This window comes from Myodes glareolus, chromosome X (genome assembly GCF_982192425.1).
Source record: "Myodes glareolus chromosome X, mMyoGla1.1, whole genome shotgun sequence".
In the NCBI taxonomy this organism is placed as follows: domain Eukaryota; kingdom Metazoa; phylum Chordata; class Mammalia; order Rodentia; family Cricetidae; genus Myodes; species Myodes glareolus.
This window is the reverse complement of record NC_142053.1, coordinates 65,376,589-65,448,677: the sequence shown is the minus strand read 5'-3', so window position 1 is coordinate 65,448,677 and position 72,089 is coordinate 65,376,589. Positions and strand designations below refer to the sequence as shown.

Here is a 72,089-nt window from a genome sequence, read left to right as displayed (position 1 = left end):
CTCAAATAATTTGCCAATTTATTTTAGAATTATTCGTATCAAATATGCTGTTTAAGTTTAAAGTGATTTATAAAATTTAGGTATTCATCCCCTCTTGCCTTGGCATAAATTGTTTCTTTTACGTTTTTCTTTAGCTGTGGAGAGACTTTTTTCTCAAGTTTTATTTATTTTATTTTATTTTTTTATTTATTAAAATTTTCACCTTCTCCCCTGCTCCCTTTTCCCTCCCACTCCCCCCACTTCCCCTCCCCCTCCCTCTCCAGTCCTAAAAGCAGTCTGTGTTCCCTGCCCTGTGGGAAGTCCAAGGTCCTCCCCCCTCCATTCAGGTCTAGGGAGGTATGCATCCAAACAGACTAGGCTCCCACAAAAGGAGTCCGGTTTGATCACATGCTCATTCCTTCCCAGTCCAGCTGGCCTTGGTGAGCTCCCATTAGATCAGTCCCACCATCTGTGGAGAGACTTTTTATTTTATTCAGTCTCATTTTTTAATTGAAATTGTTTACTGAGCTACCAATGTCTGAGTGAGCATGCCCTTGCCTATGTCTGTAGTTTGAATTATATCAAGTATATCTTCTTCCAGAACTTTCAAAATGTAAAGCTGTATATTAAGGTTTTGGATTCATTTTTATGTTGAATTTAGTTCAGTGTAAGATGTATTTCTTTCTCTCATTTACATGTTCTGTTCTTTTAGTATCATTTGATGAAAGGGTTTCCCCTTTTCTTGTTTTTATTTTTTATTTATTTGTAGTTTTCCTATATATGATTTAAGTTCCATAATTGAGGGCCAGAATATTTTTATTTCTCCTTTGACATCAAAGAGTTGTTCTGCTGCACATAGTTGATTTTAGCCATAATGGTTTTATTTGTTTGTGTTCAGGGATAGAATTCATTTTGTGCTTTGTGGGTCTTCATGGTTTCTTTTTTATTTATGTTAATATTTTTAATCAGTTGCCTTGGTAAATAATGTGTTTCTCTCCTATAATTTTCAATACCTTCTTTGTTTTATACTATTGTCTTTTAGGGTTATATGAGGTGTTTGTTTCTTAGGAAGTTAATTTATTTTCAGAACTTGATCTTGTTATTTGATTATATGTCTACACGGAAAATAGAAGTTTTTTTTCAGTTATGGGACTTATCTGCATGTGTGGCTTGCAAACTATATTTGACTTTCATTGTGATTTTATGCTCTACTCATATGACTCTTCTCAAACCTTAAAACTTGCCTGATACTTGAATAAATTTGGCTGTTGCATGAGATTTTAGTCTATCTCAATTATAAGCTCATTTTCCCCCAGGTTACATTGTCTCTATAGCAGCATTTTTCTTTTATTCTTATTTGGTATTCTAAATGGCTATTGGTTCTATTATTCTGAAGATTTGAGAAATGTTTGGGGTCAATTCATTGGATGGGTTTCCTGTTTCTTCAGTCTGAATTTGAGCAACCTCAAAATTTCTTCACCAAAAATTTCTATGTTTGTCTGCTTATAATATTTCACCAACATTGATTGGTGTGTCTGTAGCTTCATTTCTTCTTCTTATTAGATGTATATATAAAATAACTCTCCTTGTATTTTGACACTTGAATAGCATAAACAAAAGAGGCATGCCTTGCTTCATGGTATAAGAATAAGGAATGTTGAACTACATTTCACATACACTAGTCTGTAGCAGTCTCTATGACTACCAAGGTTGTTAGAGTTAAGTCCTCCATGAGGTAAGAAGTAAATCTGGTCCAGTACAACATTTTCAGTGTTGGTTAAAATTCTAGTGTGTAATCACAAGCTGTTTATTGTAAACATTTCTATAAGTACAGAACAATGTATAAAACATTCCTTGTGTAACACATTCACTCATGCTCAAGGAGGCAAAATTAAAATAAAATATTTTTTAAAATTAATCATTTAAGGATTAAAAATAAGGATTTAGACCTTGGGAGCTCAGTCCAATGATCCAATGGGGGTCTCTGTCTCTATCTCCATCCATCGCCAGATGAAGGTTGTATAGTGGTATGCAAGATATTCATCAGTGTGGCTATATGATAAGGCTGGTTCAGGCACCCTCTCCTCTTCTGCCCAAGGAACAAGCTGGGGAAATATCCTTGGACACCTGGGAACTCCTCTAGAGTCAAGTCTTTTACCAACCCTAAAATGGCTCCCTTAATTAAAATATTTACTTCCCTGCTCCCATATCCATCCTTCTTCTATCTCAACCATTCCATTCCACCAAGCACGCCCCAATCCTCCCCCCTCTCCCTTCTCTCTTCCCACCTCCTATTGCCCCCACCCCACTCTAACTTCCGTGCTACCAACTTTTGTCTGGCAGGATAACTATATGTTTTCCTTTGGGTTCACCTTGTTATTTGGTTTCTCTACCACCACAAATTATAGGCTCAATGTTCTTTATTTATAGCTAGAATCCACTTATGAGTGAGTACGTACCATATTCATCATTTTGACTCTGGGTTATCTCACTCAGAATAGTGTTTGTTATTTCCATCCATTTGCATACAAAATTCAAGATGTCATTGTTTTTTTTTACAACTGAGGACAACTCTAAAGTGTATATGTGCCACACCTTCTTTATCCATTCTTCTATTGAGGGGCACCTAGGTTGTTTCCAGGTTCTGGCTATTACAAATACTGCTGCAATGAACATAGTTGAACAAATGCTTTTGTAATATGATAGGGTATCTCTTGGGTATATTCCAAAGAGTGGAATTGTGGGGTCCTGAAGTAGGTTGACTCCCAGTTTCCTGAGAAACAGCCACACTTATTTCCAAGGTGCTTGCACAAGTTTGCATTTCCACCAGCAATGGATGAGTGTTCCCTTTACTCCACATCTTCTCCAGCAAAGGCTCTCATTGGTGTTTTTGACTTTAGCTATTCTGACAGGTGTAAGATATCTCAAAGCGTTTTTATTAGCATTTTCCTGATCTCTAAGGAGGTTGAGCATGATGTTAAGTGTCTTTTGGCCATTTGAACTTCTGTTGTGAATTCTCTATTCAGTTAAGTACCCCATTTTTTAATTGGGTTAATTAGAGTTTTACAAATGAAGAGCAGAAGGAAGGAGAACATGAAGAAGGAAGTCAGGACAGCGAGGGGTGTGTTCACCCACTGAGATGTTGGAACTGATCTAATGGGAGCTCACCATGGTCAGCTGAACTGGGGCTGAAGGAGCATGTGATCAAACTGGACTCTCATGAATGTGGCTGACTATGAGGGCTGAATGAAAAGCCAAGGACAATGGCACTGGGTTTTGATTCTACTGCACGGACTGGGAGCCTAGTTTGTTTGGATGCTCACTTTCCTAGACCTGGATTGAAAGGGGAGGACCTTGGACTTCCCAAAGGGCAGGGAACCCTGGCTACTCTTAGGACTGGAAAGGGAGGGGAAGTGGGGGGAGTTGGAGGGAAATAGGAGGAGGTGGAATATTTAATAAATAAATAAATAAATAAATTTTTTAAAAAAAAGAGCAAAAAAAAAGTATCAATCTTCCCTGAAGATGAGTACTAGAAATAAGCTATATATATTTTCATAAGCATCCCAGGAGGGAATCAAATATGTTCATACAAATAAAGTAGAGATCATTTGAGCAATTTGCTAGTTACAATCCTGTTTATGGGAGCTTGCAGGAAGACCTAGTCATACAGATAACACAAAGGTGATGAAGACTATCTCTGGTTCTACTTCTCGGAGCTTGGTATGGTCAGGTCCAAAAGATAGTATTAATAGCCAGGTTGATAGTCTTCTCTTTTCCCAGAATTCTATGCAAACAAAACATGTTATACATATTTTCCCTTTAAAAGACCCTGGCTGTTGAACATTTCTGGTTTACACAGTGTTGTCTGTGAACGCAAGAACTTTTTTCTCCCCAAAAGATTCAAGGTATTCCCTCACAACTTATAGGTCGATTTAGATTGTTCACCTGGTCTTGATTCCATTTTAGTATATGGTATTTATCTAAAAACAAGTCCATTTCTTTTACATTTTCCAACTTTGTGGCATATAGGCTTTTGTAATTAGACCTAATAATTCTCTGAATTTCCTCAGTGTCTATTGTTATCTCTCCCTTTTCATTTCTGATTCTGTTCATTTTTGTGTTCTCTCTCTGTTTTTTGATTAGATTGGATAGAGGTTTGTCAATCTTGTTGATTTTCTTCAAGAACCAGCTCTTTTCTCATTGATTATTTGGACTGTTTTCTGTGTTTCTATTTTGTTGATTTAAGTCCTCAGTTTGATTATTTCCAGTCTTCTACTCCTCCTTGGTGAGTCTGCTTCTTTTTTATCTATAGCTTTCAGCCATGCTGTTAAGTCTCTACAGTGAGCTTTTTCCATTTTTTTTTAAATGTGGGCACTTATTGCCATGAACTTTCTTCTTAGCACTGCTTTCATCATGTCTCATAGGTTTTGGTATGTTGTTTCTTTAATTTTGCTGATTTCAAAGAAGACTTTAATTTTTTTTCTTTATTTCTTCCCAGACCCAGGGGTGGTTCAGTAGTTGACTATTCAGTTTCCATGAGTTTATAGGCTTTCTGTGAGTAGAATTGTTGTTAAGTTCTAACTTTATTTCATGGTGATCTGATAAGACACAGGTAGTTACTAATTTTTTTTTTAATCTGTGGAAGTTTGCTTTGTTACTGAGTATGTGATCAATTTTCGAGAAGGATCCATGAGATGCTTAGAAGAAGGTATATTCTTTCCTATTTGGGTCAAATGTTCTATTGATATCTGTTAAGTCCATTTGATTAATTATCTCCATTAGTTCTCTTATTTTTCTGTTAGGTTTCTGTCTAACTAACCTGTCCACTGGTGAGAGAGGAGTGTTAAAATCTCCTACTATTTGTGTGTGTGTGGGGGGGGGGGTTGATGCATTTTTTGAGTTCTAGTAATGTTTCTTTTACATATGTGGGCGCTTTTAAATTAGAAGCATAGATATTCAGGATTGAGACTTCATCCTAATGAATTGTTCTTGTTATGAGTATAAAGTGTCCATCTCCATCTCTTCTGATTGATTTTTGTTTGAAGTCAATATTGTTAGATATTAGTATAACCACACCGGCTTGTTTCTTAGGTCTGAATGATTGAAAAACCTTTTCCCTATCCTTTACTCAGAGGTAATGTCTATCTTTGTGGTTGAGGTGTGTTTCTTGTAAACAACAGAATGTTGGATCCTGTTTTCGTGTCCAATCTCTTAACCTGTGCCTTTTTATAGGTGAAATGAGTCCATTGATATTAAGTGATTTTAATGATGAGTGGTTGTTACCTCCATTTTTATTTTTATTTTTATTTTTTGGTAGTAGAGTTTGTGTGTTTTCCTTCTTTGAGTTGTGCTGGTAGAAGGCTGTTAGATGTCTGAGTTATTGTGGGTGTTGTTGGCTTCCTTGGATTGTGATTTTCTCTCTAGTACTTTCTGTAAGGCTGGGTTTGTGGCTACATACTTTTTAAATTTGTTTTTATCTTGAAATATCTTGTTTTCCCCTTTGATGGTGAAAGAAAGCTTGGCTGGGTATAGTATTCTGGGCTTGCATCCATTGTCTCTTAGTTTCTGCAGAACATATATCCAAGACCTTCTGTCTTTCATGGTTTCCAAAGAGAAGTCAGGTGTAATTCTGATAGGTTTATCTTTATATGTTACTTGACCTTTTTCTTTTGAGGCTCTTAATATTCTTTCTTTATTCTGTATGTTTTGTTTTGATTATCATATGATGAGGAGATATTTTTGGTCCATTTTATTTGGTGTTCTGTATGCTTCTTGTACCGTCATAGGAATATCTATATTTAGGTTGGGAACGTTTTCTTCTATAATTTTGTTGAATATATTTTCTGCGCTTTTGAGCTGTAATTCTTCTCCTTCTTTTACACCTATTATTCTTAGGTTTGGTCTTTTCATGTTGTCCCAGATTTCCTGGACGTTTTGGTTTAGAATTTATTGGATTTGCTGTTTTCTTTGATCATTGCATTTATTTCCTCTATAGTATCTTAAGCGTGTAAAATTTTTTCTTCTATCTTTTGTCTTCTGTTGGTTATACTTGTCTCTGTACTTTCTGTTTGTTTACCCAGATTTTCCATATCCTGCTAACTCTTGGTTTGTGTTTTTGTCATTGCCTCCATTTCAGTTTTCAAATCTTTAACTGTTTCTTTACCTGTTTGGTTGTTTTTTCTTGGTTTTCCTGGATATCTTTGAGGGATTTATTCATTTCTTCTAACTTTTTGTTAGTCTTCTAATCCATTTATTTAAAGGAGTTTTTCACATCCTGCTTAATGTTCTCTATCCGTTTTATAATGTTATGTTTAAAGTCTATTTTTTTTTTACTTCTTCTGGATTAGGATGGTCAAGTCTTCCTGTTGTATGTTTGCTGGATTCTGGTATTCTCATATTGCTTTTCAGATTTTTAGAGGAATTTTGGCATTGATGCCTGCCCATCTCTTCCTTGAAATGCTGTTAAGAGAGTCTTGGTAGCTTGGTCTGATCTTTGCTGTGGTTAACTGTGTACTTGGAGTTTTTTCTTGGTCTGCCCTCTCTTAGGTCCTCTCAGCACTGGAGTTGGCTCTCAGATCCTCTCGACCCTGAACTAGGCTGTTGTGGTGGATCCCTCTGGAAGGATCTACTGGTACTGGATCAGGGCCACTTGCTGACAAAGGATCTCTCAGACAAAAGGTTGTACTTGGTGGAACAAAGAAACCCCTGCAGCCTTGAATTCACCACTGTGTCCCCAGACTTTCTGCCCCAAAGTTAGCTGTGTTGGAGTATCCTAGGACCCCACAGATGAAAAAGGGTGCTTGGGAGCAAACTGGGGTGGGACATGTAGCGAAAGCCAGTAGCCAGGGAGAAGCCCCCCCTGAATGATCAGAGAATTTAAGAGATTGGAGGGTGCCTATGTTCCCTTCCTGGAGTGTCTGGCCGGCTAGGCAGAGACACACTTCTCTGGATAGATCGACTGATACTGGATCTGGGCCACTTACTGAATATATCTGAAATATCAATCTTCTAAGCATGCAATCATGAAACATAATTTCTTGAAACATTTATTAAAATATATTAATTTTCCTACAATGTCTTGATTATAATTTCTGTTCCATCTATTACTCCCAGTTCTACCTTACCCTCCCTTGAATATGGATTCACTCTCTTTCTCTTTTTATAAACAAACAGGCTTCGAAGAGATAACAACAAAACATAAAAAATAAATTCCTATTAGATAAAGTAGAAAACATTCCCTCAATTTTGTACAAGGCAAACAAACAAGAACACAAATAGGAGTCACAAGACTCAGAGCTCCACTAATTCATACACTTAGGAATCACATAAGAATACTAAACTGACAGGTATAATATTTATGCAGAATATCTACTGTATACTCATGTACAACCTGTTATTGCTGATTCGGTCTCTGCAAGTTGATATGAGTTTTGCTCAGGTGATTTAGAGTGACTTTTTACCCTGGTGACCTCAATCCACTCTGACTATTACACTCTTTCTACCTCCTCTTCATCAGAGTTCCCTGACCTCTGCGTTGTGAAGAGACTTGATAGAAACATCCCATTTAGTTCTATGTGTTACATAGTCTCTTTCTGCATATTGATTATTTGTGGGTTTTGGTTGTTTTCCCATCTGCTTCGGGAAGAAACATTTTTGTTTACAGCTGAGACATTATGCTGTTACTATTTTTTGGACTACTAATATTTGCTTTTTATCATAGCTAAATGAGAGATTTAGTATCTGATTCTTGGTCACACAAGTTGTGCGGTGTTTGGGGTCCATCTCCTGAAGTGGTCCTGAAGTCAAATCAGACATTCATTGGTTTCTACTACAAACATTATCCAACCATTGCCCTAGTATATATTTCAGGCAGGAGACATTATAGATCAAAGATTTTGTGGCTGAGTTCATGCATCTGTTTCTCTTTTGGTATCCTACAGAGTTTCTGTCTATAACATAGACTTTAGAACACAGGGAGTGGAAGCTTCTGTTTAGACACTAGCTCAACCTTTCCATATTTAGTGAGCTGTGTCAGTATTTTCTTCAGCAATTAAGATTTGATAACCATTTGTATAGAGCAACCTACTATCATGACAACCACCTGGGGTTTGAGGGGATTGCTATAGAACCTATTTGGATAACCACTCTATTGGATGTAACCAGTATTAGATGTCCCAGTAGTAGCAGATTCATTTGGTGATAAGAGATGGCAAGTTAAAAATTGTCCCTCATTAATTTGGACTTCCTTTGTATTGCCTTTTATATTTTAAGAAGTTTTCTCTGCAATGCTTTTCCATACAATGCCTCTAACTCCCCTTAATGTCACTTTTTTCTCGCATTATTCCCTCTCTCAATACCATAATCTGTCCATCTTCCCACATGTTTTTATTTGTTTCTATGTAGCTGTCTCTAAAGAATCAAATGTAATTAAAATAATATTACAATTATTAAACTTAAAGCTATGTTTTTACTGGAATACTAAATGCCAGTCAGTGGGAGCAGAAGAATTAACAGCGATTAAGAAGAGATCAAAAGTATTGAAGTTAAATCTTCCAGGAAGTGTTTCCTCAATGTCACTACACAAAAGCTGTGTTCCATATGTGGTCAAGCTTTTATCTTTTGTTGTTGGCGCAACTTGGTAGTTTAAGAGTCACCAATGTGGTATTGGTTTGGGAGTCATGAAGAGGAAGTGGAAAGTACCTCAAGATTGGCATTGTGTGGCAGTGCTTAAGTCTCTGAAGAGAACCCAATAGAACTTATTGATGAAAGTCAACACTAACTATAGGAAGGGACCCAGCAGTCTTTGAGATGTCTGTATCATGGGATGTATAACAAGAGCAGCAACAGCAGCCCAGTAGAGCCAGCCAGAGCCTAGGGGACAATCCATGTGTGCTACAGAGGACAGAAACAGAGAAGTTACCCAAGCCCCTTGTTGGAGTCCCAAAATAGTGAGTGAATCCTAGACAATGGATATTGAATTATTTATATTCTTGGAGTCTGCAGACCCTTTTAGAGGTCTTACTAATTCAGCAATGACAGCCACAGAGTTTCAAAATGGCAGCTTCCTGGTTGTGGACTGTGATGCTTGCAAAAACTCTGACTCTTTGGGAAAATGAATATTTGGATAGGGTTTGTAATCAGCATGCTGTGGTTTGCTTGGTGGCAATGTGGACTGACTGTGTGCCTAAAAGTGGGGTGCTGTTCATTGCTCAGAGGAGCAAGTGGCTCCACCATGCTGGAGTGTGCAGGGCAAAGAGGAAGTACCATATATACCCTACAAATGGCACAACCTTAATTTAAAGGAGCACTTAGCATTTTGAAAAGTGCTCCTGAACAGTAAAGAATTACAGATATGCAATAAAAAAATTCCACATGAAAAATTACTCTAAATGAGTCACAGTGTTGGTTAAATGTGTGCAAGCTTGGGAGAAAAAAGAAAAAGAGTATAGAGAGTTGGAAAAGAAGTAATTTTTTTTAAAAAAAGTAAAGTCTTTAAAGAGACAGAGTATAGACAGTCATATTAAATGACTAAAGGTAATTAAATAAATATTAAATAGTAATAAAGTAAAGCAAGCCATATAAAGATGAAATACACACAGAGAGTCTGGTTTATGTATATTATTGTGTCTTCTTTGAAATTTTTGACTGGGAAGGAGCTAAATACAAAGATACATTTAAAAGTATGGACTACTAGGTTAAACGAACATAAAGGTATCTTGATTCTAAAATTTGAGTCTAAGAATATGTTGCTTTGGAAAACATGTTCTTCTTTTTTTCCACTGAAGATGAGAACCTGTGAATTGCTTCCAGACCAATATTGTTTGATGGACCAAGAACCCATGAAAGGTCTCCTTGAACACCCCCCAAAAAAAACTCACTTTGCCCAATAACAGCGGGAAGAAGTTTGGAGAAACTATGCCCATATTCCGAAATATTGTGTATACATGTTTGTTGCATTTAAATGGGGATATACTATAGAGATTTGCATGAGTCGATAATCATCTGTAATAGTCAAGTTTATATTCATGTTAGTTAGATTTTCTAGAAGTACAGAGATGTATTTCAGATGAATAGGGATTCTTGAAATCTTTCAAATACTACAGAATATGTCATTCAAAATGTTTTAAGAACTAAGGACTTTTTATGACAATGAGAGACATATGCTTCTGGCAAAATCAATCTTCTTCAAGGGAAAGATATGCATCCTTATGGAGTTTGCTAACCATTTGGGCAACAAATTACACTTGCCTGAATTTCTTGATGAATTGGACATGCAAAACCCACAGAGACATGAATGCTAAATTTGCCTAAAGGTGAGATGATCCTTTGGGGATCCTGCTTCATGAAAGAGTCTGCTAGACATTCTACAGGACACAAGAAAATGTGACAGACATACTGTCATTATAATTGGAACTGTCCTTTCAGTTTCTTGATTCATGGAAAAGTTTTCTGCACAGTATGGGCCTGTAGGCTGAAGATGGATACCCCAATGTCAGAGAAATACTTAGTGTGACTGTCCAGGCAGTGAGAAGCCTCTGTCAATTTAAGAGTTTTGGAAGTTGCTTTCAATGTACTTCTTGTTTACTTAGGTAATATTATATCCTTCTGGAGTCTTTGATGGAGTTGAAGAATTTATAGTTATAATTTTCCTTAGTTATGATAAGAGATAAAATAAATATAAATATTGTAACTATTATTCTTGTTTGATAGTTGTTTTAACGTAATTTTATTATGTTAAAATTAAAATCATTTTTATTTAAACAGAAAATGGGACGTGATGTGGGAGTCCTCTCTGTGTGCTCTGATTACCACTAATGAATAAAGAAACTGATTTGACTTATAGCAGGGCATAACTTAGATAGGCAGGGAAAATTAAAGTGAATGCTGGGAGAAAGAAGGGTAAAGTCAAAGAGAAGCCATGAAAGTGCTAGAGATTGATGCTGGGAATTTTACCCAGTAAGCCACAGCAATGTGGTGATATACAGATTAATACAAATAGGTTAAATTAAGAAGAGTTAGCTAATAAGAAGCATGAGCTAATGGGCTAAACAGTGATTTAAATAGTATAGTTTGTTTGTGATTATTTTGGGGAGAAGCAGTCAGAAGCCAACAAGCAGCTTCCTCCAACAATATCAGGTATTTTTGCTATTTCTATGTAATACTTGAAACAATAAAAATTTTAAAGATTTTGGTTATTTACTCTACAGATATGGGTGTTGGGTTGCATGTGCATATATTTGCACATGTGTTTCCAGTCCTTACAAAGTTCAACAGGAAAAAATATATGCATTTTTAAAAAAATTCCCATATTTCCAAGTGATTAATTGTGGTGACAACTTGTTTATAGTATAACAAATAAAGCTTGCCTGACAATCAGAGGGCAGAGCTAGCCAAAAGTTAACCATAAAGCATTGGAGATCTCTACAAACTGATAGGTAGTAATATGGCAGGGTAGAGAGAGGAATATAAGTTAGGAAGAGACAGGAAGTCAGTCATTTTGGCTGAGGAGAGAGCAAGGTAAGCATAAGCAGAGGCTTTTTCCTTTCTTTCTCTTATATTTCAGAATTTGTCCTGATATCTGGCTCTGAGTTTTTAATACTAACAACATTTAGAACTTGGGCAACAATTCACAATTAAATACAATTTTGTATTGCATATGCCCTTTTGAAATTTCACTAAATAAAATGTAAATAAATACTTGCAAATTAAAGAGAGGTTATTATGTTTGTACTACAAAGGGTAACTATTACTGTGATGAAACACCAGAACTAACACAACCTTTGAAAGAAAGTGGTTACTTGCTTTAGTCTTAAAGTTTGTTCATCATTGTAGAATGTCAGTATAAGAACTAAAACAGGGCAGGAACTTGGAGTCAGAAGCTGATGCAGAGGTAATAGAGAAGTTCTGCTTATTGTTTTACTTATCATTTTTTGTTCACTCTGCTTTTATAAAACTCATTACCACTAGTACATAGACAATATCACCCAAAATGGGCTCCACCCTTCCCAATCAATTGCTGATTAAAAAGGGTCTTATAGACAGAGTTTATGCATGCATTTTCTCAATTGATATTCCATTCTTTCAGATAAATATAACTTATCTCAAGGTGATACAAAACTACCACTATAATATTTTTAAGCCATGAAACAATAATTTTCATATCCCCAAGCTATGAAAGAAAAAATATATTTGGAAAAATTATTTTAATTTTACTTCTTAATGTAACTACAATAATAATGTTTTCATGTTCTTCTTTCTTCTGCTCCTCATTTGGACCATGGGATCTCAGTCTAGTGCTCCAAAGTGGGTCTCTGTCTCTATTTCCATCTATCACCAGATGAAGGTTCTATGGTGATATGCAAGATATTCATCAGTGTGGCTATAGGATAGGGCCAGTTCAGGCACCCTTTCCTCAGCTGCCCAAGGAACAAGCTGGAGACATCTCCTTGGACACTTGGGAACCCCTCTAGAGTCAAATCTCTTGCCAACCCTAAAATAGCTCCCTTTATTAAGATATATACTTCCCAGCTCCCATATCCACCCTTCCTCCATCCCAAGTGCCCCATTTCCCCAAGCTCTTCCATCCTCTCGTTCTCACTTTTCTCTCCCCATCTCCCCTTACCCCCGCCCCCCCCCCACCCCTACCCCATCCCAATTTTTGCCTGGCAATCTTGTCTACTTCCAATATCCAGGAGGATAACTATATGTTTTTCTTTGGGTTCACCTTCTCATTTAGCTTCTCTAGGATCACGAATTATAGGCTCACACACTGAGACAGTGGGGCTGATCTAGTGGTAGTTCATCAAGGCCAGCTGGACTGGGACTGATAGAGAATGTGATCAAACTGGACTCTATGAACGTGGCTGACAATGGAGACTGACTGAAAAGCCAAGGATCGTGGCACTGGGTTTTGATTTTACTGCATGTACTGGCTTTGTGGGAGCCTAGTCTGTTTGGATGCTCACCTTCCAAACCCTGGATGGAGGGGGGAGGACCTTGAACTTACAACAGGACAGGGAACTCTGACTGCTCTTTGGACAGGAGAGGAAGGGGGAGGGGGAGGGAAATGGGAGGAGGTGGAAATTTTTAATTAAAATAATAAAATAAAATAAAGAATGTTTTCATTCTGAAATTACAATATTTCTATTACTAAAATTATTTTGATGTAAAAATAAATAATGTCAGCTGTGGTCCTGCATACTGGCAGAATATTTTCAAAGAAGTAGAGACAGGAGGATCATGAGTTCAATTCTAGCCTAAGTTACATATTTGAGGTGCAGTTGCAACACATGCTTTAATCCCAATATGATGGAAAGAATGGCTGTTGGAAGTCTCTGAGTTTAATGTTTGCTTTGTCTACAAAGCAAGTTTCAGTACAGCCAAAACTATTACTCAGAGATATCACGCCTAGAAGAAAATTAATTAAAAAATATGAGATAATGTAATCGACCATTTAAAAATGATATTACTTTAAATTTTTTATCTTTATCTAATATATTAATATAGGTTTATATTGAGAAAATGTAATCACTATTTTCTAAAATTCATTGTATTCAATTTTAATCTACATTTCCCATTTCTCCTTCATTACTGTGTATTTAAACAAATATGTATATAATATAAATAGTATATTGTATAAATAATACAGAAAATATAATGCATGATATAATATAAATTGTGTATTAAAGTTATCTGCAAAATTGGTATGATTTACATTTCATATACACTTTGAAAATCAGTATGGCTGTTTCTCAGGAAATTGGGAATCAATCTACCTCAGGATCTAGCAATACCACTATTGGGAATATACCCAAGAGATGCCCAATCATACTATAAAAATATTTGTTCAACTATGTTCATAGCAGCATTATTTGTAATAGCCAGAACCTGGAGACAACCTAGATGCCACTCAATAAAAGAATGGATAAAGAAAGTGTGGAATATATACACATTAGAGTAGTACTCAGTGGCAAAAAAACAATAACATCTTGAATTTTGCATGCAAATGGATGGAAATAGAAAATACTATCCTGAGTGAGATAACCCAGACCCAAAAAGATGAATATGGTATGTATTCACTCATTTGTGGACTCTATCCATAAACCAAGGTCATTAAGCCTATAGTTCACAAGCCCAGAGAAGCCAAATAACAAGGTGAACCCAAAGTAAAATATATACAGATCCTCCTGGAAATTGGAAACAAACAAGATTGCAGGGCAGAAGTCATGAGCATGGGGATGGGAGCAGGGGTGGGAGTGAGGTTGAGGGAAGGGGAGAGGGGTAGAGGGAATGGAGAAGGGAGAAGGGAAGGACTGGCAAGAGCTTGGGGGAGTGGGAGGGTGGAGATGGAGGAAGGGAGGATATAGGAATAGGGAAGAAGATATCTACTTTAAGGGATCCATTTTAGGGTTGGCAAGAGACTTGGCTCTAGAGCGGATCCCAGGTGTCCACGGGGATGTCTCCAGCAAGGTCCTTGGACAGCAGAGGAGAGGGTGCCTGAAGTGTCCTTGCCCCACTATCACACTGATCATTATCTCGAATATCACCATAGAATCTTTTTTCTGGTGACGGATGGAGATAGAGACAGAGACCCTGATAAGAGCAACGGACTGAGCTCCCAAGGTCCAGTTGAAAGGCAGAAGGAGGGAGAAGCAAGGAAGTCAGGACCACGAGTGGTTGGTCCACCATCTGAGGCAGTGTGCCGGTTCTAATGGGAGCTCACCGAATCCAGCTGGACTGGGTCTGAATGAGTATGTGATCAAACTGAACTCTCTGATTGTGGCTGACAATTGGGACTGATTGAGAAGCCATTGGCACAAGTCGCTGGTACTTGTTTTTACGCCATGTTCTGGCTTTTTGGGAACCTAGTCTATATGGATGCACAACTTTCTAGGCCTGGATGTAGGGGGAAGGACATTTGCTTCCCACAGGGCAGGGTACCCTGCCCTCTCTCAAGCAGTGCAGGAGAGGGAGAAGGAGTGTGGGGGAGCGGGAGGGGATTGGGAGGAGGAAAAGATGTGTAAATAATTGAATGCAAAAATTAAAAAAAATAAAATAATCCATTTCTATTAATCACTGTATTGCCAAGTGGCATGTCTTGCTTCCTGGCTGGCTGGTGTCTCTTGACTTCGCCCTTCTCCTTCCCATCATATTTAGTTTAGCTGTCCTGCCTAGACTTCCTGCCTGGCTACTGGTCAATTAGTGTTTTATTAAACCAACTCAGGTGTCAAATTTTTACAGTGTACAAGAGGATTAGTTTACAGCAACATAGAGAAACCCTGTCTCAAACAAAACAAAACAATGCACAACTCCCAAAGCCAAAAGTAACAAACAAACAACAAAACAAAACAAAGTGGTATTGTGCTCTTCTGCATTTGTGCAGATGATGGACCTCATGTTTGTTTTTAATTTCTCTCTCTCTTTCTCTCTCTCTCTCTCTCTCTCTCTCTCTCTCTCTCTCTCTCTCTCGTTTTTGCACAAAAATAAAAGGACTCCAGGAAATCTTTGGAAGACTAGAACGTGCATTACCTTGAATTGGTGATAGAATCCTGGGTATTTACAGAGTTCAAAGGACACCAAAGTAGACACATTAAATAGATGAAGATCTGTTCATATCAATTATACCTCAAAGATGGAGAGAAAGGGAGTAAGAGGAGGGAAGAAGGGAGGAGGGCCAGTCTGTCATGTGAGAGAAAGGTGGTGTCAAGAGCAAGTTGGGAAGCTCTTTCTGCATGCAGACTAGGATTGTTCCCAAAGCTGCAGTGTCTGTCCCTGAAAAACCCCCTCTTCCATTCAAGAGAAAGGAATTCCAGAGAGGAATCAGGACTGATAGATGCTCACTAGATCTTATTCACAAGTGGTATTGTTTTGAAAGGTTGGTTCTTATTTTCTATATCAGCACTAACTTGTTTATGGATAGAATATGTCTGGGATCTGCTTTACCCCATGAAGAATATGAGAATTACTCCTTTGTTCTTCTAGAGAGAGGCTCTAAAACAGGTCTCTTAGGAATTGGAGTGCCCTGTCAAGCCCTCCTATGTTTGTTTGTCATTGACTAGGTGACCTCCAGTTAATGCTATTAGTCATTTGGGATGGTGACACACTGAACAGCGTGCTAACAAGCCCTCGCCAGAGAAGTTGTGCTCATATTTCATTATTCTCCAGAGCGACCAGTCTGAACTGACTCAACTACACCCACTGGAAGGCCTATGTGTCCAATCTGGAAATCCCTGGGAGAAAGACATTTCCCCATCCCTGGGTGTGAGGTACTGGTGCTCAGTCACTGAGGACCAAGGGGCTCAATTGACCAGTCCTACAAGGTCAGCTTCCTCTGAGGCTGCCACAGGCTGGTTGTGGTTGGAGAGCGCTGCACTTGGGTAGCTGGTGGGTGATAGTGAGTGGCAAGAACTGTGGGAGGAGCCTATCAGAAGGCACTCAGGTTATGGGAGCACGACCTCCGATGGCATGGATTTGAGTCTTCTGGGAACACCTAGAGGAGGTTACACTAAGCTTATTGAAACCTGACACACCCCTTACTCACTGGCCCACTTTCTGCTTTGTGTGTGATCCTCCCTCTCATTCCCACTCCCTCCACGAAGCGATCCTCCATGTTCTGATGTCCGAGAAATCCCTTACGAGTGCTCAGCAGATGCAAGAAGCCTCCACGCCTCCATGTCACATAGTTTCTGGCATTTTGTTACAATATCACAAAATGGACCAAGATATTTGTATAGGACTCCCCTCTCCCACTTCTCTTTACAAGTTTTTTGACACAGGGGGTCTTAATATATAACCCAGGCTAGCCAAAAACTCACTCAGTATGTAGCCAATGATGACCTTTTCTTGTTTCTCCTGCCTCCTGAGTGCTAGGATTACGATATCGCCAAGGCTGAACTGACCATGAAGACATTTCCCAATTCCTATAAGAAGTGCCTTTCTCAAAGGTGAGGGTGCTAACAGAAAAGGATGCCTCTTGAAATCCAGGTACCTACACACATAGCAACTGGTACCTCCTCATCAAAAACCCATCACCTCTAGTAATGATGGTGGGGGCCTGCAGGGAACAGAAACTCACAGTGTACACAGGCTTAAGCGACAAAGTCAAGCTTTATTGGGGTGATCACATTCATGTTTGCACTGTTCACCATAGGTAGATAAGGCCAGTTAGAAAATTGTCCCATTTCCTTCAATTCCATCTGTATTTGGCAAGCAGCAACACATATTGTCCAATGAACCCACCCCACCTTAAGTGGATACACTAGTTCATAAAATTGTCCCTGGACAGTGTGAAACAGTATATATAACATGCTAGACCCTTTACAAGTTCAAACTTTAGATACTTGGGGTGCACTTGTAAAGCTAACTTTGTGTATTTTTTTTCCAGGCAAGGAAGACCAGTCATAAAAAAATAATACTTTATATAAGTTCAAGGTCAGAACTAAAATATTCAATCCTATAAACATATCTTACTGATGAAACTATTAATTTATACATAAATCATTCCTATGACAAGTTATATAAATTCTCAGGAAAAATTTACTAAGTCAGACGTCGGCATAGGATTTGTCAAGGTGACTTCAAGGTTCATTTATCACCAGGGTTTTGTTTTCAGAGATGGACCAAAATTTTGACTTAGGTGGTATGTGAATAGTTCAGGTGTTCTACAAAAATTGGACTCAAGAATCTATTTGTTATGATTCTTTATAGACAAACTCTCGCCCTAGAGGGAGTGATCAGATTGCTGTTTTCTACAGACAGGGCACATGTTCTGTCAGGGCTCATCTTCACTTGTCTTGAAATGCTTAACTTGGAAAACTTGTGATTGCATTTTGACCACTGTCTGAGATGAGCTAATTTATTTCATTCTGCTTGCTCTCTTTCAGGGCATGGTTCCTCTGTGCCATCATTCTCTTGGATCTCCTGAAACACAACTTTAGCAGCAGGTAGCACAACTTGGCCACATTGAGCAACATGCATATCACAGATGCCGAAATCATAAAAACAGTAAACACCGTTTTCTCGGTTGGTCTCGAAATAAAGCATTCCACTAGATTGGGGCAGGGATCAATGCCCCATTTCCGCATTACCAGGGCAGGTGGTAGCCATAGTAGAGGAAGTAGAACACATACATGAAGGCGGCTTCAAAGATGATGCGGAAGAAGATGTTGGTGGTGGATGTCCACTAGAGCGAGCACTCGATGATGCGCACCTTCTGCTGTTTGATGTCTTCCAGATCTTTAAACTCATTGCTCTTCTCTCCAAGTTTGAAATTCCGGGTGGTTTTGTGTCTGTAGTAGGTCATGTGATGACCACTAACAGCGCTGAAGTAGACACGAAGATCAGCTGCACAGCCCAGAGCCGGATGTGGGACACAGGGAATAAGTGGTCATAGCAGACATTCTTACACCATGGCTGCAGAGTGTTGCACACAAGTCCTCCTGCTCATCACCCCACACTTCCTGGGCAGCCACCAGAAGGATCATGACTCGGAAAATAAAGATGATTGTGATCCACAAAAAAAATATATGGTATAAATAATATAGAATATATAATTCATGATATAATATACACTGAATTAAAATAATCTGCAAAATTTGTATGATTTAAATTTCATACACAAAAAATTTAATCACAATATTGCTTTCATAATAGAAGAACAATCCTGAGACAGTGATTCTTACATTTTAATTCAATAAACATACAGAATAATAGTCACTTGTGAATGCTTTGCAGATAATGAAATCTATGCTGCATAAGTGCAAAATATTTGTGTAAAACTCATAAATTTTAAGGACAGATTAAAAAAGCATAAAGCTTATTGTAATAAGAATTGTAGAGGTAGGCTTGCCATATTCCTAACATGAGATTCATTTTGTGATTTCTGATATGTCCTTAATATTTTATGATATCAGCTTACAGCCAACCTATCTCTGATTAAAATAAATAATCTTGAAGAGTAGGATAAAGTGAGTCTTATATTTCTACACATTATTATTTGGCATTATTTTGTGGTTGAATTTAGAGATATAAAGAATATAGCATAATATTGTGTGTAATCTCCGACTGACATATTTTTTTCATAGTTTTGCTTAATAGTTTTTAGTTTCCTAAAAACTACTATTCATATTGAAATAATATATTTATTGTAATGCTTTTTTTCAGATTACAATTTTCTTTTTTCTATAGAGTAAATCTTATTGCCCATTATCTTGAAACAAATTATTAAAATATTTTCAAGAAAAGTACTTAGCAGATTCAGTATAAAAGATGAGGATAAATTTAAATACATGCTATACACACTTAGGAAATCTTGTTATTTATCAAGTCCTTTTTGTCTTTTAATAAAATGTATATTGTTAAGTTATTTGCATTTTTCAATATTCATTTGGAAATGTCTATATGTGTATTTGTGTGTGTGTTTTGTTTTGATTTAAAGAATAAGCATTCTACTAAAGTGTCTTATATCTTTAGCAGGTGTTCATTTAAATGAACACCACTGTAATTTGTTATTCTCCTATGATAATTCAAGCTGTTCTTCTCATTCTAATTCAAAGGTTGAAAGGGAACCATTTGCATATATTTTCAGAGCTGAAAATGCTGAAAGTAGAGAATACTATGCTGTCTAATAAGACATTCATTACATCTACTCGTTTTCAAGAATCATTTTAGTGTTCAAATTTTAACATGGTTCAAGATAACTGTGTTTATAGAGACAGTGCTGAAATTCAAATTCTTTGCCTTTATTCTTTGTGATGGAGGATGCAAGAAATTTTTGAAGTGAAAGACTGCTACTGGATCTGCCTAAACTAGCTCATTTAAAAAGTATCCTATCTCACATTACTTAATTTTAAATATTTGAAATTTTAGTACAACACTGTCAATGTCTTCTATTTAACAGAGTTTTCAGTTTTATGTCTGAGGAATTTTCTAGTCATTTTACAGTGATTTTAAGAATACTGAAATGGTTTTAGGAAAGACCATAGCACATTTACCATTCTTCTTCAAAATTCAATTTTTCCTCCTTTTCCTCTTAGGCTCTCTCTATCTCTGGGTATAACTATGGATCGATATAGATATATAGATATAGATTCTAATTATATATATATATATATATATATATATATATAAATCAAGCCAATACATTCTTGGAGATCAGACAAATAGACTATAACTACCTTACACTTCTTCAAGCAATAACTAGATTGAGAAAAATTTATGTAGTAAAAGCAGTATATATATATATATATATATATATAATCTTTCCTACGCAGTTAATATGTGTTTATCTTAGAAAACAGAAAATAGAAGATAGAAATATTTGAAGAATTACAACTATACAGTGGCATGAGTGGAACTTGAATAAACTGTCATGTTTTCTCTCTAATATAATATTTCTACTCAAATACCTTTTCTAAAAAAAATTGAACTGTGTGTTATGTATAGTTTATTTAACTATTGGATATTAAAGACATAGTTAGGACTTTGTTCCCTGTTTTTCTGAGACTTAACCTCTAAATATCTGTAATTTAAAGATGCAAAAGATTTTCTTTCTTTCACTATGCATGCAGGCACCACTCAGGTGTATCCAACCTTTTGATAGGTTAATGGAAGAATCTTGCTTAAGATGTTCCAAAGAAATGTCATATGTATCCCCACCTTTGTATGATTCTGATTTGTTTAGTTTAAATTTAATAATATCACAATTGCATGTACATCAGTTTTTTTTCAGCTTTGGGCATCAACATGGAAAATTGTTGAGGGTGAAGAAGGAATAAAGCAATATTCAAAAAGATGTTTGAAACAAATATGGCATAAATAACCTCAGAAATGTTATTCTCTGAAGCAATCATAGTCATGTGAGAAACGTGCCTTAACTTATGTGCCTTGTTTCAGCTCAGGATAATTGTTAACTTCAGTCATCAAAATTATTTGAATGCTGGGTGGTGGTGGTGGTGCATAGGCTGGTGGATCTCTTTAAGTTCAAGGCCAGACTGGTCTTCAAGAGCTGGTTCTAGGACAGGCTCCAATGCTACAGGAAAACCCTAACGCAAAAAGTAAAATAAAATTATTTGACATTTAAACTCAGATTGTTTTAATAATATGGCTTATCAAATTTATTAATTTGCAATTTTATAGAAATTTTATGGATTTTATTTATTAAGCAGTATATACAAATAAAAGAATATTTAGGAAAATAAAATTAAATAATTCAATCAACTTATTGGAGTGAAAATTAACCACATAATCTTAGTACTTTTTGTGCAGCTGTGACTTGATGCTTCATAAGAAAAAGTGTTTTTCTGGTTCATAGATTTGGAAAATTAAAGATAAAACTATGGATAGCATTATGTAGATGCATAACACAAACAGAATGAAATAATGACACCAAATGTTGTTGCAAACATGAAATCAAGACCAAATATATGGAATGCCTCATTTTCAAATATAGTACCTGAATGAATATATCCAGAAAAATCCCAGTCTTATTTGATGAGATTCAGTTTCTTCTGAAAAATTTCTCTAAAATTTCCCAATTTCTTCTTAGGAGTCCCTACCTCTTAAAAGCTCCAATGCTTATTGCAGTAACACAGAGATACATATTTAGGACAAAGATTCTGGTACATCAACTTTAGTCAGTAGAAAATTTCAACACATTATTTTTTTTTATTATTGAATAACTTCATACATACATACCTATATACTTTGTATTTGTGTCTTCTTTTCTCTCCAATGTTATCTTCAAATCTGTTAGTACTCTACACATTGCTTCTCTCTAAATATTATATCCCCCTTTTTAATTCCTTTGGTACAAATATAGATACTGATATATACCTGGGTTCAATTATTGATTCTGATATAATACATGGGTATGCATCTGTCTTAGGCTTCCTATTGCTGTGAAGAGACACCATAAACATGGCAACTCTTATAAAATAAAACATTTCATTGGGGCTGTATTATATTTTCAGAGGTTTATAGTCTATTATCATCATGTTGGGGAATGATGGTGGGAGGGCAGATATGTTGCTGAAGTAGGAGTTGAGAGTCTGCATCATGGTCTACTGGAAGCAAAAGGAGTCTGGGTGTACCACATTCTGAGCATAGCTTGAACATAGAAGACATCAAAGCCCAGTCCTATAGTGACACTTCCACTAACACGGCAAAGCCAAACTTTTAGTACTGCCATTTCATATGGAAACCATGTTCTTTTGAACCACCACAAGGACCATTCACTGCAGAAATTTTTGACCTATGAAAGGACACATCTCTGAAGAAAACTAATGAAATCTCTTTTCTTTTACAACAATTAATTTTCATTAGCAACCCAAGTAGAGATGGGGAACTCATCCGTTCTTTCCCCCATCCAAAATTACATGAACTTTTCTGGGATGGAATATAATACCTGCTAGCGTTTTGACACAAAATTATAGAGTATTATGAAAGCAATGTGCTTGTACCACTTTAAGATAAAGTATGTTGTTTCAAATTTATGAAGACATTTCAATGCTCTAGAAATTTTGACATAGTTAAAGTGATGACACAGAATATTTCAAATAAAATAATTTGCATTCTCTGTTTACTTCCTTCAAGAAATTCTAAAATCACTAAGAATGTTTAATGAAAGTGAATGCTTTCATAGTAATAATTGAAAATTGATTTTTATGCGTTCTAACAATTTTCATTTTATTGTATCCTTTCAAGTATTAAATGATTCCTAAGTTATTTACTAAATCATTAGGCAAAATATTATTGCAAAATTTAATACAGACGTAGTTAATTATATATTCAACATATATTACATTTTCTGTATATTCAGCACATTCTTTGTGTATTATATGCTATTTATTTTATTTTTATTAAATTAATAATAGCATATAAAACAATGGATTTAATTAAAAATTATAATATATAATTACCTTCTCAATTCCCCTCTACTTTCCTGTTGGTGATTACCTTGCCCTTCTACTTGCATGTCAAATGAGTTACATTGACCTAAGATATTTATTAATCTTTCCTTCTTTTTGTATGCTGCTCCCTTCTCATAATTCATGAATTATTTGACAGTAGTTAAAAATGTGATTATACACACACATACCTGTATAAAAGATTAAATAAAAATTCTGAAAATTAGAGAAAAGATGACAATGTCTATTTGTGACAGATTTATTTCAATTTACCTAACAATCTCTAATTTCATCTGTTTTTTTTTGTAGGTAGCATTTTATTCTTTCTTGGAGATGAATACAATATGATTGCATTGTGTATGTAGATCTTGATTTTAAACCATATTATAGAAGACTTATATGGTATCTCACATTTTTAGTTATTTCAAAAAAGTTCTGAAAGAATAATTGATGTGTATGCATTTGGTAGTATGTTGGTATACCATATACATAATTGTGTCAAGTTGTAGATCTATTTTCAGTGATTCTTTAAATAATTTTTGACATTATGAGTTAATTACAACATTTCTCCCTGCCTTGTCATCCCTCCAGAATGTCACATATACCCCTCCCCACTCCTAATCAAATTCATGCCTTTTTTCACTTATTTGTATAGTATGCAGTATGTACATACACATAGATTTATAAATACAACCTTCTCATTCTGCGTAATGTCACATAGATGTATGTTTTCAGGGATGGCTGTTTGGCAAGAGGCAACTAATTGGTATGCTCTTCCATAAGAAGGCTTTTTTTTTTCCTGTTTACAACTTTTCTCATGTGGTTTTTATTGTCCAATTTGACATGTTCATTGATGTCATGTTTGTTCAGCTCATGTTTGGGAAATTAAATTGTTGAGAATTTATGGATATAAATTTGTTTTCTTCTTTGTGACTCTTTGGCTCTATAATTTTGAATATTGATTTGGTATGGTTTTCAGTGTTATCCTCCATATGCAGCATGAGTATTACTGATTGGGTAAATATTATATTTTGTGGAGAGGACAAATGATTATAGGGTGCTATTAAGGACTATGATATTTTATTATATTTATGATTGTAGATTTTTCTTTCAGTGATCATGACTTCAGTGTCTTAAAAATATTCATTATCCCTAGGAATTAAGGAAATGAAAATGGATCAACTTTGAGACTTCATCTTACCCTAGTCCACATGACAAAGATCAGTGGTACAACCAGCCACAAAGCAGGAGTCAATGTGTGGAAAAGAGAACTCTCGATCACTGTTTGTGGGGTTGCAAAGTTGTGGAGTCACTAATGAAACCATAGAGGAAAATTCTCAAAAAAATAAAAGTAAATCTACCATATATCCGAGCTATACCAGTTCATGGGATATACATAAGGGGCTCAAAATCTTACTCCACAAATGCTTGCTTATCCATGTTTGTTGCTGCTCTACTTACAAGAATTAAAAAAAAATAAATATCCTATAACCAATAAATGGATAACAAAAGTGTGGTAGATAAATATTTTGAAATATAATTCTTCTATTAAAAGTATAATCACGAACCTTGCAAATAAATGGATGAAACTAGAAAAATTCATTTTAAGCATATTAAAGCAGATATTATATACCTAGCTTCAAATCTCCACAGGTGCATGCATAGTACATACTAACTAGAGAAACCAAGAAACTAAAATAAAGCCATTGTGAAGACAGGGGATTAAAGAGCAAAAGAAAGATAAAAAGCAGGTTCTATTCACCGAGAAGACCTAATTTCTCAGGCTCTTCACCCCTTAGCCCATCCTTTTCCCTGTCTAAGCCTAATGTGGATTCCATAGACCATCATATCTTTACATCCCCAGAAATCATATTTTTAGCTTCTTTGTCAAAAATCAGCTGTGTGTATGTGTTAGGATTGATATCTGGGTCTTTGATTCGATTCTATAGGTCCTCCTATCTGTTTTAATGCCAATACCTGTCTGATTTCATTATTACATTTCTATAGCAGAGTTTGATGTTATAGAGAGTGATGCCTCCAGAAGTGCCTTTATTGTACAGGATTGTTTTGGCTATCCTGGGTTTGCTGCTTTTTCCATATGAATTTGAGTATTGTTCTTCTATGGCCTGTGAAGAATTTGGCTGGAATTTTGATGGGCATTGTATTGAGTTTGAAGATTGCTTTTAGTAAGATTGCCACTTTTACTATGTTAATTCTACTGACCCAGAATAATGTGAGATCTTTGCATTTTCTTGTGTCTTCTTCAATTTCTTTCTTCAAATGTTTAAAGTTCTTGTAATACAAGTCTTTCACTTGTTAGAGTTACAGCAAGATATTTTAGGTTATTTGTGGCTATTGCAAATTGTGATGTTTCTCTGATTTCTGTCTCATCCTATTTATCATCTGTATAAAGGATGACTACTGAATTTTAAAGTTGATCTTGTATCCTGCCACATTACTGAAAGAGTTTATGAGTTACAGAAGTTCCATAGTAGAATTTTTGCTGTCACTTATATATACTATCATATCAACAGTAAATTGTGAAAATTTGTCTTCTTTTCCAATTTATATCACCATGATCACCTTTTATTGTTTTATTGTTCTAGCTATAACTTTGAGTACTATATAAAATAGATATGGAAAGAGTGGATAGCCTTGTCTTATTCTTGATTTCAGTGGAAATGCATTGTTTGATATTGAGTTTGATATTGCCTGTGGGCTTGCTATATATTGTCTTTATGTTTGTATGTGTCCCTTATATTCCTGCTCTTTCCAAGACTTTTATCATGAAGGGGTTTTAATTTTTTTAAGGACCTTTATAGGATGTGCTGAAATGATCATTGCTTTTTTCCCTTAAGTTTGCTATATAGTGAATTACACTGACAGATTCTATTTGTTGAACTATTCCTGAATCTCTGAGATGAAGCCAACTTGGTCATGGTGGATGATTTTTCTAATGTGTTCTTAAATTCTGTTTGCCTGTTGTAACATGAGGGACTGCTTATTTGGGTTTTAGTCCTGTCCAGTTCCCACACTGGTAAACACGAAAGAAAATCACACAGATATCTCCATCAGTTATAAAACTGATTGGCCCATTAGCTCAGGCTTCTTATTAGCTCTTGTAACTTATATTAACCCATTGTTCTTATCTATGTTTGCCACATGGCTTGATACCTTTCACAGTGGGGCAGGGCACATGTTGCTTCTTGGTGGACTGGGCAGGAACAGGAATGGCAAAGGAGCTTCCTTCTTCCCAGAATACTCCTGTTCTCATCACCCCACCTCTACTTTCTGTCTAGTTGATGTGCCTATACTCCCTTCCTGGCCAATCAGCATTTATTTAATACATGATTGACAGAATACAGACAATTCTCCCACACCACTAAAATCTAATTTCTTCCTTGACCCATTGGTGAGCATTGAGTAATTTCTATGAATTTGTGGGTTGTTTGAAATTAGTGTTGCTATTGAATTCTAAGGTTAAGCCACGATGGTTCTCCAGTGAGATACATGAGGTTTTTCATTTTGTTGTTGTTGTTGTTTTTCCATTCAATAATTTACACTTCCTCTACTATTCCTATTCCCCTCCTGCTCCTCCACTCCCCCTCCTCCCTCTCCCTCCCTCCTTAAGATACTGCAGGAAACCCTGCCCTGTGGGAAGTTCAAGCTCCCCCCCCACATCCAGGACTAGAAAGCTTTGCATCCAAATATACTAGGGTCCCAAAAGTCAGTATAAGCAATAAAAACAAGTCCCAGTGTCTTTATCAATGGCTTTTCAGTCATCCCCCATTGTCAGCCACATTCAGAGAGTTCAGTGTGTTTGCATGCTCAATAAGTCCTGGTACAGCTGGATTTAGTGGACTCCCATTAGACCAGGTACACTGTCTCAGTAGTGGACCAGCCCCTTGCTGTCTAGATTCTCTGTCTCATCTTCTCACTCCTTCTGCTCTTCAACTGGACCTTGGGAACTCAGTCTGTTGCTCTGATGAGCGTCTCTGTCTCTATCTCCATCCATAGCCGGATGAAGATTCAATGGTGATATTCGAGATAATCAACAATGTAATAGTGAGGCAAGGGCAGTTCAGTCACCCTCTGCAGAGCTGCCCAAGGACCTAGCTGGGGACATCCCTGTGGACACCTGCGATCCCCTCTAGAGCCAAGTCTCTTGCCAACCCTAAAAAGGATTCCTTAATGTAGATATCTTCTTCCCTGTTCCTATATCCGCCCTTCCTCCATATCCAACCTCCTACTCCCCCACGTTCATGTCAATCCTTCCCTTTTCCCTTCCCTCTCCCCCTTTCCTCTTCCCCCACTCCCATCTCTAACCCCACCCCCATGCTCCCAACTTTTGCCCGGCAATCTTGTTTGCTTCCAATTTCTAGGAGGATCTATATATGTTTTTCTTTGGGTTCACCTTGTAATTTGGCTTCTCTAGGGTTACAAACTATAGGCTTTATGTCCTCTGTTTATGGCTAGAATCTACTAATGAGTGAGTATATAACATATTCATCTTTTTGGGTCTGGGTTATCTCACTCTGGATAATGTTTTCTATTTCCAACCATTAGCATACAAAATTCAAGATGTCTTTTTTTTAACCACTGATCAGTACTCTGTGTCTTTCTCCATTCGTCCATAGAGGGGCATCAAGGTTGTTTCCAGGTTCTGGTTTTTACAAATAATGCTGCTTTGAACATAGTTGAACGAATGCTTTTGTAGTATGATTGGGCATCTCTTGGGTATATTCCCAAGAGTGGTATTACTGGCTCCTGAGGTAGATTGATTCCCAATTTCTTGAGAAACCGCCACATTGATTTCCAAAGTGGTTGCACATGTTTGCATTCCCACCAGCAATGGATGAGTATTCCCGTTACTCCACATCCTCTCCAGCATAGGCTATCATTGGTGTTTTTGATTTTAGCTATTCTGAGAGGTGTAAGATGGCATCTCAAAGCTGTTTTTATTTGCATTTCCCTGATCGCTATGGAGGTTGAACACGACCCTAAGTATCTTTTGGCCATTTGAAATTCATCTGATGAAAATTCTCTTTTTAGTTCAGTACCCCATTTTTTAATTGGGTTAATTAGAATTTTCATGTCCAGTTTCTTGAGTTCTATATATATTTTTGAGATCAGATCTTTGTATGATGCGGGGTTGGTGAAGATCTTCTCCCATTCAGTAGGATGCCTTTTTGTCTTAATGACAATGTCCTTTGCTTTACAGATGCTTCTCAGTTTTAGGACATCCCATTTATTCACTGTTGCTCTTGTTGTCTGTGCTAATGGGGTTATACAGAGAAAGTGGTCTCCTGTGCTCATGTACTATAGTCTACTTCTCACTTTCTCTTCTATCAGATTCAGTGTGGTTGGATTAATATTGAGGACTTTGATCCATATGGACTTGAGTTTTGCGCATGGTGATATATATAGATCTATTTTTATTCTTCTATAGGGTGACATCCAGTTATGCCAGCACCATTTGTTGAAGATGCTTTTTTTCTTCCATTGTGTACTTTTAGCTTCTTTGTCGCAAATCAGGTATTCATTGGTTTGAGGGTTGATATCCTGGTCTTCGATATGATTCCATTTTTCAACGTCTCTCTTTTTATGGCAATACCAAGCTGTTTCCATTACTGTAGCTCTGTAATAGAGTTTGAGGTCAGGGATGGTAAAGAAAATTACCTTTATTGGTAGTTCCTATATTGTAATAGTTTGTTTTGGATATCCTGGGTTTTTTGTTTTTCCATAAAAAGTGATTATTTTTCTGTGAAGGTCTGTGAAGAATTTTGTTGGGATTTTGATAGGGATTGTGTTGAATTTATAGATTGGTAGAACTGTCATTTTTACTCTGTTGACCTTACCCATTCAAGAGCATGGGAGATCTTTCCATTTTCTGGTGTCCTCTTCAATTTTTTTTCTTTAAAGTCTGAAAGTTCTTGTCAAATAGATCTTTCAATTCCTTGGTTAGAGTAATCCCAAGATACTTTATGTTATTTGTGGCTATCATGAAAGGTGAAGTTTCTCTGATTTCCCTCTCTGCTTCTCTATCCTTTGTGTATAGAAGAGCTATTGATTTTTTGAGTTGATCTTATATCCTGCCACATAACTGAAGGGATTTATCAGCTGTAGGAGTTCTTTGGAAAAGTTTTGGGGGTCACTGATGTATGCAATCATATCATCTGCAAATAACGAAAGTTTTACTTCTTCCTTTCTAATTCAAATCACCTTGATCTCTTTATGTTGTCTTATTGCTGTTGCTAGAACTTCAAGAACTATGTTGAAGAGATATGGTGAGAGAGAACAGCCTTGTCTTGTTCCTGAGTTTAGTGGATTGACTTTGAGTTTCTCTCCATTTAATTTGATATTAGCTGTTGGTTTGCTGTATATTGCTTTTATTATATTTAGATATGATCCTCATATCCCTAACCTCTCCAAGACCTTTATTATAAAGGAGTGTTGTCAAATCACTTTTCAGCATCTAATGAAATGATATGGTCTACTTAAATTGTTCACCTGGTCCTGATTTAATTGTGGTATATGGAATTTATCTAATTACTAGTCCATTTCTTTTACATTTTTCAATTTTGTGGCACATTGGCCTTTTTATTAAGACCTAATAATTGTCTGAATTTCCTCAGTGTCTGTTGTTATGTCCCCCTTTTCTCTTCTGATATTGTTCATTTGCGCATCCACTCACCTCCTTTTGATTAGTTTGGATAGGGACTTGTTAATCTTGTTGATTTTCTCAAAGAACCAGCTCTGTGTTTCATTGATTCTTTGGATTGTTTTCTGTGTTTCAACTTTGTTGATTTCAGCCCTCAATTTGATTGTTTCCAGTCTATTACTCCTCCTGGGTTAATCTGCTTCTTTTTTTCTAGAGCTTTATACTGTACTGTTAAGTCTCTAATCTGAGCTTTCTCCATTTTTTTTAATGTGGGCACTTAGTCACTACTTAGACATTAACTTTCTTCTTAGGACTGCTTTTATAGTGTCCCATAGGTTTGGGTATGTTGTGTCTTTATTTTTGTTGATTTCAAGGAAGACTTTAATTTCTTTCTTGATTTCGTCCCTGACCCAGGGGTGGTTCAGTAGCTGGCTGTTCAATTTCCATGAGTTTGTAGGCTTTATGTGGGTAGAATTGTTGTTAAATTCTAACTTTATTCCATGGTGATCCAAGAAGACACAGGTGGTTACTTAAATTTTTTCTTTATATCTGTGGATGTTTGCTTTGTTACCAAGTATGCGATCAATTTTCCAGAAGGATGCATGAGATTCTGAGAAGAAGGTATATTCTTTCCTATTTTGCTGGAATGTTCTATAGATATCTTTTAAGTCCATTTGATTCATTACTTCCATTAGTTCCCTTATTTTTCTGTTACATTTCTGTCTGGTGAGACAGGAGTGTTGAAGTCTCCTACTATTTGTGTATGTGATTTGATGTGTACTTTTGAGATCTTGTAATGTTTCTTTTACATATGTGGGTGCTTTTATATTCGGGGCATAGATATTCACGATTGAGACTTCATCCTGAAGTATTGTTCCTTTTATGAGTATAATGTGTTCATCTCCATCTCTTCTGATTGATTTTAGTTTAAAGTCAATTTTGTTAGATATTAGAATAGCCAAACCCACTTGCTTCTTAGGTCCATTTGATTGATAAACCTTTTCCCAACCTCTTACTCTGAGTATATGTCTTTTTGGTTGAGGTGTGTTTCTTGTGAGCAGCAGAATGTTGGATCCTGCTTACATATCCCTTCTTTTAACCTGTGCCTTTTTATAGGTGAATTGAGACCATTGATATTAAGTGATATTAATGACCTGTGGTTGTTAACTCTGGTTATTTTAATTTTTTGGTTGTAGGGTTTGTGTATTTTCCTTCTTTGAGAAGTACTTGTGGAGGGTTATTAGATGTCTTGAAAGACCCCCGAAGAGAGTCTTCCTTCTGGAGAGACCCTTCCCAAGGATCAACGAGAACACCGTTGCGGATGAAAACAGCAAGAGGTTTATTTTCAGATACACAGGCGCCTGGGGCGGCAGAGTCTCTCAGAGGACTTGCGCGCCCTCAGGCTGTGGTAAGGGGTTTTTATAAGGGCAGAGAGCAAAAAGCGCGGTTACAGAAGCAGATGCCTTGGTTACAGGGATTTCATTGGACAGCTTAATTTAGCCAGGTTAAATTGGGGAGAAATTCCCCCTTGATACATGGACCCCCGGTTAGGGCTGAGTTGGCCCTTTCATAACTGGCACTTCCCGTTCTTGCCTTGCCTTCACAGCTGACCACAGATATCCTGTTCTGCTACAGACAGTCTGTAATCCTGTATTGCAATGTATGACTGTCCTCTGTCTGAATTCCCCAAAAGTACAAGCCTTGCATAAAATGGCATTATTTTTAGCTGCAGCAGCAATTTGAGCGATTTGGGTTGGGGTCCTTCATTCCCCCATATCTCTTGTTAATTGGGGAATGGAATCTTTCATTCCTTTGGAGGGGTTGCAATCAGAAGTCTGAATATATTGGTTCAGTTGGCTGATATTGCAGGGTCAATATGAATGCCTGCATCACTGCCAGTCTGTCTTTTACAAACTGTACCAGCCGGTTTAAAATGCAAGGGCCAAACAAGAAAATTAAAAGAATGATAATCATGGGGCCCATAATTGTGGAGATCAGGGTGGTGAACCAGGGAGACCTGTTGTACCATCCCTCGAACCATCCCTGTTGGGATTCAACTATTTGCTGTCTATTTTTGAGTCTTTCTCTTAGCTTGGCCATACTGTCTCTTACTAATCCAGTATGGTCTGCATAAAAGCAACATTCCTCTTTAAGGGCCACACATAACCCTCCTTCTTTTAAGAATAGGATATCCAGCCCCCTTCTGTTTTGTAAGACAACCTCCGAGAGGGACGTTAAGGATTTTTCAAGGGCACTTATGGACTCTTCCAAGGCCTGGATGTCCGTATTCATGGCTAGTTGTAGTTGTCTGAATTGTCTGGTCTCAGTTAAAGCTATTGCCCCCGTCCCTATTCCAGCAGCCATTCCCCCTACAGTAATTCCTCCTAGTAAAAGGGCCACAGTTATGGACACCGGTTCCCTACGATATCTGGGCCTCCTTTCGTAGTGGCTGTAAAAGTCTTCAGATGTATGATAAATTACCTTAGGCCATAATTCTATCAAAACACAGTAATCATTAAATTTATCAAGTAATGCGGCTGAAATACATGGTGTTAGCCCGGTGCTACATGCCCAATATGTCCCAGTAGGGGCTACCAAATAATAAAATCCTGTGGAGGTTAATTTATCTATTTTTCTGCATAACCTTTGATGGCTGGGGGGAACAGCCCCTATACAATATCCTTCCCCTGAAACTTCTGATAAGGTCAGTCTATGCCGGGGTATAGAGGTACATTGGGAGGGGGCCTTGGTGTGGTTGGTATAGTTTCCCATGATAGCTATCCCTTCATAATATGGGGGCCCTGAGACCAAACAAAGCCAGCAATCTTGTGTCTTGTCAGGATTAGTGTAATTGAGGGCTAAGTAGGTTCCCTCCATTAGATTTAATAGGCTGTCTCCCGTCCCTTCCTGAATTAAGGCAGCTGTGGGGACGGGAGTTGAGCCATGAGTCCTAGGTGGACTGGGCATAACAGGTGGTGCATTGTGATCAATTGACAGTTCCTTATTTTCCTGTACAGATGGGAGCCGCTGATTTGTCAAAACTTGATTAGGGCCGATAGGTATTATGGCCGCTGTCTTTACCTTAAGTTGTATTTTGAATATCACCCCTTTATCTGTCCCTGACATATGCCAGCGGAGCCCCCAGGTATAGCCTTTTTGCCATTCCAGGGCTTGTTTACCCTTGTCAGTAAATGTAATGTTAAGGGGCAGCGAAGTGGTTCTTGCCCTATTTTTAACCCAGCCTCTCTTGACAATAATTTTGTCCCAGGAGGAGGAGGGATTCCAATAGGCATCCCCAGTGGTTTCGCATGTCCATTGAGCACAAAAATATTGTTCATACCCGCCACAAGCATATGCTTTGTCTCTGCTTCTATCATCCTTTGGACATACATAGAAATCCAATGAAGCTAGCCTGTCTTTAGCCCAATTGTCCCTGCATCCGGGGGAAGTTTGTATAGGCCCTCCTGATGAGCTGACCTCTGTGGCCGCATGCTTAGCGCGTGGCAGGTTGTCCTCAGAGTTGGTAGGGTCCTTGATGGGGACATCCCAGGTGTCTAAACCGGCTGCTAATTGACAAAAATCTGGGGTCAGGGGTGGCCACCAAGTATTGGGGGCATATTGGCCAGTTTTTTTCCAGACCGTCTCGCCAGTCTGGGAGATGACCCGCCAGGTTAATGAGTAGACAGTGTGGGGGCCCTCTCCCTGTGTCCCCATAGGTCCTAGGATTAATAGGAAAAACCCGATCATCTTAAACATTAGTTGCAAACCAGTCTTATCTTTAGGGGATTTTGGGTACGTTGGACCTTCCATTTCTTTTCCTGGTCTGGTGTCTGCTGTCCCGGGCTGGCGGCTTTCACATGTGAAGCATGTATCCAGGCTGCTATCCCGTCGACTTTAAGCGCCGTAGGGGTGGTCAATAGTACGGTATAGGGTCCCTTCCAGCGGGGCTCGAGGTTCTTGGTTTGGTGTCTGCGAACCCAGACAGAGTCCCCGATCTGGAACGGGTGGGGGATCGCAGGTCTGTCCAGCTGTTCTTGGTAGGCAGCGGCCAGTGGTTTCCAAACCTCCTTCTGGACAAGCTGGAGTGCCTGTAAGTGGGCTTCAAGAGAAGGGCTGTTAGCATGATCAGCAATGATGTCATCAAAGAAATTAATCATTGGTGGTGGTGCCCCATAGATTATTTCAAATGGGGTTAATCCATGGGGGCCCGGAGTGTTCTGGACCTTGTATAAGGCCAGGGGCAGTAGGAGTACCCAGTCTCTAGAGCCAGTTGCGAGCGTCAATTTGGACAAAGTCTCCTTTATTGTTCTATTTGTACGTTCTACCTGACCTGAGCTCTGGGGTCTGTAAGCACAATGTAATTTCCAATTAATCCCCAATAGCTTAGCCACCAGCTGGCTTACCTGAGAGACGAAAGCAGGCCCATTATCTGACCCCAAGACTTGGGGCATCCCATATCTGGGGAAGATCTCTTCCAGCAATTTCTTGGTGACTATTTTGGCTGTCTCATGTTTGGTAGGGAAAGCTTCCACCCATCCGGAAAAGGTATCTATGAATACTAGCAAGTATTTATAGCCATATAGTCCTGGCTTTATTTCTGTAAAGTCAATTTCCCAGTGAATACCTGGTCGGTGTCCTCGCATGCGGACTCCGATTCCAACCTTTGCCCTTCCGGCATTTACCTGTGCACAGGCCTTGCAAGAATCGGTTACTTGTTGTAAGATGGCATCCTTTCCGAGCAGGTGGTAAATATTTTCTTCCCTATCCAAGAGAGCTTTCATTTTTCGGCGACTGAGGTGGGTCAATTTATGCAGGTAGGATATTAATTCAAAAGTTTGTCCGATGGGCATTACTGGCTTTCCTGCATAGACCCAGCGTCCTTTTGTGGAGTCAAAGGATGCCCCCAAGGTTTTTAGTAAATCAGTGTCCTCCTTAGTGTATCGGAACAAGCCATGGCTTGGAGTTTCAGGGGAGGCTTCTGCCTCTGGTTGGAGGGGAAAGGCTTGGGAGGCCATCGAGGTCAGGCCTTTTGCAGCCTCCCGGGCCGCTGTATCCGCTAGTCTATTTCCCCTTGCCTCTGGGGCATCTCCTTTTTGATGCCCCGGGCAATGAATGATGCTCAGTTTTCGGGGCAAAAATAAGGCCTTAAGTAAGGCCAAAATCTCAGCTTTGTTTTTAATTTCCCTCCCCTCTGAGGTGAGCAGTCCCCTTCTTCGATAGATTTCCCCATGAATATGGGCAGTGGCGAAAGCATATCGGCTGTCTGTATAGACATTTAGTCTCTTGTCTTTCGCCATCTGAGTGCCTGGGTCAAAGCAATAAGTTCAGCCCTTTGAGCTGAGGTCCCTGGTGGGAGGGCCTCTGCCCAAATTACCTCGGTTTCGGTGGTCACCGCCGCCCCCCGCCTTTCTGGCTCCATCCTCCATGAAGCTGCTCCCGTCTGTGTACCAGGTGAAGTCCGCATCTGAGAGGGGCTGGTCCATGAGGTCTGGCCTGGTTCCATGCGCTTCCGCCAGGATCTGCAGACAGTCGTGTTGGTCTGGTCCTTCTGGTGGTGGAAGCAGTGTGGCGGGGTTGAGTGCCAATGTTGGGCCGAACCGCACTCGGTCAGTGTCTAGGAGCATTGCCTGATAGTGGGTCACGCGTGCGTTGGACAGCCAGCGGTCCGGAGGCTGTTTAATCAGAGCCTCTACTGCATGGGGTGCCAGGATAGTCAGTGGCTGTCCCAAGGTCAGTTTACCAGCGTCCTTCGTTAGGACTGCTATGGCTGCCACCATGCGGAGACAAGGGGGCCATCCTGAGGCCACAGGGTCCAACTTTTTGGAGAGGTATGCTATAGGCAGTCTCCAGGGTCCCAGTCTTTGGATTAGGACTCCTTTGGCGTAGCCCCGACTCTCATCCACAAACAATTCGAACGGTTTGGTCAGGTCTGGGAGGCCCAAAGCCGGTGAGGCCAACAAAGTTTTCTTAATGTTCATATAGGCTTCTTGTTGGGCCTCCCCCCAGGTAAAAAGTGTCCCTTGTTTGGTAAGCGGGTAAAGGGGGGCTGCTAATTCTGCGAACCCGGGGATCCAAAGGCGACAGTATCCAGCGGTCCCCAGGAATTCCCGCAGCTGACGGGGTCCCTTGGGGACGGGGATGTTCAGGATGGCCTGCTTACGTGCCTCAGTCAGCCATCTCTGTCCCTCCTGGAGTCGATACCCTAGGTATATGACTTGTTGTTGACAAATCTGGGCTTTCTTTGCAGAGGCCCGATAACCAAGAGTTCCTAAGGTTCTTAGTAAAGCAGAGGTCCCCTCCCTGCATTCAGCTTCTGTTTTTGCTGCCAACAATAAGTCATCAACATATTGTAGCAGAATCAAGTCCGGGTGCTGAATTCTGAAGTCAGCCAGATCCCTGTGTAGGGCCTCATCAAAGAGGGTGGGGCTGTTTTTAAACCCCTGTGGGAGCCTGGTCCATGTCAATTGCCCAGAAAGCCCCATTTCTGGGTCCTTCCATTCGAAGGCAAAGATGGGCTGGCTACCTGGGTGTAATCTTAAGCAAAAGAAAGCATCCTTGAGATCCAGTACCGTGTACCAGCTATGGGAGGGTGGAAGTCCACTCAGTAGATTGTAGGGGTTGGGGACCGTGGGGTGAATGTCTTCCACCCGCCTATTGACCTCTCTCAAGTCCTGCACCGGCCGATAATCGCCCGTGCCGGGTTTCTTGACAGGGAGGAGAGGGGTGTTCCATGGTGACCGGCAAGGAATCAGAACCCCTTGATCCAGGAGTCTCTTAATGTGTGGCCTAATTCCTTGGTAGGCTTCTTGGGACATGGGATATTGCTTAATTGACACGGGAGTAGCCGTGGTCTTTAAAGCGATGATCAAAGGGGGTTGCCGAATTGCCAAGCCCATGCCCCCGGTTTCGGCCCAAGCCTGGGGAAATTCTTTTAGCCAAAACGTGGTGGTCAATTTTTGGGGTTCCTCATGTTCTCCTGGCTCATATAGCTTGTATTCATCTTCCAAATTGAGGGTTAGAACATGGAGGGGCTCCCCTTGGGGGCCTGTAACGTGAGCCCCTGCTTCCTCAAAATGTATTTGTGCTCTCAATTTAGTGAGAAGATCTCTGCCCAATAGCGGGTAGGGGCAATCAGGCACATGCAAAAAGGAATGAGTCACCTTACCAGTAGCCAGTAGCACTTTCCGGTCTGTAGTCCATCGGTAACGTTTTCCTCCGGTGGCTCCCTGGACCCAAGCTGACCGGTCACTCAGTGGCCCCGTAGGCTGGGTCAACACTGAGTGTTGAGCGCTGGTGTCCACGAGGAAGGTGACTGGATGCCCCCCAACATCAAGGGTTATCCTGGGTTCAGGAGGGGGCTCCTGACCCCGACTTCCCTAGTCTTCTTCCAGGGACAAGAGGGAGGCCTGAGGCCGGGGTTTGCGGGGTCCTTTAGGGCGCTTTGGGCAATCTCTGGCCCAATGGCCTTTTTCTTTGCAATATGCGCATTGATCGTGGTCCAATCTGGGCCCCTTTTTGTCTCCCTCCTGTCTATCCTGCTGCTGTCCTGAGACTACGGTGGCTAGCAACTTGCTCATTTCCTTATTCCTCTTACGGTCCCTAATATCTTCTCTTTTCTCTGCTTCCTTTCTAAGTCTCTCGTCTCTCTCTTCTTGAGTCTCCCTCTTGTTAAATATCCGCTCTGCTTCCTTAAGTAAATCCTGCAAGGTACTTTCCTTGAGGTTGTCCATCCTTTCTAATTTCTTTCTAATATCTGGTGCTGATTGCCAAATAAAAGACATGGCAAGGTTACATCCAGGATCCTCGGGATCATAGGGAGTATATATACGGTAAGCTTCCTTGAGTCGCTCTAGGAAGGCGGAGGGGGACTCCTCAAGACCCTGAATGACCTGCTTTACCTGAGCCAAATTGGTGGGTCGTCTGGCAGCCCCATGGAGACCCGCTATGAGCAACTGGAGATAGAGACGTAGGTGGTTCCTACCTTCAAGTGTGGTGAAATCCCAATTTGGGCGTTCCAAGGGGAAAGCAGCATAGATTTCATTCGGCAGCTGCGTGGGACGGCCATTGTCACCTGGCACCCTCTTGCGAGCCTCCAAAAAGACTTGCTGCTTTTCCTCGCTGGTTAATAAAGCCTGTAATAATTGCTGGCAATCATCCCAGGTGGGCTGGTGAGTGACCAAAATAGATTCAATAAGAGAGGTTAGCATGGTGGGGTCCTTGGGAAAAGGAGGGTTATTATATTTCCAGTTATAAAGATCGGAGGCTGAGAATGGCCAGTATTGAGGTTGGCCATTTGGCCCTATCCAGAGGGGGAAAGCCTGTGAGGTGGAATCTGGGGGAGGTTCCCGGCGTCCGCGCAGTCGTCCAGCCATTGGGGACATGGCTGGGGGTGCGGGGTCTGGGGACGTGGCTGGGGGTGCGGGGTCTGGGGCCGCCGCAGTCCGGGCAGCTTCCTCTGGTGGAGCGGGTCCTTGGTATGGCGGGGGTTGTTCTTCCAATAGGTCCATTAATAATTCATCTCCAGGAGGCAGGACCGTCCTTGCCATTGGGGTCCCTTTGTTTTTCCCTCCAGGCTGCAAAGGCTTGGTGTGAACCGGGTAAGAGAAGATTGAGTATGTGGTTTAGCCGGGGTCGGGAGGAGGGGAGGAGGAAGGGTAGGGGCAGAAGGTTCTTTCAAGAATGGCTTAGGGAGAACAAAAGGTTTGACCCAAGGAGGTGGGTCGTAGGCCAAGGCTTCCCAGGTCACAATGTAGGCCACCTGATCGGGGTGCCCATGTGGGCCTGGGTTCATCACCTTGGCTTTTACCTGTAAAATAACATCAAGGTTAAAAGTTCCATCTCGTGGCCAGCCGACGTTGAAAGTTGGCCATTCAGAGGAACAGAAAATGATCCATTTCTTTTTATGGACCTCCACGGACTGGTTATTAGCCGTGTCCTGAACATCTCTCCAGTGCTGTAAGGTGAGACTCAAGGGGGTAGTTATGGATTGCCCCATAATTTCCAATGAAATTGCTGTAGACGTGAAACAGACAAAAAGGACGCAGAGACAAACACAGACAATTTTCGCAGCGCGGCTCCGGCGCAAAACCGAAAGCAAAAACTCAGATGGAGACGTAGATGAGGGTCCGGATCCCTTGCCTCCCAGAAGGATCACGTACCCCTCAGACAAAGGTGGGGCTCCAAAGAGTCCGATCCGGGGTACGGATTCCGGCAGATGGGCCCTGGAATATCGGGCCCCAGACACCCTTGGAACGTCTTCCAGGGTTGCGGGGGAGAAATCCGAGTTCATCAACTCCTCCTCTATCCCGCCAAATACAAGACACCCAGCTGAGGTATACAGAACGCAGCACAGTCGACAAACAGACAATCAGACGTGACAAAAATAAAAGGCTGGCCAGCTTACCTCCCAAAGGTGGGTCGGTGGTCCCTGGGTGGGGGTCTCCAGATCCCCGTATGGGCCACCAAATGAAAGACCCCCGAAGAGAGTCTTCCTTCTGGAGAGACCCTTCCCAAGGATCAACGAGAACACCGTTGCGGATGAAAACAGCAAGAGGTTTATTTTCAGATACACAGGCGCCTGGGGCGGCAGAGTCTCTCAGAGGACTTGCGCGCCCTCAGGCTGTGGTAAGGGGTTTTTATAAGGGCAGAGAGCAAAAAGCGCGGTTACAGAAGCAGATGCCTTGGTTACAGGGATTTCATTGGACAGCTTAATTTAGCCAGGTTAAATTGGGGAGAAATTCCCCCTTGATACATGGACCCCCCGGTTAGGGCTGAGTTGGCCCTTTCATAACTGGCACTTCCCGTTCTTGCCTTGCCTTCACGGCTGACCACAGATATCCTCTTCTGCTACAGACAGTCTGTAATCCTGTTTTGCAATGTATGACTGTCCTCTGTCTGAATTCCCCAAAAGTACAAGCCTTGCATAAAATGGCATTATTTTTAGCTGTGGCAGCAATTTGAGCGATTTGGGTTGGGGTCCTTCAGTCTAAGTTATTGTGGATGTTGTTGGGTTCCTTGTCTTGTTATTTTCCTTCTATTAATTTCTGTGTGGCTGGGTTTGTGTCTACATATTGTTTAAATTTCTTTTTATTCTGGAATACCTTGCTTTCTCCATTGCTGGTAAAAGAAAGCTTGGCTGGGTATAGTAGTCTGGGCTTGCATCCATGTTCTCTTAGTTTCTGCAGCACATCTATCTAAGACCTTCTGTATTTCATGGTTTCCATTGGTAAGTCAGGTGTAATTCTGTTTTTTTTTTTTTACCTTTATATGTTACTTTACATTTTTCCTTTGAGGTTTTTAATATTTTTCTTTATTCTGTATGTTTTGTGTTTTGATTATTATATGGCAAGGGGATTTTTTTTTTGATACAGTCTATTGGTTTTTTGTATGCTTCTTGTACCTTCATAGGAATATCCATCTTTAGGTTGCAAAAGTTTTCTTCTATAATTTTGTTGGATACATTTTCTGGGCCTTTGAGTTGTAATTTTTCTCATTCTTCTACCCCTATTATTCTTAGGTTTGATCTTTTTATGGTGTCCCAGATTTCCTGGATGTTTTGTGTTAAGAACTTGTTTGATGTGCTGTTTTCTTTGATCAATGAGTTTATTTCCTCTATAGTATCTTCAGCATCTGAGATTCTTTCTTCTATCCTTTATATTCTGTTGGTTATACTTGTCTTTGTAGTCCGTGTTCGTTTACCCAGATTTTCCATATTCAGCTGTCCCTTGGTTTGTGTTTTCTTCATTACCTCCATTTCGGTTTTCAAGCCTTGAACTGTCTCCATTACCCATTTGATTGCTTTTTCTTGGTTTCCTAAGGTATCTTTGAGGGACTTATTCATTTCTTCAAACTTTTTTGTTATTCTTTTCATCCATTTCTTTAAAGGAGTTTTTCACATCCTGTTTAAGGGAGTGTATTACTTTCATAATGTTACGTTTAAAGTCTATTTCTTCCACTTCTTTTGGATTAGGGTGTTTAAGACTTCCTGTTTTTTTGTTTTTTTTTTTCACCAAGACTTCCTGTTTTGATGTTTGCTGGATTCTGGTGTTATCATGTTTTTCAGGTTGTTGGAGGAATTCTTGCATTGGCGCCTGCCCATTTCTTCTTTCAAATGCAACCAGGAGAATCTTGGCATCTTTGTCCAATCTATGCAGTGACTGACTTTCTGGATGGATCTCCTCAGTGCAGGAGCCCCAACTGTTCCTGGGCCTAGGATTGCACAGACAATAGGGAAGGCTTGCAGGAGGCAGGGTCATGTGGAACAAAGAAGCCCCTGCAGCTGGTGCTGAAGGGGACAAGTGCTCCCTTCTCGGACTGTCCGCCCCTGGATGGCACACACTCACCAGTCTGGATTGATCTCCTCAGCACAGAAACAGGGATTCCTGTTAGTCCAAGGATCCCACAGGCAAGAGGGCGATCTTGGTGGGTGGGCAGGGTAGTGTGAAACAAAGAAACCCCTGCAGCAGGAGCATGCCCTTCAGGGGATCTTCAGCCATGGGGTTTTCCAATTATTTTTTGTATCTGTTGAGGTTTGTTTTGTTACCAAATATGTGATCAATTTTTGAGAAGGCTCAATGGGGTGGTAGATGACGAAGATTAAATCTGTTACACAGAAAAAGCAGTAAATACCTTTAACATCTGGACCATTGCTCCTGCTTCTAGTTCAATATATTTAAAAATAGTGACAAATGACTATATGAAGATCCTTACTTTAACAATCTTTATTGTGTATGTGTGCAATTTCATGTAATCATGAATGTGTGCACATGGATATGTGTGCATATGTGGGTATGCTTATAAGAGCGTTCAGTGTTGAACGTCTATCTGTGGTAATGTCCCTGTTTCTACTTTTCCATAAATAGTGTTGTAGAAATACATCAACAAGCCCTGAATTTTTTTGTGGTTGATGGGGGAAAAAAAAACCTCAGGTTCTTATGCTTGCATACAATGTACTGTAATGTTTGAGTCTTTTCCAGCTCCCCTCTCAAATTTTATAATCATACTTACTAATTCCAGTAACATGTGACAGTTACTGCAACATTAATTTTTCCAAATTAAGTAAGACACTTGGATGGGTTCAAAATGTAAATTAAGGGTGGCTGGAGAGATGGCTCAGTAGTTAAGAGCATTGCCTGCTCTTCCATAAGGTCCTGAGTTCAATTCCCAGTAACCACATGGTGGCTCACAACCATCTGTAATGAGGCCTGGTGCCCTCTCCTGGACTGAAGAAAGAATACTGTATACATACTAAACAAATAAATAAAATATTAAAAAAAAACAAAATGTAAATTAACAAATGCATTTAAAAGCCCAGTAAACTAAATCTGCTAAACTATCTCTGGAAAAAAAATGTTAAAGTTCTGTAGAAGTACTCTATAAATGCTATCTGTTAATAAAGACTTTCTTAGTCAATTATTTGAAACATGTAAGAAAATATAAATCAGTTTATAACTAAGCAATTATTGTTGTGATTAATTCTATTTTCTCCCACAATTTAAGTGTTGAAGCTGAAATAAAAGGTATATCCAAATTTGTCTATATTTTTGACAAGGACAATAAACCTGTAAATCACTTATAAAATGGTCATTAAATTGTATCAAATACATTCTGACTGCTGTCCTAATAAGAGAAAGAAATTGGTAATATAGGGGGATTTGAAAGCATATAGGAACAGAGAAAATGTCATGAAAAAGTAAGAACAAATAACCATCAGCAAACCAAAGAGTAATAGCCCTGAATAGATGAAATCTGTGAACATGAATAGAGATCTTGGATATCTGCTATTATTTAAGACACCCATATTTTGGTCTTTTCTTATAGTATTTCTTGAAATTTAGCGAAGCTTTATTAATCACAGAAATAAAAGTTTACAGTACTGTTTTACAGTAATATAATTCCAACAATAGAGAGACCAAATGAAGAAACAGAGAGAGCAGTATCTATCACATGAAAAACCTGAAATAAAATAAAACTGAAAAGTTGTTTTATTTGTATTTAGTTCATTTTATCATATTAACATAAAGCCAATTCATACAGAACAAAATATGAAAATGGCATTATCATTACACAAGTGGTTCCATTATCATATTTCCCACAGTCAGAATAAATTCACAGCTGTATAAACAAAAATTGTGTCATGTGGGAGCTTTTTGATTTATAAGAGAGTTTACAAAACTCTTATAGAGACTTAAACTTAGGAAGGTCTTTTGTGAAGCTTCATTAATACAGTTCGCAGTTTTGCTAGTTATGACAGTTTCCATACACAGAAGTAACTTAATCTTTCTGTATACTTGAACATAATCTTGTTTTTCTTATGCTATTTCACTACCAAAACTATACCCCTAGGGCTTCCAGAAGAGCCACATAAACTAGTGCCACTTAAGATACCATATAGAAGTCAACATTTTAAATGATGCTAAAATTTCAATTAAATTCAATTCCAGGTCCTCTCAGGTATGATTTTAGATTAGTTCTGCAAAGTCAGATTAGTTTTTATCTGATTCTAGATTTAAATATCACCTGGAATAAAACAACAGGTGATATTTAATGGACACAGTGCCAATTTCAGTCACATATACAAAAACCTATAAAAATGATGCTGAAATATATATATATATATATATATATATATATATATATATATATATATATATATATATATAATGACACCAAATAATCATTTTTGATGCTAATGATTTGGAAAAGCTAATATAAATATATTTTCATAATCACTATTACCATAATTGAGATTATTAAAATTCCCAAGTATGCCAGTAAACAGTTGATTGAATATAACTGAATCAATATTTAAATGGAGATTTTCACAATAGGAATAAAAAATTATTGAACTCATTTAAAAAACACAACCTAAAATTAATAAAAATCAAATATTCTTACCAAAGAGAAAGTATATTGATATTATCTTCGCAATATAATGTGAAACTATGTTAATGATATAAAATTATGATATTATTGCTATAAAAACTGACATGTAGGTTGGTAAAAAAGAACTCTATAAAAAAAAACAAAGCCTTCTATGATTAAATAAACACCAAAAAATGCAAGTGTGAGGAACCCAGAATGTGTTCAACTTCTGAAAAAATTGCATTAATAAATCTTAACATATTCTTACAAAATAATGAATGTAGACGTATATTTATATCACTTATACAAAAATTCTTTCCGAATATAACAATAATTTAAAAGTAGCAAAACCAGTAGCCATAAAATATTTAATTCTGCCATACTAGAGAATAATTGAGTAGAACTTAGAGAACAATACTAAGGCGATAAATATGACTGGGGTATTCATGCTGCATTGTAACATTGGAATATATGGTTAAATAGTAGGAAAGCAAGATTATAACAGTTTAAGTTAAATATTAATAAAAATTAAAAATTGACTATTAATAAAAATATTTTGTAAAAATAAGGCCACCAATGCTGATGTGTACACCTTCACTTCATGATTTTTGGTACCCTAATTAAAGTTCAAAAATACTAACTTTACATATGAACATTAGGTATGTTTAAAGTTTAAATTTGAACCAGATCAATTTTGAAAATGATTCTAAACATATTATTGTTCCTAAAGTATACCTCAAATTGTTTATACTTCAAATTTTCAAAATAAGTTCTCTTTATTCCAACAGAATATTAAGGTGTTGAATATAACATATGTTAAATGATAATAAGTTTTGCCTTATGTAATACATTTTGGAACATTCAAGTATTTTGTTCCCCAGTGCTTTATGCAGTCTTATTCCAATCGATTTCCTGGTCTCAGGACTGGTTTTGTGTACCTATTGCTTTTATATATCTGTGATATTAGAGAGCTGCCCTACTTCAAGTGCTTACTAGAGATAACTCAATAAAAGACTGCTGCTGTGATTCTGTCCCCATGACAAGTAAAGATCCATGTAGTCTAAACTATCCTTTACAATTAAGGAGGAAGGTCTTAACCTCTGAGAATTCCCAATAAGAATAGCAATTGGATGTTACCAAGCCTTCTTACATAATAGCAAGTTCAACAATAACTTCACACACTTAAACAAAATGTAAGGCAGCTAAAAACTTTAATAGAACATGGATTACAGCGATTTTCAATGGATCTGTGTGTATTCCATCCAATAAAATGTTTTCTGTATATGATATCTGGATATTTAATTGGTGTTTGAACCTCAAAAATTTCAGAAATGTATTTGAAGATTACCCGTTATTGATGTAAACATATTGTGGTTTTTTTTCCCCACATTAATCATTTAACAACTGGTCAGTAAGACATATACTTACTATTCTCTCCCATTTATTATGGAAATAGTTACTTAGCTGAAAAATGATGCTAGACAAAACTTTATGAAAGATTTAAGAGGTAAAGTATTACACAAATTTTCTCTGGGTCTATAAATGATATTGTACAGATATATCACATTTCTTCATTATTTAAACCTAAAATGAATCAATAAAAACCATAATATATTCTCAAAGATTTTTTTAGTCAATAGCTCACATTTTTATCCTTTCAACTAGTTAATATTTAATGTAATATTTTTATTATTTTTAAGAATATCATAACTTATTTAGATCATATACCCATGGTTATTTCCCTTAACTCCAACCCAGATCTAACTTTTAAATGCTCACAGCTTCCCATTCTTTTTTTTCTTTTTTAATTTTTTTTTTAGTTTTTCCATTCAAAAATTTCAACTTCCTCCCCTTCTCCCATTCCCCTTCTGCTCCCCTACACACCCTCCTCCATCCCTTTCCCTCCTTAAGAGAGGGCAGGAACCTCTGCCCCTTGGGAAGTCTAAGGCCCTCCCCTCTACATCCAGGACTAGAATGCTTTGCATCCAAATATACTAGGGTCCCAAAAGCCAGTACATGCAGTAAAAACAAGTCCCAGTGTCTTTATCAATGGCTTCTCAGTCAGCCTTATTGTCAGCCACATACAGAGAATTTATTAAACTGAGAATGAGTCAACTTTTTTCTATAAACCACTTTGTTCTCTTGTAATCTCTTATTTTCACTCAAAAGTACTAATAAAACTATCATCATTTTTTTATGAAAACATGATAGTTAGAAACACAAAATCAGTATGTCATCAGGAATATCTCCTTGTGAAATATCTTAGAAACAATTAAGTCTCTGCTTTTCTCTAGATTCAGATATTTTCAGTGATGCTAGAATGTAGGAGAAGGGCCTACTGGTTCATCCTGGCTGCCTGGCTAGTTTAGCTCCAAAATACCCACACAGAAACTGTATTAATTAAATCACTGCTTGGCCCATTAGCTCTAACTTCTTATTTGCTAACTCTTACATCTTAATTTAACCCACTTTTATTAATCTTTTTATTACCATGAGTTGGGGCCTACCAGCAAAGTTCATCATGTCTACCTCTGTTGGCAGATCCATGGTATCTGTCTCTGCCTCTTCTTCTCAGCATTCCATTTTGTTTTATCAATTTTGTAAGGATAGGGCCTACTTGTTCTTCCCAACTGCACAGCTAGCTTATCCCCAAAATAACCACACAGAAATTGTATTAATTAAATCACTGCGTGATCCATTAATTCTAGCCTCTTATAGGCTAACTCTCACATCTTGACTTAATCCATTTCTATTAATCTGTATAGCGCCACATGGTTGCGGCTTACCAGGAAAGATTCAGCATGTCGGACTCTGGTGGCTCCATGGCAATGCTCTCTCACTCTGCTTTCTTCTTCTCAGCATTCAGTTTTGTTTTCCCCACCTACCTAAGTTCTGCCCTATCAAAATGCCAAAGCAGTTTGTTTATTCATTTACCAACGAAAGAAACATAAAAACAGAAGTATCTCCTACACCATTTCCCCGTTTTTGTTTAAACAAAAATGAAGGCTTTAACATAGTAAAATTACATATATCAAAATAGTTATCAAGCAATAATTACAGTGACAATATTTATATCTATTTTATCTTTTATCATAACCAAGGAAAACTATACCTATAAATTCTTCAACTTCATCAGACTTCAGAATGATATAATATTACCTATGTAAACAGGAAGTGCATTATAAACAACTTCTAAAACTCTAGAATTGACAGAGATATCTTGCTACCTAAACAGTCAACCAATGTTATTTTGTACCTTTGGGGCATCCATTTTTGCCCTTCAGGCCCATAGTATCCAGCAGACTTTCATGAAGCAGGAAATTACAAAGACAGTTATACCTATATTGGCAGTTTTCAGTTATGTTCTTCTGTTTCCTGCAGACACTTTCATGAAGCAAGAACTCCAAAGTATTATCTCACCTTTAGGCAAGTTCAGCAGTCATTGCTCTATGAGTCCTGCATGCCAGTTTATACAACAGTCCAGACAAGAGCAGTTTTTGGCCCAAATGGTAACCAGCTCCATAAGGAGTGTCTTCAATGCCCATCTTCCTCTTGAAGTTGATTGGTGCTGCCAGGAACAGATGTGTCTCACTGTAATAAAAAGTTCTGAATTCTTAAACATCTTTAATGCCATATTCTGAAGGTCTCTGAAAGATTTGAAGAATCCCTATACATCAGAAATATATTTCTGTGCATCTAGCAAATCTGAATAACATGACTACAAACTTGACTATTATAGATGACTATCTATTAACTTATATTTCTTAATTATACATTACATTTTTATATGAACTACACAAACACAATACCTTTATCAAGAGCAGAAACATATATACACATAACAAAATTGACCTTAAATTTGTATCATTAAACCAAGATCCATACCAATGCAAATTATTCATATCTATATCATATCTTCCTTTAAATATAAATAAACATTTATAGACATTATTTGGGAATATGGGCACATTTCTGTCCATATTGCTTCCTGCTGACTTGGGGCACTGTTAATCAGGTCTTTCATGGTGTATCCTGTGTGCTAAATTCATCTCAGTCAGCAGTTGGGCAAAGTAAATTTTGAAAGTGTTTATGGCAGCCTTTTAGGAGGCCTTGGTCCATGAAACCATATTTGCCTGGAGGCAATCCAGAGGTTCTCATCTTTTCTCTGAAAACAACAGAAGAACATCTTTTCCAGAGTAACTTTCCCTTAGACTCTTATTTGGAAGTCATTATGCCTTTATAATACACATGCTGATTTAGCTTAGCAGCCCTTACAATGAAATGGCTCTCTGTCCTTAGCTCTTTCACAGTCAAAAAATTCAAAGAAACACAATATCTATAATCCAGACTCTCTGTGAATTTTTCAATTTTTGTGGCTTATTTTTTACTCTTTTTAATCTATAAATATCTGTTCTTTGTTTCTTTAAAGACTTTACCTTTTTTTCCAAAACATTAACATTATTTCATGACTCTCTTTTTTATCTCTCTTCCAAGCCTGCATACATTTACCCAACACTGTGAACAATTTAGAGGTCTTTTATGTCCGAATCTGTCCTATTGTGAATCTGTAATTTTTACTGTCCAGTAACACTTTTGCTTTGAACATTTAAAATGTTAAAAACTTAAGAATCTAAGCTGTAACATTACTAAATGTCAAATGCAGTACTGCCTGTTTGCCTGTGTAGTCTAAAACATAAGCTATGATGTTATGATAAATACAGTAGGTCCTGCCCATTCTCTGCACAATTCAGCATGGTGAAGCCACTTATGCCTCTGTGCTGCATGCATTGCCCCCTTTCAGGCACACAGAGAGTCCACATTTCCATCAAGCAAGTCATAGCAATGTACTCACAAACCCCATCGAAATGCCCTGTCTCCTGCAAGAGCCAGATGTTGCACTAGCAGCAAAACTCAGAAAGCTTGCAATCATATATATATTCATATATATATTCATATATATATATGAATTCATATATATATTCATATGTGTGTGTGTGTGTGTGTGTGTATGTATATACCACATCGGAGTGCCAATTGTAAGGAAAGAGGAGAGGTCCCATTGTTCTTCCCGACTGCATGGCTAGCTTTTCCCTGAAATAACCATTTAGAAATTTTATTAATTAAATTACTGCTTAGACCATTAGTTATAGCCTCTTATTGGCTAACTCTCACATCTTGATTTAACCCATTTCTATTAATCTGTATAGCACCATGTGGCAGTGGCTTACTGTGAAAGAGTCAGCATGTCTGACTCTGGCTGCTCCATGGTGGCTCTCTCTCAATCTTCTTTCTTCTTCCCACACTCAGTTCTGTTTTTCCCCTCCTACCTACTTTCTGCCCTACCAGCTAGGCCAAGGCAATTTCTTCATTCCTTAACCAATGAAAGCAACAGATAAACAGAAGGACCTCCTATACCATTCTTGCCTAGCTCTGTTCCCTTATAGTTCTTCTATAGGCCTAAAGGAGTTTCTTTATTAACCAATGAAAGCAAAGTATAGAGAAAAGGACCTACTACATCACTAGTATATAGTCATTGGCTTAGGGATTCATTGTTTTGCATGCCTGACCTTTTTATGAGATTATATATCATTTTTCCCTACTCTTTTCTACTTCAAAATACTCCAATCATATAAAAGATAAAGAAAGGAAAGAATTGCTGAAAACAGAAAAATAGTATTTTTCAGGAAAAAAACACAAAGATTGGTTTTCCAAAATCAAGTAATAAGACTTGTTACCATTTAGTCTTAATTATTATAATCTTACTCATCAAATTTTGATTTTAATAATTTATTATATGGCATATAACATTGAAATATGTTATATAATAATACACATTATATAACATATACAGTATATATTTATATATTCATAAATATAAATATATTGTATATTTCATATATTTATAATGTATGATTTATATATAATATATTATATGATGTATATTTTATATATATTTATACTATATATTTATATGTTTATATTTATATATATTTATATAACATATGTAATACATATTTCATTACCTTGAAAACTCTGTGTGTGTTATTTAAAGGCATATTTAATAACACTTGCACCTTCAGTGCTCTCTTTTTGTTTCATTTTTTGGTATTATTTGATGGCACATATTTTTATGATAGAACAATATTTTGAAAAATTCGTATAATAAATGTATTATTTTTTCACTAAAGATTTATTAAGTCATATGCATGTCAGGCAGTATGAACATATATTCTTTTATTCCACATAAAATTTTTCTAAAGCTGGTAATTGAATCCTTCTCATAAAAAGTGAAAATAAAGTTGAATTCCAGTTATTTTTTTCCATAAGAACACATTTCTTCTGATGTTTACAATGTGTTTTATCTCTGAAAAATAAATTCATCCACCACTTTTTAAAATTCGTTCATGAAAAGAAGACCAAATCAAAAAAGTTTCTTTTCACAAATTAATGTAATTTTTAAAAATATTTCTTATGTGAAAATATAAATGTGTCGAGGAGAAAAATATGCATGTGTAAAGAACATCAGTGTGTTTCTATGCATCTCTAGAGCTCTGGCTGCCCTCTGCTATTTGAAGCAGTTAAATTTTTTATGTCTCTCCAATTAGGTCAATTATATTTGTTACAAAATTTTAAATATTGCTGATTCAAATGACTCTATCAAGCTTACAAAAGGAAAACCTCCAGTATTAGCTAAAATATTTCAAAATGTGTTTATCAAAGCACATCCAAAAACATTAAAGATAACTTATTTTATTCTGTAATGAAGTGAACCAATCAATAGCTAATTAAGAATTACTCAGAATGTAATGATGATTTGGGTCAGAGTGAAGAAAAGTGCTTGCTGATAAGCATCACTATCAAGGACAATTTCCAGGTTAGCAAACTGAAAAGAGCAAATTGATTCCTAAAAGTTGTCTTCTGATTTCTGCATGAGCCCTGTGGTACACAGTACACTTGTGCATGTGCATGTGTACTTGAACATCCACAAATAAAAAATAAACATATAATGTACTTTTGCAGAAGATGTGAATAAGAGAAGGTTTGATTTTTCAAAGAATATATACAAATAGCTAACATGCTTGTCTTAGATAGGGTTTTATTGCTGTGAAGAGACACCATGAACAGAAACCTTTTCTACAGTAAAATGTATAATTAGGGCTATTTGAAATGTTCAGAGTTTTAATCTATTATCTTTATAGTAAGTATCATGAAGCACTCAGACAGATATGGTGCTGGAGGAGGTGCTGAGAGTTCTACATCTGAATCACCAGGCAGAAGGAATAAAGAGAAATAATGGGCCTGTCTTAAGAACTTGAAACCTCAAACTCTACCCACAATTACATACTTCATTCAAAAAGTTCACACGTACTCTTAACAATGCTACACCTCCTAATAATGCCATACCTTTTGAGCCTGCGGTGTCACTTTCAGTCAAATCACCTCATTCTACTTTCTAGCCCAAACATACTTGTAGCTATATTATAAAGGAAAAGATAGTATTAAAGTGTAGATAATTTAATCTCCTTTAAACTAAAAAATAACTATTATCTCAAATATTTTACATTGCTACACTGTTGTACTATATATTTGTTCCTACTCTTGGATAAGGTTTTATAATTGTGTAGCCTATTTAACAATGGGATGTATATTTCTATTTCTTGAAAGTTATTATTTAAATTATTTAGGACAATCAAGAAATACAGACCAATAGGCCTCTAACTATTTCATTATGTTCAAGTTAGGTATGTGTTCAAGGTTAAATAAAGATATATTTGAAATGGATAGTCTTCACAAGCTTAAAAAACATACATAATATGTCATTTAAGATGTCTTAAAAATCTAAAACTTTTCAAGACATTGGGACACAGCTGCACATGACACCAACAATCTAATTCAACAAAAGAGGATGAGCATTAAATTACCTCCATATAGAGTTTTCTCTTATTGTAGCAAATTTAGCCACTGGGAGAAATTCATCCATGCCAAAAGCCATTATTACAATGTTTTGTTACATTGGAACTACCACAACAGGTCAAGACAAACAATGGTCCCTGGTTTATAAGTAAAACATTAAAAGAATTCTTCCAGAGATGGAATATATCCTATACCACTGTGATCCCATATGATGCACAGGGTCAAGCAATTGTCAAAATGCATCACCAATATCTCACAGAGGTTCACATAAAACAAAAAGGGGTAGAAGTATCTCCCTATATACTACTGTAAAAGTTGTTTTTAAGAATCAATATTTTTAAATTTTAAAAAATCAGATGAACAAAATAGAGTCCGGAAACATTGGGGATCCCTATCAATGAGGCCCTGCCTAAAGTTTAGGTAGAAAAATCCTCTCACTAATCAATGTAGGGGTCTAGATCCCTTGTTGACACAGGGCTAAGAATATGGATATGCCTTCACAAAAATAGGGGAAACACATATAAGGCTACCTGCTCATAATTTAAAATTTCTCCCCTCCCCTCAGGACAATGAGAAAGACCAGATGACCCATAAAGAAAGAAAGAAATTATGGTGGACAGCCTTTAAATTCAAACACAAGAAGAGAAAAATAGCCACTGCCCAAGGGAATATAACCCTTGAGGAAAGTATTGCCTGTTTATCTATTTCAGATGGCCTTCCCAGCAACAATCATGTTAATTCTTCTCATGGGGACCAAGGTGCAGGCAGAAAACCCCTACCAACAGAAGGTGACATGGATCCTGTCGAGCACTGGCACTGGAGGGATCCTAAAGCAGAATTCTCAGATGATGACACCCTAGGCATGGAGGCATCACCTGATATTTGACCTCTGCCATTTGGTGTATAGGAGTCAGAATGTGGGACACTGGATTCTGGGGATCAAAGGGAGACCTGAATGTGGAGGCTCTCAGGGGTTCTCCCCACCCGAGGCATCTTGCCCTAATGAGCCTGTGTTTTCTCATGTTTTTAGGAGACATACCCTCTTGAAGAAATCCATTTATGTATGCCCAGGAAGCAACCAGACTGCCTCAACTATTAGAAACTGTGGGGGCAGGGAATCCTGATTACTTTTGTTCTTCCTGGGGATATGATCAGACTGTGCTAGACACAATTAGAAAAGACAGAAACTACATTACATTATTTATTAAAGTCTTTGGATTCCTTAGGAAGAGTAACCTTACAAAATAGGAAAGGCTGACTTGCTCTTTATGGAACAGGGAAAAATTTGCAGGGTACCTGGGGAAGAAGGATGCTTCTATACAGACCATTCCAAGACAGTTACCAGAACCCTAGACAAGTTAAGAAAAGATATTGATTCATTTAAATCAAGGACCCCCTAGGAGATCTGGATTAATTGTTCTCCATGGTTTACCATGCCCATTTCTTCCCTAATAAGACTGATTGCTATTTGTTCATTGATCTGTCTTTTTGGCCCATGCATTTTCCAAAGGCCGAAACAAGCATTACAAAAACAGATATAATAGGTACATGGCCCTTTGACTGCATTATGATAGGCTTGATACATCTCACCCCACAGATGAACTATTAATTTGAGGGTGATCCAGGCCAAAGCTACAGATGGGGTAGCCTTGACTAGTGCTCTCTCCCCAGTGAGCTATTCTGACCTGGTGACTGGGATAGAGGTTGGAATATAAAACAAAAGGGGGGGGATGTTGGACCAAAATTATTTTAGGGCCTGTATCTTGAGACCTATAGGACAGGGAAAAGCCTGGCTCAAGTTCAGTGTCTATACTTCAAGGCCTGTAGGACAGAGAAAAGGCTGACTCAAGTTTGAGTAAGGATGAGACAGAAAAAAAATAGGTAGATGCCCTTCCATCAAGAGAGAGAGTTTGACTGTCTCTCATTGGCTAGAGGTACCCCCACATCACAGGATGTCACTTAACATATATAAACTGATTCTCACTGTAATAAACTGAGTTCCTGCTTTGACTCAACTCCTTATTGTCCAGCATCATGGGGTTGAGGAACAGGTGTCCAGCATCGTGTGGCTGTAAAATGGGCAGATAGCACACTTTCCTGTCCCTAGGGAATGAGGAGGCTCAGGAAGCCTAGCAACTGCACTTATCTTGATCACTGGTTTTGTGTTTTTCAAATTGGATAAGCAAAACATAAGAGAAAGTGATTCTTAAACTTGGCCAAGACAACATAGGAAAGTTCTTCAAAATTCCTGCCTCACAGAAATATTTTAGGCCTTTAGGTCTGTTGAGGGGAGGTCATTTCTGTGTCCTGGCCACCCAGAACAGAAATAATCATACAGAAACCATATTAATTACATTACTGCTTGGCCCATTAGCTTTAGCTTCTTATTGACTGACTCTTACATATTAATTAAACCCATTTCTATTAATCTGTATATCACTGCATGACTGTTGATTACAAGTTAAAGTTCCTCTGGCTCTGTTGTGACTACATGACATTTTCTAACCCCTTCTCCTTTCTCCAAGCATTCATCCTAGCTTTCCCTGCCTACCTAAGTTTTGCCTTGCTATAGGTCCAACAGAGTTCATTTATTAATCAATGGTACAGAGGGAAATCCTACATCACCTTCCCTTTTCTATTTAAATAAAAAGGAAGATTTTTTAACTTTTACATAGTAAAATTGTTTATAACAAAATAGTTATCAAGCAAGAATTACAGTTACAATATTTATATATACTTTATTTTAATCATAACTAAGGAAAATTCTAATTGTTTATTTTTTGACTCCATCAAAGACTCCAGAAGGATAAAATTGCTGCAGGGGGCTGCTTGACTGTTCTCAGCTGCTCAGCTAGCTTAGACCCAAAATAACCACACAGAAACTGTATTAATTAAATCACTGCTTGACCCATTACCTCTTGCTTCTTATTGGCTAACTCTTACATATTACTTTAACATATTTCTATTATTCTTCGTACTGCCACGTGGCAGTGACTTACCAGCAAAATTTTTGCATATCTGACTCTGACAGGAGCTCCATAGCTTCTCCTAACTCCAACTTCTTCCTCAAGTACTATAGGCCAAGCCAGTTTTTTTATTCACTAAGCAGTAAAATTAACACATAGACAGAAGAAACTCCCACAATATTTTCCGTTTTCTGTTTAAACAAAAAGGTTTTAACTTTAACATAGTAATTGCATATAACAAAACAGTTATCAAGCAAGAATTACAATTACTATATTTATATTTACTTTATCTTTTATCATAACTAAGGAATATATAACTATAAATTTTTCAACTCCATCAAAAACTTCAGAAGGATATGATATTGCCTCAGTAAACAGAGAGTACATGGAAAGCAACTTCCAAAACTCCAGAATTGACAGAGGCAACTCACTGCCTGAATAGTTACCTAAAGTTTTTCTATACCATTGGGACATCCTACTTTGGCCTACAGGCCCATAGTGTCCAGCAGACTTTTCCATGAAACAGGAAATTTCAATGACAGGTCTGCCAATTTTGGTAGTTTGTCAGTTATTTTCTTCTGTGTCATACAGAATGACTGGCAGACACTTTCATGAAGAAGAAATCCCAAAGAATCATCTCACCTTTAAGGAAGTTTAGCAGTCATTTCTCTGTGGGTTCTGGATGTCCAGTCAAACTGTCCTGGCAAGAGCAGCTTCTTGCCCAAATGTCTAGCATACTCCATAAGGAGCCTCTTCAATGCCCATCTTCCTCTTAAAGTAGATTGGTGCTGCCAGGAGCAGATGTGCCACATTGTCAAGAAAATTATTAAGTTCATAAACATTTTAAATGCTATATTCTGAAGGTCTCTGAAAGATTTGAGGAATATCAAAATGAAATATATCTTTATATATCTAGAAAATCTAACATGACTACAAGCTTGTCCACTATAGATGAAAATTTATAACCTATATTTCTTAATTATACATGACATTTTAAAATGAACTACACAATCACACTACCTTAATTAAGAGCAGAAATATACATATAGCAAAATTGACCTAAAAATTGTATCAAGAAACCAAGATCCATACCAGTGCAAAGTATCCATCACTATAACTTACCCCACATCATAGGTCAAATATGGATTCCCCAACATTGCACAGGAACCTTCATTGACTATTCAGGTAGTGAGCCACTTCTGTTACTTCTATAGTTTATGAACTGGTTTGCTCTGCATTTTCTATTAACTCAGGTAATATTTTATCCTTCTCAGGTCTCTGATGGAATTTAAGATGTGGTAGTTATAGTTATACTTTTCCTTGTTATCACATTAAGAAATGAAATTCAGAAAAGAGATTTAAAATATATAAGGATGAGAGAAATAAAGCTTAAATTGAATATCTAAGAAAATGTTTTGAGGTCAAACATAGTTTGGGATTGGTAATACAAGTTAGGGGTAAAAGTGAATTAGGTGCAAATTTTGCACCCACCAAGATATGATGTATAATAGTTTCTCTGAATTTACCAAATACAAATGCATTGGACATTTCTAATGTAATCCTTACTTGATAATTTTTCTTATTGTATAATTTAACTGTGTTCAATTTAAAATCTGTCCTTTTTATTTAGATAAAAAGGGTGAGATTTGGGTAATATTTGATCACAATGTTTATTTTCTGTATGCATTCACATTTACTAAATAAAATTAATCTTGGATCAGGAGGCTGAATTAAGAGATAGCAGCCAGAAAATCATCATAAAGAATCAGAGAGTATACAGGAGAGTTAAAGAGACACAGAAATTAGTGAGAGGATTTGATAAGGGTTTCTTTCTTTTGTGTGGCAGATAAAATCATGGGACATTTCAAGATGTCAGCAAGGAGAAAGGGTTAGATAGGTGCTATGCAACCTTTCTGTGCTCAAAGGTTTTTATCCCAGCCTTTGAATCTCAAATTCTATTCATAAATGTAATCATAGAGATTTAGATAAAGCAACCTTTACCAGCTGTGGCAGAACTGGTCCTTGGGGGAAAAAATCCCTGCCAGATTGCACTCAACTTTGCAGCCAGGCTGCTGTTAGAGAAGCAGGCTGTTAACATCGATGTTGCTATTGCTAGCTGAAATAGCAGAAGATTAAGGCACAGACACTATGCCAAATATAAATCAGCATCATAATGCAGAAAAGCACTCAGTTCAACTTTAAAAGTCCCCATTTATATTCTATAGTCTGTCATGGTCTTCACATTGTTTAAAAGTTTGAATTTCAAATTTATTTCTGATGTTCTTGGCAATCTCTTCTCTGGAACCCACTATAAAAATCAGAATAAAAACCAGTTTACAGGCTTTTGAAACACAACAGAGCAGAGTATATATTGCCATTTCAAGAGTGACAAAAAAGAGGATAATGAGGAAATGCTGGACCAAGACAAACTGTCCAGTCAAAAACAAACTTTGCCTCTCAGTGTTTTATGTCAATGAACACTTCAGCTCTCCAACTCCTTTCAGTTTTGTTGACTAAAGCATAGTTCCATCCTTTAACATGTTTTCCCAGTTAGCAGCTCTGCTTTCAGTTTCTCACAGCCCTGTCATTTCCACCAATTTTGAGTCTCCAAATTAATGGAGGTTTCACACAGCTTTATAAAGTAGCCTCTGTGTGCTACCATGTAGGTACATCCCTGACACACATATAGACTTGGCAACTTTCCTTAGCCATAGATACTTCACAATCACTTTCTTATTTCATTGACTCCAAAATGAGAACCACATATCTGCTGCTATAAAGTTCTTTACCTTACTTGGCTGGAATAAAGCTCTCTTCTTTTAATACATTTTCACAACCTTCATGTTTTTGATAGTTCTTTTCACTGGCAATTCTTGCGTGTTATAGAACTCTCTGTTAAGACAAGGCTATACTTGAACTCAGAGATTCAAATGCCTCTGCCTTTGTGTGCTTTGATAAAAGGCATGTAAATTCACATGTGTCCATTAACTTTAATTCCATTTCACTAGTGGGAAGCTTAGCTGGGTGGGGTTTTGCCCTAAAATCACCACTCATTTTCTTCAATTTAGAATAAGTTTTTCTTTAAATATTTTTTTCTGGTTGTGCATTTCTCCCACAAGAGTGCATTTTATATTTATCTTTGCTAAGCTGCTTCAGCATGGCCAGTAATAAGCAAAGGAAAAAAATCAATACTAGGCTGTTTGAAATTCTACTCTGTTAAAGTTGTTACTCCATTTTGCCACTGGCAGATTTTTTTGAACAAAGGCAGAAACCAACCACATTCTTCGCCAAAATATCATAAAATATCACTATCTCAGACACTTGGAAACCTATGAAACCTAGCCCTTACAATTCAAATAACCCTCAGCTAAAATCTGTCTTCATGGTCTTACAAGTATGATCCAATAAGCCCTGCAAAAAACATTCAACTATTTTTCTAATCCAAAGTTCAATTTGTGATGTGGGATTTCCCTCTCCATGCTGTGAATATCATTGGTTAATAAAAGAACTGTTTTGGGCCTATAGCAGAGCTATAAGGGAACAGAGCTAGATGGGATGAATGCTAAACTGAATGCTGGGAGAAAGCAGACAATGTTAAGAAGCCAAGGAGTCTCTTCCAGAGACAGACATGTTGAAACTTTGCTGGTAGTTTACGACCTCATGATAATGAACAAATTAATGGAGATGGGTAAAATTAATATGCAAGAGTTAGTCAAGAAGTACCTAGAGCCCATGCACTAAAAAGTGATTTAAAAAATAGTTCCCTTGTGCAAAAAAAAAAAGCCTTGCTGTTTTGAATCTGTGCAGTTTTGAAACTGTGACTTCCTGGGCCATGCTGCCAGTGTGACCTCTGGCTCTTTCAGGATGCTGAATATTTAAATGGGTTTTGTGAACAGACTGCTACAAACTGCTTAATGGCTCAACATACACCTGATGATACGTGGAACTGGAGCAATGTGCACAACTTGCAGAGGTGGTGAATGGAATTCCACTATGTTGTACTAGGCAGAATAAGCAGGAATTGCAGTGTATACCCTAGAAATGCCACAGCTTAGATTCTTAAGAATCACTTAGCATTTAAAGAAACACTTCTGGTCAAAAAATAGTTACAGATAAGCAATAAAAACAAATCCAGATTAAAGAAAAGACCTCTAAGTGGGTGATAGTGTTTGATAAATGTACTTGTGAGATAAATAAATATACTTGTGAGATAAAGCACATATGATAAAAGTGCTTGTGAGAGAGAAGAAAAAGACTATAGAGAGTTTAAAAAGAAATAGACAGAGAACAGACAATCATAAATTAAAGGAGTAAACATAATAAATTAAATATTAAAAAGTAATAAAATAAAAACAAGACCCATGAAGATAAAATATACAAAGAGATTCTGGATTATATATGTATATTATTGTGTTTTCTTTGAATGTTTTGACTGTGAAGAAGCTAAGTACAGAGACATTTCATTGCATGGACTGCTAATTTAAACCAGCATATATGTTCTAAAGGTATCATGACTTCCAAATTTGCGTCTAAGGATTTGTTGATATGGAAAAGAGGGTCTTCTTTTGTTTTCACTGAAGATGAGATCCTGTGTAATTCTTCCAGATTAATGTGGTTTGATGGACCAAGATCCTCTGAAGGTTGTATTGAACACCCCTCAAAAAGTTACATTGCCCAATATACAGCAGAAAACAATATGGAGAAAACTAAGCCCCTATTCCCAAATATTGTCTATAAATGTTTGTTTACATGTAAAGGTTGATATGCTACAGAGATTTGCATTGATATTGATCTTATTTTATTGATACAAATTTAAGGTCAGTTTTGTTATACGCATATTTATACTTTTGATTAAGGTATTGTGTTTGTGCAGATCATTTAAAAATGTAATGTGAAATTAAGAAATATAGGTTAATAGATTATCATCTATAATAGTCAAGCCTGTAATCATGTTAGTTAGGTTTCCAGGTGTACATAGATATATTACAGATGGATAGGGATTCTTCAAATTGTTCAAAGACTTTCAGAATATGGCATTTAAGATGTTTTAAAAACTTAGGACTTTTCATGACAATGAGACACATCTGCTCCTGGCAGGACCAATTACTTCTAGAGGAAGATGGGTACTGAAGAGGCTCCTTATAGAGTTGGTTAGTCATTTGGGCAAGAAACTGATCTTGTGTGGAGTGCTTGATTGTATGCTGTGTGAACTGAAAATTCAGGACCAACAGAGAAATGATTGCTGAACTTGCCTAAAGGTGAGATGATCCTCCTTCAGAGTTCCTGCTTCATGAAGGTGTCTGCCAGACATATTCAGGACAGAGAAAAAAGTGACTGACAAACTGATTATATATTGCAGAACCATCTTTGAAATTTCTTGTTTTGCAGAAAATTCTACCAGTTTCTATGGGCCAAAAGGCTGAACATGGATGTCTCAATGGTACAGAAGAACTTTGGGTGGCTGTCTAGGCAACAAGATGACTCTGTCAATTCTAGAGTTTTAGAAGTTGCTTACAATAAACTTCCTGTTTACTTAGGTAATATTATATCATTCTGAATTCTTTGATGGAGTTGAAAAATTGATATAGCTTTTTCTTAGTCATGATAAAAGACAAAATAGATATAAATATTGTAACTCTAATTTTTGCTTGATTGTTTTATTGTACGTAATTTTACTATGTTAAAGTTAGCACCTCCCTCTTTTATTTAAACAGAAAGGGGGATATGTGATGTGGGATTTCCCTCTGTATGCTGTGATTATCATTGGTTAACAAAGGAACTGCTTTTGACCTATAGCATAGTTATGGGGGAAAAGAGCTAGGCATGGAAAACTAAACTCAATGCTAAGAGAAAGAAGGTAGAGTTACGGAGAAGCCATGGAGCCTCTGACAGAGACAGACACATTGACAATTTGCTGGTAAGCCATGACATTGTGGTGATGCTCAGATTAATGGAGATGATTAATATGTAAGAGATAACCGATAACAATCTAGAACTAGTGGGCCAAGCAGTGTTTTAAATAATATAGTTTCTGTGCAATTGATTCAGGGCTAAGCAGCTGGGAATAAAACAAGTGTCCCTCTCTTCCAGTGAGTTTGATAGTTTGAATATAATTGGCTTCCAGGAGCTCATAAGATGTAGTACTATAAGGAGGTATGATTTTGTTGGAGTTGGTGTATGTCACTATGGGGGTAATCTTTGCATTCTCTATAAATCAAAGTCTAGCTTAAAAGAGGACAGGGAAAAATACAAACTACACCCATCTGTTTCACCACTTGCAGTTGTAATACACCTGTCATCTTTGAGAAGACATAAAATGCATCATCTTCATTGTATAAATGCGAAAAATACTGTTTTATATACCCATTTGGAACATTTGACTGAAAACTTCAAATTTATCAGGTATAGAAAATGGACTTGTGTTATTGCAGTGATATCAATTTCCTGTATTTTATCTTAATAGTGTGGAAGCATTTTAACTTTCTAATTAGACAGAATGCTATATAATTCACAATACAACCGAATTAATAATGTCTCCAATTGTCTAAAACGTATCAAGTAATCTTCTTTAAGATACATGCATAAACATTACTTTTCTCTAAACTTTTAGACCTGTAAACAAACAAACATAAAAACAAAGAATAATGACCTTATATACACTTAAATATGTGACAATTTAAACACCCTGGATCTGGATGAATACACTGAATTTTAACCTGTTGTATTTAAATAATTTTTATACTAAATCATGAGAGGTTGCATATATTTTTATTTATCCCCTTAGTGCAAAGGCCTTCTCGTATATCACCCTAATTAGAAAAATATTATTAATATTTTATAAAACTGTAATTAAAAATAAACTGAACTGTACTTGTAAAAATAAAGAAAAAGTTGTTGAATGTCTCACTTATTGTTAAACAGAAAGTTAAGCATCTAGTATACCTTTTGGGAAATTGGAGATTGCATATTTCCCAAGAAGAAAATTATTATCTTTTATTTATTTATTTATTTATTTGTTTATTAAAAATTTCCACCTCTTCCCATCCTCCCATTTCCCTCCCACTACCCCAATTCCCCTTCCCCTCGCTTTCCATTCTTAAGAAAAGTCAGGGAGCCCTGCCCTGTGGAAAGTTCAAGGCCCTCCCCCCTCCATCCAGGTCCAGGAAGGGGAGCATCCAAACAGATCAGGCTCCCACAAAGCCAGTACAAGCAGTAGAATCCAAATCCGGTGTCATTATCATTGGCTTCTCAGTCAGCCCTCATTGTCAGCCACATTCAGAGAGTTTGATTTGATCACATGCTCATTCAGTCCCATTCCAGCTGGCTTTGGTGAGCTTCCATTAGATCAGTCCCACTGTCCTCATGGGTGGACACGCCCCTCGCAGTTTTGACTTCTTTGCTCATATTCTCCCTCCCTCTGCTCTTCATCTGGGCCTTGGGAGCTCAGTCCAGTGCTCCCATGTGGGTCTCTCTCTCCATCTCCGTCCATTGCCAGATGAAGTTTCTTTATCAATGATTTCTCAATCAGCCCCCCATTTCAGCCACATTCAGAGAGTACGGTTTGGTCGCATGCTCATTCTCACTCAGTCCTGGTTCAAACAGGACTCTCAGAATATTTTTTTTCTTTACAAGAGAAGGTTTGATTTTATATTAGTTTTCTGTGAGGCCCTGCCAAATAAAGTGTTCTATATCATGCCCATTCTGAAAAGCAAGGTCATCACTATCTGTCATGTAATATAGCATATTTTATTCCAAGACAGATATCATTGGTTAGAAAACATGTCACATAGAATTTACAATGAACCATCATAGAAGAATATAGTAGATGCACAGAGCACTAGTCAAATTTATGCGGTTGCTTGGAAATAATTAAATGAACTTGAAAAACAGCTATAGGCAAGCTTTTGGCCTTCATAGGAAAGAAAGATACCCCATAATAATTATATGTCATTTGTTGGTAATGAGCTGACTTTTTCAATATTACACAGATACATGTAGACTGTGTTCTATCTGTTTCTACTTTTATGATAAAATTTTGTTCATTTCATAATTGCAATGCTTTCCCTACTCTAATTGTCATAGTCTTCCATAAGTCTTCTCCTACTATTAGATCTCAATGTCTGAGTACAGTTGACTTATCAAGACCATATATATAATAGAATAAGAGGAAAAATAACTTTACAAGCAGTGATACTCTCAGAGTAATGGGGTTTTGTAGATGAGTCTAATAATTTTTTACTTTTTATTAACATGTAATGGATCATCATGAACAAATCTTTTATGTCAAAAAAATAATCACAACAGAATGTTTCACCAGGATGTCATATTTTATCTCATTGCTTTGTTAGGAAAATAAATACTTTAGATTTAGTCTTAAATCCTTATTCAGAATTTACCAACTGCATGTCTGAATATATATTAAAATATAAAAAATATTCTTTATATTTTAATTCTCTTGATGATAATACAATATTTACAGATCATCATTTCAATTTCTAAATAGTACACATCATTAATATCTGAAATAAAAAGAAAGCAAAAATAAGAAAATTTTGAAAACTGCTTGTACACTGGGAACTCAAAAATTACTGATCCCATATTTTTAATAACTCTATTCTGGTTTCCTTTTGTAGAGGTTGTTCTCACCTTCTTAATATTTATGGTGTTTGAGTGTGTGCATATGTAGTGTATGTGAGTGAGAGAGAGAAAGAGAGAAAGAGAGAGAGACACAGAGAGAGACAGAGAGAGGAGGGAGAGAGAGGGGAGAGAGAGAAAGGTGCTGCATTTTGTGTTTGTGCCTTCATATGACAGAAAAAGGAAGAATAGCTTAGCTGAGTTATAGGTGGTTGAAAGCCATTTGACATAAATGTAAACATGGGTCCTCTGGGAGAGCAAGAATCATTCCTCACTGCTTTGTCAAATCTTTATTTCCAACTCTTGCTTTTTTCAGAAGACTTCACAAGTTTTTATTATTAGGTTTGGAATAAGAAATTGACATTATGTTACTATAAACATCCAACTTTTCAAATCATTAATGATAATTTTTATCTCTTTGTCTTTTAAACTATCATCTATCTTCCTATCAGCCTATCTATCATTCATTCTATTTATCTAATATCTATCTATTATTATCTATCTCTTAACTATCTATCATCTATCTATAATCTTCATTATCATCTATCAGTCTGTCTGTCTGTCTATCTATCTATAATCTCCCTTACCTCTACATACCTGTCATCTATATCTAGCTATTCTCTCTTCTTTTGTTGATAGAACTTTTTTCCCTGCCTGGTCCAAAAGGTGTTCTATCACAATGAAACAAACAGAGGTCTACAGTAATCATAAACCATTTGGCCTATTAGCTCAGGCTTCTTACTAACTCTTGTAACTTATATTAGCCCATAATTCTTGTCTGTCTATCCCCATGATTTGGTACCTTTTATTAGCGAGGCAGTCTCATCTTGCTTCCTTTGTGTCAGGATGACAGCTTCAGACTCCCTTTCCTCTTTTATGAATTCTCATATTCTGGATGCCCTACATATACTTCCTCCCTGTTTGCCATGCCTATACTTCCTGCCTAGCTTCTGGCCAATCAGCATTTTATTAAAATATAAGTAAAAAATCTTTACAGGGTATAAGGACATTGTCTCACAACACTCTCCACTGAATTTCAAGTGATATATTTATTCTATATATACCTTTAAATAATGCAAACTTTACTCAATTTCATAGTATGTCATCTGTAACATGGAAGCTTGGCTTGCTGGGGTATCTGTCCCGCCTGGCACCCCACAACCAGCATACCCTGGTGCAGGAGAATTGTCTGTATTCTGTCAATCATATTTTAATAAAACGCTGATTGGCCAGGCAGCCAGTAGAGGCGGGAAAGCCAGGCAGGAAGTAGAGGTGGAACAAAGAGATTGGGAGTATTCTGGGAAGCAGGAAACTCCCTCCACCGTTCTGCCCAGATCACCGAAGAGGCAACATGTGAGCTGCCACGCTGAGAAAGGTACTGAGCTGTGTGGCTAACATAGATATGGATAATGGGGTAACATAAGTTATAAGAGCTAATAAGTAGCCAGAGCTAAGGGCCAATCAGCTTTATAACTTATAGAGATCTCTGTGTGTGATTTTCTATGGGACTTGCTGGCTGTGGGGTACTGGGCAGGACAGAAACCCCAACAAGCCAGACCTCATGTTACAATACACCAAAGAAAATCACACACAAGACTCCATAAGATTATAAACAGATTGGCCCATTAGCTCTGGCTTCTTGTTAACTAATTCTTACATCTTACAATAACCCATAATTCTTGTCTTTGTTAGCCATATGGCTTGGTACCTTTTTCAGCTGTCAGCTCACATGATGCTTTTTCGTTGATCTGGGCAGGAATGGTGGAGCGAGCTTCCTGCTTCCCAGAATATTTCTGTTCTCATTGCCCTGCCTCTACTTCCTGTCTGGTTGACCCACCTATACTTCCTGCCTGGCCAATCAGCATTTATTTAAAACATGAATGACAGAATACAGACAATTCTCCCACACCAATCATCTATTTATAAGATTTTGCAACAATATAATATAAATATATCCAAATAACTAATATAGAATATGGAAGAGCAACTCAAATATTCCATGATCCTGAGATATACTACAGAATTTAAATTTTCATGCTATACTAGAAAATATTGTTACAGAATCAATGACTGAAAATATAATTCAGTACATTTTATTCTTTGTTTATATTTTATTTAATTCTCCATGCAAAATTACATTAGTCTTATAACTTCATATTTGTACTTATTGCATGTATTTCATTAATATATCTATATATTTTTCACTTTATATTCATGGATGAAAAGGGAATTTGTAAACTGTAAATTTTTAAAAATTGTTTTCAATATTGAATATTTATTTAACTGTTAAGTAACAATGCAAATTATCATTTAAATAAAAGATTAAGTGTTGTAATAGGAGTGGCGAGCTGTGGCCTGGCTCCCGACTAGCTTTACCCAAAATAATTACATGAAAACTGTATTCATTTTAACACTGCCTAGCCCATTATATCTAGCCTCTTCTTGGCTAACTTTCACATCTTGATTATCCCATGTCTATTAAATATGTTTATCACCACGGGGCCATGGCTCGCCGGGAAGATTCAAACCTACGTCCATCTCGGGCCAGAGGTTCATGGCATCTGCATGACTCTGCTTTCCTTCTTCCAGCATTCTGTTTGGTCTACTCAACCAATCTAAATTCTGCCCTATCAAAAAGCCAAGGCAGTTTTTTTATTTGATTAATGAAAGAAACACATAGAAAGAAGACAATTCTATATGAATTAGGATATGATAATCAAGTCTATGTCTTTAGAAAGAAAATAGCAACATTCATTTAAGCTGAATATTCTCTAAAATACTAAATCATTTTGAGATATCCCATTTGGTAGAACTGGTTGATTATTTTGGCATGGTGATAGTTGAAATGTAAGATTATAATAATAGCAACTTTCATTTTCAGAAGCCTGAAAGATAGCAAGTATAATTTTCACTTTTTTTCTATAGAGAGTCTTAAACTTTTGCAAATTTTGCAACCTGTGTTGCTTCTTAAATTACTGGCCTCAATCCTAGATCTGACCTTCTGTGGTTGAAAATTACGACAAAATTTTTATATGGTTGCACTTATCAGAACAAATAAAGCAGTTTGGGTGAGTTAGAAAGTTGGGAAATATTTTCACCAGCTGTTGCTTCTGTTTATACCCAGAGAACCTGCCAGAGCAGCCTGGAAGCAGCATGTAGCAGCTTAGCCTCATGGTTTCTGTTATTGTTTCTTTATGGAAACTGAATCTTTACAATTTTTTCTAGCAGCTGTTTAATCAAATCTATCCAAAGAGTTCAAGTGATACAGCTGCTTGTTGTTATTGTTGTTGTTGTGTATGCTGAAGGCAATAAATTGACAGAATAGTTTGTTTTGTTTTGTTTTGACACCTAGCAAGTATTTAGGCTAGAAATATTCCCTGAAAGTGAGAATGCCAGGTTTGAAAGAAATATTAGAAACATTTTCATGAAATATTTGTCCCTGTGAAATGGGTCTGGTTTACAAATTAAGACACTGTGCCTCTCACCCATAAGCACTAGTTTATTTCTTCCTTGAAAATCTCTCCATCTTATAGATGTGTGATCTCTTACTACAAAACATAAATGTGTTTTTTATGTGCTTGAAATATTATACTGTCTCTCCTATCTTTCCACTGCTTTTGGACCAAGTTAAGAAAGAGAGAAGAAATATAAATAAAAACAATCCAAGCAAAAGAGTGAAACAAAATAGGAAAGTTATTAACGGAATATTGTTTACATTAAGTTCTCTATCATTTTTATTTAATTAGTTTTTCTTCATATAAGCTCCATATTGTAGCATGCAACACCAACCATTATTCTTATATTAAACAGAAGACTTTCAGAGATTTAAAATTAGTGACATGACTTATACCATCTCTTACTAAAGAGGTGTTATTCAATTTAAAGCAATATAATTGATTTAGTCTATAACATTCTCAACTCAGTTCAGGGACAAATTTAGTTGTCCTCTGTGCTTGAATTTGACAATTTTTCATTTTTGCCACAATTATTCTTCAGAAAGTTAATGTAGGTTATGTTTCATGCCTTTGCAAAGGACTTCCCTATAACATTATTTTGAAATATAAACTGATTTTGTAGTCATATTGCCAAAAGAAAATTATATAATTTGATATACTATATGAATAACCTGACCTTTTTTCTTAACCCATAGTAGTCATTTGCAATAGCATTACAATTTCATTTTTATTAGTAGTCTGAGAGTATTTTATAACCTTGTATGTGAAGGCATAAGTCACAAAACAATTTCTCACCAGTTTGGAATTATGATTAACAAAAGGGTTATTTATTTAAGAGGAAAAAACTTACAGATCACCATCCCAGACAACAGCCCTCTGTGTGATCAGGAACGAAGTCTAACAGCCAGAACCAAAAGCAAGAGAGAGAGAGATCATGCATGGCTACAACTGCTTTTTAAACCAAAAGAGATTATGCTCAACTGGGCTGGTATCTTAAAGGCTGATGGCTGAAGGAGCAGAAGGAGCTCCTGCAGCACCACCCCATTTGTTTAAGGAGGAGAGTTTCAATCCCACTATAAAACAATAATCAATAGGAACAGATATCAAGTATAAGACTAGAATTACAATCAGCATGAAAAATATTAAGCTACAATATAAGGAACATATGCTAAATGTTTTAATAAACATTCTATCCCAAGGAGACTAAGTCTTGTATTAGAAATCGCTTGGCTAGAACATAAGAGGATAGTAACTACAACTACCTAATTTTCAACCCTATTGAAGGCCTGAGAAGGGAGATAATAGAGCAGGCAGGAAGTACAGTCAAGTAGCTTCCAAAGCGAGCAATATATGACAGAGACAGTTAGCTACCTGAGCAATTACCCTAGCCTCATTTTGCAAAACTGAAGCAGCTAACATTGACTATGGCCTAGCATAATTGACAGACCATTATCAAAGGCAGTAATTTTTTTAAAAAACAACTGTCTTATCCTGTCTTGGCAAGATTTGACAGTCCTGTTTATTCATTTTCAGACATTATGTAATTTGTCAGGCGTTGAGGCATTGTCAGCTCCTTGCCCACATGCCAGTTTTGCCAAGAAGAAAATAAGCTCCAAGGGGAGTGTCTTTGGTGCTCAACATTCTCTCAGGAATAGATTGGTGCTGTTAGAAGCAGTCATGTCTCATGTCAAAAAAACCCCTAAGCTATTTAAAGGCCATGTTCTAGAGATCCGTAAAGTGGTTGAAGATTCACTATCTAGGCAGAATACAGTCTTTATATATCTATAGAACCTAATTGATCTAACTGAATGTAAAATAAACATGAACAACTATCAATAACAGTATATCTTAATAACTAAAACTTCATGTTAGAATATTAAATAATCTGTAAATAAATGTGCAACAAATGAGGACAGTGACCTCAAAGTGTAAACAATCTATAAGTGTTTTGATCAGAGGTAGGAGTAATATATAATGCAATATTAAAATTTATTCTAGATGTTGTATCAATATACAAAATGTCCTAAACCGAGGTAGAAACATGCATATATGCAATCTGACAAAATAACTTTGCATTGATGTACAAATGTAAGCAAAAGTAACAGATATAATTTGAACTTGTATCAATATAAAAAATGATACCAATGTAAATGTGTAAATTATGCATAAATAATAACCCACAAGAATTCACTCTATTATTCACTATTATTACCTCCCCCCCTTTTTTTTCAGCCCTCTATCTAATACAAGTAATAATCAACAACCCCTAAACAGTGTTCCCAAACCTATGGATAAATTTTTTTTAGGATGGGGGTGTGTCTTCTAGAATTTCTTCCTGCTGTCATGGGAGTGATGTTCTCTTAATGGGATCCTGCAAAATTTAAGTGGTGGTTAAGTTTGAAAACTACTGTCTAGTATAGTTGCAAACAATTTTTGAGCAGTCAATAGGAATTTTCTTTTGTTTTGTTTCATTTTTCAAAGTTCTCATTTGGAGTTCTGGCCAAAATATAAGAAGGTGTACCATTTCAGCAGCTGGTACCCAAAACAAGCGGTCTTATAGTTGTGCTGTCCGCATCACAATGCCATCTCAACTAGGTGGAGTTGTTGCTGTGGAGCCCATCTTTTTCCTGAAAACTTCAAAGATTAACTGCAGAAAAAGGACCTGTAGGAAAATGTATGTTCATCATGAAAAAACTTAAACATCATTTATATAGACATACATTCAATGAAGAATATGATATAAACAAAAACGACATGGAGAAAGTAAAATTTTTCCTAAAGTCTTTCTTCTGTTCCACACCAAATAACTCCTGATATAAGACGAAAAATCTGAATGTCCATTTTAACAACAAGCTTGGATTTAGAGAAGTAGAGAACCATTGTCCAACTCCAAAACCAGCTATGTATATGTGTGGACATGTGTATGCCTGCACTCATACATGCACCCGTGTGTGTGTGTGTATGTGTGTGTGTGTGTGTGTGTGTGTGTGTGTGTGTGTATGTGTTTGTGTGAATGTAAGTGTAAACAGTACCTGGATTCATTAACCATATTCTGTTTTCTAGATGCTCCTTAGTGGATAGTTATTTTTTCTTCTGTCAGCATTCAAACATCCAAGATCTCTTGAGTTTTTGATGATGTGTATTTTCCTGCAAAGATAAGAGCAGAACCCTGCCCTAACCCTTATAAATTTTACTTACCGCCTGCATGATTGTTACCATTGTGGATGTAGTATCATTTCTCTTTTTCAAGAGGTTTCTCCTTTTCAAAGCATATATTTATTAATTTTGATGGTATAAATAGATTTTCTTTTCCTATGGACACAAGACCAGAACCCCTTCCCCAACATAGTACATCTCCTGGTTTCCATTGTGAGGTCAACACATCCTTGAAATATACTGATTGATTCAATTCAGAAGTATTGTTTTTCTCTTATCCAATGCTCCTCTGCTGCTATTCCTTTATCATTGGCGCTATGAAAACTCAAGGTTATTAAAGCATTATGCAATCTATTTCTGAGGGTATTTTCAATCCCTTTCTGTTTGTTCAACATATCCATTATAGGATGATTTGACCTTTCTGTAACTGCCTCACCTGTAGAATTATTTGGTATACCTGTAATGTGCTTTATATTATAATAAGCAAAAAAGCATTTCATTTTCTTAGATACATATGCTGGACCATTCTCTGCCTTTATTTGTGTAGAAATACCCATGATGGCCATAACCTCCAATAAATGTGTGGTTACTGTATTAACCTTTTCTGAGTTTAAGGCAGTTGGCAATTGAAAACCTGAATATGTGTCTATGGTGTGGTGTACATATTTTAATTTACCAAATTCCATAAAGTGGAACACATCAATCTGCCAGATTTCATTCCTTTGAGTACCCTTTGGGTTACTCCCTGAAGGCAATGATGTTTGATTATAGAAAGAGCAAGTAGGACACCTCTTTATAATCTCCTTAGCTTGTTGTCATGTAATAGAAAACTCTTTCTTTAAACATTTGCTATTGATATGATTTTTTAATGAAATTCTGAGGCCTGCAGTATGCTTCCAATCAATAATTGATCAATTACTGAATTGCCTTGTGCTTGAAGACCTGGCAGACTCATATGGGATCGGATGTTTGTTGTGTACATAGGACAAAGCCTATTCCTAGTCATGTCCAGCACCTGGATAAACAATGAAGTCAATTCTGTACATTCTGGTATAAATTCTGCAGTTTCCACATTAAAGATAACTCTTTCTTCATATTGTGAATCAGTAACTATATTAAAAGTTTCTTTAAAATCCCTTAGAGCCATAAGAATGGCATATAATTCTGCCTTCTGGACAGAATTATAAGGGCTTTGTTCCACCTTACTCAGTTCTTCTGATTTGTAACCTGTCTTCCCTTATTTATTTGCATCAGAATAAATTGTATGGGCTCCAGTTATTGGTGCATCAAGTACAATTTTGGGAAGAATCCAAGAATTTCTCTTTATAAGGTTAAGTCCATCATTTTTGGGATAATTGCTATTAATTTCTCCAAAAATAGCACAAGCTCTTTGCCATATTTCATTGTCTTCCCATAACATCTTTTTATTTCATCAGTAGTGAAAGGCAGTATAATTTCTGCTGGGTTATTTGATGAAGTCCCAGTTTACCTTTTATAAATAATTTAGAGACTTTTTCCATATAAGTTTTTAATTTTTTACTTGGTCTATGTGGTATAAAGATTCATTCTAAAATAATATTTACCCACTTCATTAAAATTCCCATAGGAGAAATTCTGGGAGGCAATATGACTAGGATGCAACTAAAATTTGGATTCACCCTATCTACATGTGCATCCTGTAATTTTTCTCAACCATTGTCAGTTCCTTTTCTGCTTCAGCTGTTAATGTGTGTATGTGTATGTTTATTGCCTTATATAAATATACAATTTTAAAATGTATGGAGATAATCATGGACTGAAATTTATAATATAGATTACTTTAATAAATTTGAATATATACCTAATATTATTGAATACAAAAGCTATATTTAAGAGCTCTTATACTTAAAATATTTATAAATGTTACAAGAGAATGAATTATAACTACATTTCATATAGCCCTCAATTTTATAGATTCAGACTTACTATTAAAGATTTTGAAAAATAAATATTTAGAAAATAAGAATTTTATTGAAGTCTAGTTAACTTTTGATGATTTTCTAGAAGAAAAAATGGTAAAAACTAGTCTGTGCCTCAGTGAAACAAATAGCTTTAACAAGAATCAATATAAAGCATCAGCTTGTCTCAGAAGCTATGTGTACTTCATTGTTGTCAGTAGTATGCTCTTTTCTAAACATTTTCTTCACTGCTTAAACAGCAGTATTTTCAATAAGTTAAAAAATGGGCTTTTAGCCAGGTTGGGTTGGCATGTCTTTAATCCTAGAACTCAGGAGGCAGACACATGTGGATTTCTCTGAGTTTGAGGCTAGTATTGCCTACAAGAGTTAGTTTGAGGACAGACTCCAAAGCTACAAAGAAACATTGTTTCAAAAAACCAAAACAAATAAATAAATAGGCTTTAAAAATGCTTCTGTGATTTTGTTGAGAATTACTTTATGACAAGCTTGGTAATTATTTTTAAACATAATAAAAACAATCTTCATGTTATAAAAGTTATGCCTAATACATTTTTGTACAATTCACAAATAAAACAATAACATTTTATAGAGCTGATAGA

General features: G+C 37.1%; 2 protein-coding genes across 2 annotated transcripts; both read right to left on the bottom strand.

The window, feature by feature from the left end:
- Positions 1 to 33,214: 33,214 nt before the first annotated feature.
- LOC148117356 (uncharacterized) lies at positions 33,215 to 34,837 on the bottom strand. The gene is made up of 2 exons (XM_087902795.1): positions 34,006 to 34,837; positions 33,215 to 33,660 (listed from the first exon to the last, which is right to left on the bottom strand). Exons 1-2 carry the CDS (start codon positions 34,557 to 34,559, stop codon positions 33,300 to 33,302), a joined length of 915 nt encoding a protein of 304 aa, XP_087758921.1. The 5' UTR covers positions 34,560 to 34,837; the 3' UTR covers positions 33,215 to 33,299.
- A 31-nt stretch (positions 34,838 to 34,868) lies between these two features.
- Positions 34,869 to 38,051, bottom strand: LOC148117355 (uncharacterized). Its single transcript, XM_087902552.1, is given in 1 exon segment — positions 34,869 to 38,051. A coding segment is annotated over 1 exon segment (3,183 nt).
- Positions 38,052 to 72,089: the final 34,038 nt, after the last annotated feature.

Excerpts from the sequence above, each read along its gene's own strand:
- LOC148117356 (XM_087902795.1), bottom strand. The coding sequence starts at position 34,559 with ATGGCCTCCCAAGCCTTTCCCCTCCAACCAGAGGCAGAAGCCTCCCCT. Across the intron at positions 33,661-34,005 it reads TTGCTGGAAGAGATCTTCCC|CAGCCCTTCTCTTGAAGCCC; the intron begins CAGATATGGGAT and ends TGATCATGCTAA.